Source organism: Neopelma chrysocephalum, unplaced genomic scaffold, assembly GCF_003984885.1.
Source record: "Neopelma chrysocephalum unplaced genomic scaffold, ASM398488v2 Primary Assembly neopelma1_23, whole genome shotgun sequence".
NCBI lineage: Eukaryota > Metazoa > Chordata > Aves > Passeriformes > Pipridae > Neopelma > Neopelma chrysocephalum.
The window spans coordinates 32,420,497-32,492,585 of record NW_020897691.1 but is presented as its reverse complement, the minus strand read 5'-3'; the positions used below and the strand labels follow the sequence as shown (position 1 = coordinate 32,492,585).

Sequence of the window (72,089 nt, the reverse complement as noted above, 5' to 3'; positions counted from 1 at the left end):
TCAAGCTTTACCCAGAGATAAGGAACAGTTGAAGAACTGCAATCTTTTTGCATCCTGTGGGATCCCCAACCTCACAAGTTTTTGACTATTATAGGGGTGCAATTGAAATAATTGGAATGGACATCAAAAAATTAAATTTTGCTGCATCGTGACCAAAAAAAATTAGTCTCTTAATGCAGTTTGATTGTTAATAGACCTCACTGTAATTAATTTATTGCCTTTAGTAATTGAGTGCAATTCTTCTTTTTTGCATAGAACTAAAAATATATGTTGAGAAATTAGTGAAAAAGAAAAGTCTTAGAAGTGTAACAGATGAAAACCATTTTTCCTTCTTCATGTGTCATAAGGAGAAAATCTTTTTGGGTACCAGCCTAACTTCATTAGAGTAAACAGTGAGTCTGTCACAAGTTTCTCTTTTCCACAGTTACATTTTAAAATGTACTTGAAGAGAGGCTAAATAATAGGGAGACTCATGCAAATATGTATGGTTTTATTATTATTCTTACTACTGCTGAATAGATTTTATCTGTGCTTACACTAGAAATAAAATTAGACCTCCCCTGCCAAGGGAAAAATACAGAAGAATGAAGCAGGAAAACAGCTGCATTTTACCCAGGCATGCAAACAGTAAACTGCACTGCATTTTCACAACACACTCCTCTGAGAGCCCTTCATCATGTTTGTGCTTACATATGCTTGTTTCCATTAGATGATCCTGGAGATGTGCGATGCTTAACATCCGTACATAAAAGGCCATGAAAGCATTAAGAGCAATAAGAGGCTAGTCAGGCAGTTGCAAAACACAAATAGCACAGCTTGTGTATCACAGAAAAGAAATGGTGAGCATAGTCTAAGTATATGCATTGGGACTTCAGAATTTGGTTTTTCTGCCTTTTACAGATTTCGTGACTTTTAAATGGTGAGACCACACCAAATAGTTCACTTGGTAATGAGAGCTATGCAGTGGCTATGGAACAATATTCCACATTTCTTTCACAAAAAGCAGTTCTGTGCCTCGTTGTCAAAGAGGTATTAAAAGATAATTCAGTCCCCAAAGAAGGCAGTGACATTTTTCCTACATCTTTTAAGGCAATGTGGACAGTTTTCAACATGTAGACAGTAAAAAGATTGCCACTGACTTCAGTCTGGACAGGGTCCCTTTGAAAGGGGGGAGACAAGCCTCTTTATGTCTGGCCTCTTTACCACCTTATTTGCATACCTTGTCCTTGGTAGGAAAACTTCAACTGACAAAATACGCACTCACTGTGTTTTCAGCCAGAATCTGAACTCCATGCTTGGGTCTGTTGTGACCACAGTTAGGTGTGCAGCCCAGCTGGGAAAGGGTGACTCGAGTGCCCAAATGTGATTTGGAGCTAACATCATCTCTGCGTTCATGTCTGCTCTGGGATCAACTGACCAAATAGCTGGCCAAACTTGAGCTCCTTTATACTGATCCAAAAGGGACCAAGAAATGAGAAAGCCTAGGAAAGGTTCGAAATAAGTAAGCAAGAAGTTATCTAACATTGCATACAGGGTTTAAGCCCAGATGTGCCATGTAGTGTAAATGCAGCTATAATGTTGTGTTGTTTAGGTTGTTTAGTGCTAATCCAGCTGTAGTGTATTTTGACACCAATAGTGTTTCAACATATGCAAATAAAGGTTTATTGATAGAGTAATTAGAAATACTACGACTGTAGAAACACAAGGAAAGCACAGAAGCCCTTTCTCCAGCCATTACAAGGTCACTTAGTTTGTTTATCTTTTCCTAGTATATTAGCTGGCATAATAAAAAGCATTGTCTGCATCCACAGACTTTACCTCATTTTGCACATGCACTTTAATCTACATATGATAGTAAAATCCTGAAACAAATTGTAGATGAATCTTTATATCCTTGTAAAACTACTTTAAAAGGTTCCCATGGTACTTCAAAGCCAAAAAGTTAAAGAGGTACCAAATTCACTACTTTGAGTCCATTATTGCCAAAATACTCATAGAGTTTGGACAAAATAATTCCAACATAATAAATCAAAAATATGACCACAAAAAAATCACAAACAGTGAATTCTCCTTCTAAACTAGTTGACTTATTAAAGATGTGATTAAGTACAAATGATATCTTAGTTTGTTCATAAGTATTCCTGGTTGAAAAGTAAAGAGCAAAATACAAATATACAGTCAGCAATATATTTTAAAAATGTGTGCCCGTTTCATTTATTGTTTAACTTTGTGTTGGTTTGTTCATTTGGGTTTACAATGGAAAGCAAATCATGGTAGAAAGTCAGCATGTTTCACACTTTCTGTCAGAAAAATCACATCTTTCTTTTTTTATGTTGCACAGTACTTCATTTCAACATTGATTTCAGTATTTTTCTGTTACAGCCTTTAAAAGTTGACAAATGAGACATACCTCGTTAAGAGATAAGTCAAACACTACACTCAGTTTCTTTTTTGTTTTACTGAAATGAATGTTTCAACAGGCTTTTGCTGCATTTTAATGTGGAATTTGTTGGTTATTGTTGTTGTATTTTCATGTTAAACTATCCAGTTTTGTTGGACAATTTCTAAATCTTTAGTAGTGGTTCTAAAGGCATTACTTTTTCAAACCAGAATTAATTGGAATGCCATCTTAATTTCCCAGGGTTTGTTGATGGATCTAAAGTAATACAGCATTTGGTAGTTCAGAGGTTGCATAGGTTAGAAATAATTCATTTGACCACAATATCTTTCTTGGGATCCCGATAATACAGAAATATGATTTTTAGGTGTCTAAACATTCTGTTCACTGCTCTAATTTTTTCAGGGAAGTTGAAAAATCTCTTACAGACCATGTGTGTGAATTAAGTTGTTTAAAGGAAGATGATTTTTTATTTCTATAGAGATATTAAGAGTTTCCAGTAGGCCTTTAATTAAAATGAAAAGCAGAAGTGCTCTCTTTGTTCAGAGAAAATTCCAAAACCATTAGGATAAAAAGAAGTGGAAGATGTTTCTATTTCTAGTGAAATAAAACATTTTAACATCTGAAGAGAATTTATTGTTTCACTATATTGTTAACAAATTGTATTGACACTGTAAGACAAAATATTTTTATTTGGATGCACATTTTTAAAAGTCCTCTGAACAGAAATTGGAAAAATAGCAGAACCGAAATTTTTCTAGCATCTTTTTTTTCATAGTAATATGTATTTCAGATCTGTGTGTGTGAGGAGAAATTTTGAGTAGTTCTATTACCTAACTTTCAGGAACAAACAGCAACTAACATCGTCTTTTTACAGTGGACAAGGACAAGCAGCATCAAACAGCACTTTGCATAGACAGCCTTTTCAGTGGTGATAGCTTTTCTACCTTAATCATTTGGATGTTTAGAAGGATGTTTAGAATTCCTCTTTACCCTTTTATCAGTGGATCTGATAAAAATTGCACAGTATCTTCTTCAGATTATACAAAGAATCTCTTCAAGGTTTGACTCAGAGTAATTAAAATATTTTAGAACCTATTGGTGTTACAGGTTTGCCAGATCACTAGCTACAACTGGAGGAAGGAAGAAGTTACTTGAGAGATGCTCAACTTGAGAAACCTAATAAACCCTTCAGGTTTAACTACAACCTGCTCAGCAAACCTGAGCCTACCAGCAACAAGAAAATGTCATTTTCAAGGGCACAGGGAAGGACAGCATACTGCAGGGCCGGTTGAGGAATTCCAACAACATTAAAGAGACAAGAAATGAGCAGCAATCATTCCCCTCAGCATGTTTCTTCTCTGTATGCTAGGCACTTTGCTTTGAATGCAAAGGAGCTTAGAGGTGGGACTTTTGGATAGATACCAAGGGTTATAAACTTTTCAATTTGAAGAGTTTTTAATTAAGCACTTCCTTTGCCTCCAATATGTAGCCTTTCATTTATTTTTATTTTTAAGAACCCTTCTACTCTATGAAATGAAAATTAGTTACAGCACAAGTGTTTTTTGGTTTTTTTTTAGTAGGATACCTTTTTTTTCTTTTTTTTCCTCAAAACAAATATTATGGAGAAAATTATACACGAAAGTAAACCTGCATTTATCTGTCTGGTCTGAATGGCTACATTCAATTGCATATTTAAACCATATTCTAGATTATAGATGAAAAATAAAAATATCAGGAAGTAAAATGAGAGTTTGAAATTAAATATTGAGTTAAAAAGCAGAAATAAATATTTATAGACAATTAAATAAGGGAAATTATTTTTCCACCATTATGTAGTTATCTATTGAACTCGCTGAACACTAAAAGCAATAATTACAGAAAGTGAAGCTTTTTAACACATAGAAAACATTGTGAAAATTGTTATTGTTTTAGCAATTTGCTTGTAGGTTACAAAGTTTAAAAAAACCTAACCCCCCCACCCAAAAAAAACAAACCCAAAAAACCTAAGCCACATAAAAAAAGCAAAGGAATCACACCTTTTGCTAAAATAACTTGACCCAAGCGTTAATATACTTTTTTCTTTTCATACTATATGGATGAGTAATTTGCTCAAAACTGAAGAGGATGAAAAGCTACCACAGTCTAACCTCCTCTCCCCAGTGGTCTGTATATGGGATTTGTTTCTCTGCATAGAGTTAAAAGACTCTTCTCTGCATATTTCTACCCAGAACTACAGCAGAAATTCTGTACGTAAACCAGTTTCAGAACATTTTAAGCATAAAGGTGCCAGACTCTAGGCAACTCTCCTAGGACTTTCTTCTGTATTATTATTTGGAAACACTTCTTTTCCTCAGTATAGCTAGAAAGCCATAGAAACTGAATGGTGTTTTCCACATACATTGTAACATGCATATTTGCCACAGATATCACACCTCAGTTGTGATTCTTGACGATTCTTCCCTTTCATTGTACCATACAGCACAATTTATATTTATACTTTCTGTTCTCCTGGATTCTCTTGAGAGCTTTATGTTTTTCCTGGGCTTCCGATATCAAAGACAGTTATTAATATTACACCTGCTACAAATGAAGAAATACTACGTTATACCTATTAATGAATGCTGTTTGAAGAATTCCATGTTTAGACAGCAGTACATCTCCCTTTGCCTTCCACATTGTTTTGCAATGAGCCCTTTGGTTCAGAACCTTATGGAAAGTCTCAGGCACGGAAGGACACTGGGTTCAAGGATGCACAAGTGTTTCTGTAATTTAAATTCTGGCAGCTGGCACCACCTTACATGCCAAATTAAAGCACTTTACAGTGATGCATCAGTCAGATACAAGGGTAGAATCTGGCCCTGAGGAAGGAATAGTTTTGAGAGATAGTAGATGCCATCTGCAATAGTTTCCTTGTCTTAAAGACAGAGAGACACTGCTTTCCCAGCACTTCATGTTTTTATGAAAGCCATCAGCATTAGATACGTCAAACTGCATTCACTCCAAGCACCCCTGGATAACTTGCTTATTTCCACAGCTTCCAGACTGACTTGGAGAAGGTCTGCCAGCCCAGTCTGTTCAATAGCCATCTCTGTGAGTCATAACACAGCAGCTCCAGATGGAAGACAGGGCAAACATCTCCCTCCAGAGTTATCACCAACTCAGTTCCCATCAATCAACCAGCAGCTGGGAATGAAGAATCATTTGTTGCTTTGCCTGGCTTGTTCATGCCAAAGACTCAGCACGTTAGAGGTGTGTTTTCTCTCACATCCAGTCCTTGGAGACAAAAAAGCCTGAAGACTCTCAGATTTCCCACATGGCTACTCAGCCTACCACCTCCAAGCATCACGCCAAACTTAGGAAAGTGATCTTGTCTTAGCGCTTTAACTTGGTGTTTTTAATTCAGAGAAGGAAGCTTGTCAAGTGAAGCATGTGGCTTACAGGTGAGAGCCTCTCAGTCTTGTCTTACCTCCATCCAAGAGAGAAAGGAGCGTTACCTGTATTATTCTAATGGCAAAGGAGCAAATAACTGGCAAGCCAAAGGCACGTCTGGGTTAACATGTGGGAAGCATACACACTGAGTAAATGTGACTGACTGCTCATGCCTGTTCTGCAGTTGATAGAAGTAGTAGGAGTTGGCTGGTGAACTGCAATAATAGTGGGAATCCAGTTTTTGCTCTGTAGTAGCAGACGTGGCAGGAGGTTGCTGTTTCTTAAGCCAAGACAAAAATGGAGAGTGAACAGTTGGAGCACTCTAGCAGCAGAGTTTTGGCTCAAAGCTGCACAGCAAATGCTACCTCGTGCCAGGGTGACCTGATGCACAGTGCTCTCAGCCATCACCTGCATGTGTGAACGGCTGCAGAAGCTGATACCTTGGAGGGTATGGAGGAAACAAAACTTCATGGAAAACAAATACATAGCCCAAATAGTATCTTCTAATCTGTTACAAACACAAGCAGCAAGCACCAGAGAATATTTCTCTGCTCAGAATTTCATGGAATGGCAGATGTAGCCCTTGGTTTTCTGGGAATTAATATTCCCCCCACTTCCAAACAAGGGTGTTTGCTTTTACAGGAGATCACGGGCCTGCCTAAGTGGGAACAGGGACCTGGTCTGCAGGGGAATGCCTGACTGCTGTTGTCAGGAGGGACATTGAGTGTCCCAAATTTGCCCCTCCATGCTGCAAGCAGGCCTGAAAGTCAGAAGTCTCCTTTTAGGGGATTTTTAAAAACATTCATCCAGGCATTTCTGACCATGCATTCAGCAACAAGAGAAAGCTGAAACAGATCTACGCCACACAACGTATTTCCATTTTAGGGGCCTCTGTTTGATGAAAACTTTATCAAAGACACAGTTCTGATTCTTACCTTTGGCTAACTATGCAAAGGTGTTATTTTCCTGTGCTGTTTGGGGAAAGTGGGCAGGATAACTTTGAATCATTTTAAATGTATTCATCTGTTAAAAATATGCCTCAACTATTATTGGCATTGTATGTCTGGGGAAAGCGAATGGTGAGCAGATAAAAAGAAAATCATACACTGCAGGACAGAAAGGAGAAAAAAGTCAACCGAAGCAGGACAAAAACAGTAAAGAAAGAAATTCAGCTGGGAAATGAAATCGTACTATATACAAATTATATATAGAAAGAAAGAGAGAAGGAAATCTGCTTCTGTAGGCTAGCTTTTGTGAGCATCACTTTTATGCCTAGCTTCTGTAGACGTAGCAGACCTCACTTTTGCAAAAAACTACATTAGGAACAGAAAATTTGAATCACCTATGGAGGAAAAGAGAAAGGCCATGGGGCTAAATCATAGGAGTCAAAGATTTAGAACATTGAAATATAGGTACAAAGCCAAAAAATGCAGTGATGAATTCATGAATTCTACATAGTTGCTCCATTCAACATAAGACATTGTTCACTGCCTCTAGTCCTGGGAGATATTTTATTCACCTGCAAACTCGTCTTTAGTCTGTCCAAAATAGTATTTTAGTTCTAAATACAGGGATGTCATTAAATAGAGGGCATCTGACATTGCCGTAGGGCTTCCCAATTGAAAAAATGGTCTATCAGATGAGGGAATTTGTCATCATTGTATTGCTGCTACCTATCTACTGAAGCTAAATAAAAAAATTACACTACCTTTGCACCTTTTGTTCTTTGGAGTCTCCAGGGAAATCAGGCAGATCACAACCGAGTTAAGATTCCAAACTGTCAGTCAGAAGCAAAAGGAGTTTTCAACACTTTAAGTAGGGCAAGCGGATCATTCCCCAGTCTTAGCCAAAGGAGTAGAATAGCAAAGAAACCCAGACAGACTCTGACTCCGACTCTCTTTTTGATTACCCACAGCAGCACTGAACAGATCTTTTGTAACCTATTGACAAGACTCTGCAAGATTTTAATATGCCCTCTTCCACTCCCATCTCCCTTTTTCCCAAACTCATAACCACTGGAAACTTGTGTGCAATTCAGTGATAAAGCAGACTTGTTTGTAGTTTAATAAAAAGTCTCTGTTTCCTCAGAGCAGTGTTCTACTCGTTCTTAAGCTTTCTTCTCCCAATCCACCCATCACAATGCAAAAATGTCATGTTAATATTTTATAAGCAGAGTCCTCCCGGTTTCTTCTTAGAAACAGCAGCATCCTTGAATAATTTATACCAGTCTGCGTCTGCTCTACTTTTTTTCCTGGACTTCAGTAAGCTTCCATGAAGGAAAGGGAGGAGGAATCAAATAAGCAACTGCTAGCAAGTGTCTGCCTCTGCATCCAACATTTGTCTTCCATCGTCCCCATCCCCCCACATCATCAGGAAAGACAGGAAAGGAAATTCTTCTCTCAGAAATGTTAAAGGTTGAATTCAAGTTCCAGCCTAGCAAGGCTTTCCACAGCTACAAGGATCACAGCAGGTAAAGTCTGGTTGAGTAAACACCTGCGTGTCAATATTGTCTGTAGCATCATAACTGAAAGATGTTTTAGTGAAATTTGGGGTAAAGAGGGAGTTCGACCATGCAGGGGTCTCCACACAAGGTTTTACATTGCCTCCCAAAGTGTTCTGTAATGTAAATTGTTTATGCCTTTGGTGAAACAAATTTAAAAACAAAGCAAAGCAAAATCAAGCCACATGCATACAAAACTCACAATCACATACCCACCATCTTAAAAAAAATAATAAATTATTAAATATAACCTGCAAAGACTGCAGGTTCCTGGAGTGTCCCTTCTTTAAGCTGAAACACAGAGCAACAGAAAAGAGCAGAGGAGGTATCAGGGTGAGGGTCAGGCTGGAAATCCCCTGCTCTGAAGGAATGAGCTTCTTGGTCACATTTTCCATAAGTACAAAAACTAGAACTGTATTATTATTTTGTAACTTCCTATTCATTACAGTAGAAACCAATTGGTTAATGTAAGCTGCTAGGTGCCAAAAGATGTGAGTCTGCCCCAGCTCTGCCCTGTGCCAAAGAGCCTGGAGACAGAAGTGGCTGTTCCTAATGCCACACAGCACATTCCTGCTCTTGCTACAGAGACCGGGTACCGAAGGCTTGCTGGTATCATGCACTGCGTAAACCTTGAAAAAGCCTTTTGTAAAGTTTCTATCAGTACTACTACTTCCTATGCCAACACAAGGAAAGGCAATCAAACAGCTAAAGGAACTTGTGCCTTTGGAAAAAAAAACTTGATGGGTTTCTTAGAATTTTTTTCTGGCTAAAATCAACAAAGGACATTTAAATCCTACTAAACTCACAGAGGGTCACAAGGAGAACCAGTCTCTTAGCCTCATTATCTTGGAAACATCCAATAGAGGACTCCAGGTATTTAACTGTCATACATTCTTGACTACAGTGCTGGTCTTTAGACAGGAACACTCTATCCCCATAGGCATTTTCCCTCTTTGCTTGTCTTTTAATCTCACCTTCATCCACTTCAGGCAGATAAATTATTTTCAGTGTTTTACTCTGTAAATCAAAAGCAAGTCTGTGGTTTGTACAGGCCATTCCCAATCTGCTAACTGAACCCAGTAGCAGCGCATCTGCAGTAACACAGGGTAATAAACAGCATTCAGCTGAACACCTGCAAAGTACTGAACTCTGAGTTACCTGTGATGGGTAAGCTAGCTCAAAATGCCACTCAGGAGACTATTAAACTTTCATCTTTCACCTTTGAAACCAAAACACTGAACTTGGATAGCTAGGTGATTAAGCCTTCACATTATCAATTTCTCAATACTACAGAGAATATATATCTTCATTGCAGTTGTTGAAATTTATGCTAGCATAACTGATATATCTTCACCAGGTAGTGCAGAGGTTGCTAACAGTGCCAAAACACCACAAAACTGCAGAGATTAACTTGGAAATACATCTCTCCAGCTTTCTTTGTGAGGCTGGTAGTAAATTCTAGTTTTCTACAACTATTTAGTAATAGTACCAAGTTATCTTGTGATGTAAAGTTTTCTCTGTTATATCCATGCAGAATGAAGTTACACCTTTGCCTGCAACAGGGAAATACCGTAGAGAAAGTTGTTATTTCCTAATTTCAAAAAGCCTCTTTGAAGTGTCAGAAGGTTTCTAAGCTGCTTGCTTAGCCACAGAAATGTGTTTATGTTGATATTATGCAACTGTAAATTTAATTTTAGAAGGAAGAAGTTTAATTTTGCTAATAAAATATAAAAGATAATTAAGGGTCAGATGTTAGTAGTCTTAAGAAACAGCACCATTATGATTTAGATATCAATCATAAGTTAACTCCAAATCAATATTTGACACTTGCACTATATTTAAATTATATTGCTCTAAAATACCTTAAGAATTCACTGTTGAGAATACAGCTACTCCATAGATCAGGCTAAAGAAAGACCAATATAATAAAAAAATCATAATTGTAAGTATGTTTTCCACAATGATATTCCAAAATCCATTCTAAATAAATCTTGTGTGATATCTCATTAAAATACAAAATTTAGTTATATCAAGAACTAAGGAAATAAAATATGTTTATTCTCTAATACTCTGGATGTTTTACATCTGCCCTTAAGAATAATTTCACATGGTAACTGATTGCTGTAGCCACATTTCTTATAGCAAGGGTGATTAATAAAAACTTCACAAAATTATTTTACAGTTTTGGGACCTGTAGGAAGATGGGATATGCACTTATCAGACCTCCAGAAACCACAGGTATGTGAAATCTCTTTTCACTGTATCAGGCAGGGTTTAGCAAATACACTTCCTTTATTTGCATGGCAATCATTTAGAGGAAAATAACAACTACACTGCATGCTCCTAAAATGGAGCTAATGGAGGGAAACACACAGTGATATAATCATGTACCACTGCAGTGCCAGGATGGGGAGAGCTGTTGGATCACCCTGAAGCTGTTTCATCTTACCAGTGACCCTATCCAGCAACCTGTGGCATTACTGGGCTATACAGGGCTAATGCTACAAGCAGGATGGGAAATGAGCTTTTATCTAATTTGGTCAGTTTGACACTAAAAAGTTACATTTACCAAGGTAAATTAAACTTAGCTAGAATTTCTGGGCAGTAGTAATGACTCTTTTAGGACTAGGTTTTCCTAAGGGGCAAAAAAATAACTTTATAAACTTCCAAATAGAAATAGTAAAATGAAATATTCACACAAACCTGAAGATGTAAATGGATAACTGATCCAAAACCCAATTCATTTATTGCTCTGCGTTCTCTGCTTCCTTATTCATCTCTTTTATTTACACTCCCTTGAGAAAATTTGGTAACTTACTTAGACCATTATCTACATCTGCTGATACAGAAAGTCAATGGCAGTAGGAATGGGTCTTCTGCTACTGCAACCTGAGGTCTTGTAAAAGATCATGGGAAAGCAGCTGAGCAGGATATAAACACTTTTCAAAACAAAGCCTTTCTCTGCAGAATTTCCAAGACAAGAATATTGGCTTGGTTGTGTGTGAGCTCCAACAGGCACCAGTGGCATTTCAGAAATCAGATGTCTCATCCACATCAAAAGTCAGAATGATCCAAATCAGAAACAGCTGTTTTCATATGCCACAGACAGATGACAGCAGCTACCACAGATGAACTGCTGAAGCTGGTTGGGGTATTCCTACACACATCCACAGTGTACGAACAAATACTTTAAGTCTGTCACCAGTGTTTGCTTTACAGGATTGTAAGGCATAAGTTTTCCTAAAGGTAATTGATAGTGGTGAAATTTCCTCTCAGTTTCATTCTCCAATATGTGTTTGTCTTTTGAGGCAAACTGCTCAGGAGCCAGACCCTCCTGTAGTCACAGTACAAATAGAAAAAGAGTTTAATAGCCTTCCCTCTGACTTAGCCATTTTTCAGATTTTTGCCTTACTAGCACCTTATATTAGAGTCACACCCTGTATCGCTGATTTTTCCTCCACTAAAAGTCTAGTCCATTTTCTATTTCTAGTTGCACGGGAAAATGCCAGATAATATTAAGACCTTGACATTGGAAATTTAGGGAACCATCACAGTCTCTTGTGCCCTACCATCAATGAATTACTCTTCCTATCACACCTTTCCTACAGAAAAAGGCCCGTGTTCCTATTTTAGGGAAGGCCGTTGTAAAGTTTGTGAAGTAGCAGCTCTCACACCTCATTTCTTCCAAATTTCAGTACCTTATTAATCTGACTATTGTTAGTTTATTCATCCATAGTTGAGGGTTCCCAAAGATTTGTGTTGAGTCATTTCTCATCAGCTCCAAAAGCAGTCTGTCAACTGCAATAGGAATCTGTATTATTATCATAATCCAATGTATGTTTGTGTGGCAGAAGGACAGTTAAACAAACCGGGGAAGACCTCTGGGCTTATAACTTGTTACTGCATGTCTCTTTTTCCATAAATGATCTGATATCTGGAAGAGATGATAGAGTGGATGAGAGCCATCCTGGTAAGGTGACAGCCAATGCTGATGGTGGAACAATGGGAAGAGGAGACAATTATTATCAAAGAGTTGTGATAAGAATGTGGCTTTAGATGACATTGCTGACTTTGGAGAACTGGTGCCTACATTTGGAAGAGGAGGTAAAAGGAAAAAGGAAATGCACATTTTTCAAACTTTTGATTTTGATGCAAAGGAACTCAGAGCCAAGGAGTTCTAGTAAAACATGCAAGTTCAGTTTGCATTTTTCTGGCTTCTGAGAGGAATGTGGAACTGAGATGCTGGTGATGGCATAGACCAGAGAGTTATTTCTTATAAGAAGCTGCCTCAGAAAAAAAAAAACAACCCACCAAATCCATTGTGTTCTGGTTTTTGTCCTTTTAAACATTTGGCAGAGTAATGGAGCACTTTGGAATATGAATGAGTTTTTCTGTTTGCATATGTAAATAAAAAGATCATAGCCCCAAAACATCCAAATAAATGTTTTTAAATACCAAGAACAGAAAAAATTAGTGAGAGAAAAAAATAATGTTAAAAAACATAAAAACCATCATGTCCAACAATAGAAACTTTCAACATATTTAGATAGTCTTTTAAGCAGAAAGATATAACTATCCAGCAAGAGAGAGAGATAGGAAATAAAACTGTTTTGATATTGCTACCTATATATTTGAATTCTCTAGTACATTAAAACACAGAAGTCCAGTCAGTATACTCAGATATTTATATCAAAGTAATTAAAGAAAAATAATTCAGTGCAATATGCATTTCTTTCCTTTAATACTATAAACAGAATAATCAGCTCATTCAGTGTTTTTTTACAAATTCAGCAGCAGCTTTCTGAAACAATTTCTCTGTTCTGGAATGTTTACCATTGTCTTTGCTAAATACATGAACAATTGCGAAAGTATGAAAAACTGTTCCTACCTCTCTTTTATCTTTTTTTTTGTTTGTTTAAGGTAGTTTTAGGAATAATCTTTAAGGATCAATTTTTTATTTTTTTTTTACTTTAGAAAAAGAACAGAAAAAAATCTCTCTATCTCCCAGTGTAACTAGATTCTTTTCACTCTATGAGAGGTCTAATCCCCCTGTAATAATATTGGTAAAAAAATGGGGAAGGGGGAAAGAAATGAAAAAGTTGTGTATCTGTCTTAGTTGAAAGTTTTGCTGAAAATAGTGGTGGAAACCAAAGTACAGTTTCAGACATGTTTTTCAACTCTAATGATATTTAGATCCAGAAATTTGCTAAAATTCATTTCTAAGATACTGAATGCTTCAAATGTACATTTTCATTTCCTCTACACCAAAACAAGGCCAGACTGAATTCTTCAGTACAATATAGCTGTGAAGATTAAAATGCCAAAGTACTTTTCAGTGATTTTCCCAGCTTGCTCATACATGTCATTGATTTTTTTCTTTTGCATTAGTCTTTTCTGAGAAGCCTGTGACTGAAAAAATAAATTAAATGGACCTGCTAATAATAGTAAGCATGGATAGAATAAGTCTTTTCATAGACCCCAGCTCAGTATTTTATTTAAGCATACACAGAGGTCTTCTGGGCAAACTTTTGCAGCAGGTGACTGAGACACACACTGACCCAGATGTTGTTGGAACAGAATGGAAGCCACACAGCTTTCCATAAAAATATACACATATACACATCTACATCCCTTTGAGCACAGTGACACCGCTTATACAGGCAGCATTTTTGTCTTCTCCAAGATCCATACACTAGAAATATCTGACCAGTCGCAATGACCACAGGGGCATTAAGTGGACATGTTGCTACAGCACTTTTAAAGGACTGAAACAGAAGCACACAGGAGAGAGAACATAAGGTGCAATCACTCAAATGAGTCATGTGATCCATTTCTACATGCTGATAATTCGTTGAGTGTGAACCACAATAGAATAATGCACTCAGCTGGTTCAGTTCCTTGCGTGCTCTAAGTTACAAACCTACAAAAAGAAAATTGCTGCACATAGTCAAGTAATTCAGAGAGCAAGTATGAGATACAATGGAGAAAAAAAAAGAAGCAGTACAAGAGATAGAAAGTTCCCTGTTGCCCTATCAAATTTAACATCCCTGTATACGTTCTTGAATGCAGATTAGGTGAATAAAGTTCTCTAATAGAAGTCAAAATATAAACACTAGGGACTCTCTAATACTTACTGTTCAATTACATTGCTCTATAACTTCCTGAAGAATGGAGGGTTTAAGAAAAAGAGAGATTCTTTCTTTCTGGTTGGACATTTTTAAGTTATCATTTGTAAGACCACATAAAATGATTTAGTTGTCAAAGAATAACTGAATTACATAAATAAAACATTATATAAAAGACATCTTAGTACAATTTATGTGAAGTGAATTTCACAAGGACCAGCCTATTGTAGAAAATTCAACTTATCTCTTCCTGATCCTTTTATTCTATCTAAACATAGAAATTTATGTCAGTTCAAAAAAATCTATTACTGTTTCTCATAACTGAATCCATTATTTTCCCTCCATGATCCATCACCCAAAAACAAGCGCAATAGATAGTTCTAGCAGAACTTTGAACATAAAAGGCCTCAAGAATAGAATGAGATATGTTAAACCTATCTCACTGTGCACTGTAACTGGAAATGATAACCTTGAGGTTTAATTTAAATCAAGTCATAGCAAAGAATTCTGACTGTAATTGTTATCTGCCATATAAATAAAATTATTGTGAAATGGAATTTGGCTTGGAAAGGTATAGTTTTGCTTGTTGCATTGCCTATCATCAAATTGGACTCTGGGAAGGTTTATCACTCTTTGCCACCTTCTCCTACCAGTATTTTTTAATAATGGATCCATTTGACTGCAAAAAATATGGAAAGAAAGAGCTGAAAACAAATTATTCATTTTCCACATTACTCTTTATTTCCAGAGCTTTGCTGGTTCCATTGTATTAGTGATTTTTGTCTCCTTTGTTCCCCTGCCAGCCCAAGGAAAAACAAAGACTCAAAATTAGAGCTCATATTAGAGTGGCAGCATTTCACTTGTATAACAGCAGTTTACAGACAGGAAAAATAAGGGAGCATGTTCAAGTGCATGGATTTAAGCCAGAACAAGGAACCAATGGATCTCAGGTCAACATTTGTGGTTTCCAAGTTGGCCTCAGCTGGATTGCTGACGATGTCAAAGGTGCTCTTGCAGACACCAGACTTCGTCAGTGCAACACAGAGCAAGAGAAAACGGAACAATCTACTTTCCTGCCTTTCCTTGCTTTCCACTTTTGCTAAGAAAAGAGAGTGCACTAGTCTCAGGACACACATCAGCGGGGTGGAAATGGTGCTCAGGCTTAGAAGACAAAGACTGACTACACCTCTTCACCCACAGTACATCTTGGGAAGGCCAAATATGCATAGGCTGTCTCAAAGACGAACACAAAATTAATTTATTTGATGTAGTATTTATAATGAGACACACCAAAGTGAACTTACCTGCTGCTTTCAAGCAGTGCTGCTGCTTGTCTCCCACCCTGGGCCAGCACATAGGAGAGGCAGCTGGCAGACCCAAACTCTATTAACCAGCTGTGTCTGTGCAAGTATGCAAAGGGAAAGCAGAGGGGATGAAGTGGCAGGATGCGGCAGCAGGGGAACATTCCTGCCAGCAGCAGCCCAGCATGCCAGGCTGTATCACCTGGAGGCCATCACATACAGGTGCCTGCTCCTCACACGGCTCATCAGGGTGCAGCTCACTTGCAGCTTCTGCTCCTTTTAGCCTAAGGTGGCTCATGAGGCCACACTTGGTAGACAGAGCTTGAAACAGCTACTTTCAGTTTACAACATGCGGGTTATTACACACACCCTTCAGCAAAGGGTCTCACCTCTGCCAGATACCTTTACAGCAGCAAACACAAAGACCACCAAGGGTGCTTCAGAGGAGAAATTAAGTTTTGGGACACTGATTTAACATCTCAAGGAGCTTTTCTCTCTCTCCTTTGACTATAGAGGAAATTAAGGAGACAAATAATTCAATTTACCTAGACAAGTAGACTTTCTACTTCCTATATGTTGGTTTAGGAATACATTCAAGCTTGCTTGGCCCCGGCAGATGAACCTTAGGATTAAAGGGTGGGCTCAGTTCAGCGCATGCTGTGTCTCACCTAAAAAAAATCCATTGCGCAGGCTGGAAAGGTAAAAGACCTTTCCCAAAATCTTCGTTCGCAAAGACTGGCCATTACCTTACCTTACCTATTGTACAGGTGGGATTTCTTCAGAATTACTGGTGTCACTTCAGTGGAGTCCTACAAGATGCTGCTGACTTGAGGGTAGAGGCCAGCACAGAGCAGCTTGGACCAGTTGGTGTAATATGGAATTCTGAAAACTTTGCTATTTCCCTGCTGTCAATTTATTTTTTTTCCGGCAACTTGTTTCCTGTGAACTGCATACGTCAGTGCTTTTTTAAGATTATATCTTTTATCAGCAATTTTGGGGGGGTTTTGAGTGGGGAAACTCAACTTTTAGTTGCAACATTCTTAATGTTATAAGTCTGGAAAATCATGTTAGAAATACTGCTTGAACATCAAGAGCCTAACTTTGACCTACTCTGTGGGATTTGCTAACCTAGTACTGTAACAGAATTAAACACAGCTCCCAGCTAGATGAGATACACATGGATTGATGGAGGTTTGATAATCATAAATAACATCTTGTTGAGGCCATGAGCCAGTAGCTAGCATGAGTCTCACAACAAACATGGACAGAGGACAGAAGGAGACTTTGCCTGAGAATCTCCCAGGTCCTTCCATGCCAATTCTTATCAGGATGGAGTTGGTGAAGCCAAACTTCCACTTCTTTCTGAGTGGATGATTACTTTCCAAACTCACATGGATGCTATGACAGCTAATCAATTATAGCTGTATTATGCTGTACAAATTTGATTACTATAAAGAGAGTTAGTAGGGAGAAACAATTCAAAGAAAATGAACAGGGACACAATGCTATAAAGACACTGTAGTTAGATAGAAAGAAGAGAAAAACAATAAATAAGGAAAGGGGTTTTGAATAATGAGTACATAAGAGATGTGTATAAAAGAAACAAGCAGTGTGCTGCCTTCCAAAACAGAGGAGGGGAAAAGGAAATTAAAAATTAGAAGCAAGGCAAGCCAGCAAGATGAATAGATTTGAAGTATAAAGAGAAGAAAAGAACTTGAAAAAGGTGTAATAAAAGCCACCCAGCCTTTAAAGTAATGAATATTTTAATTTTTTTATGCCCTTTCTGGATATTAGAGGGAAATGGTAGCACACGTATACTGACCTTGCACTATGCTAACACAGTCCAGTTTTTAATTCCTGAATTATGTAGTTAAATAATTAACTGATGAATCACAAGTAAATAATGAATTCTTGGTTCTGTAAGCCTCACAACTGAGAACATAAAACTGTCACAGTGATAACCAGATTTTAGCAGAACTGATATTGTTGTTAGTCAGAAAAAGGACAAAAAAAATGTAATATTTGTAGCTATAAAGACAGCTAGAAGAAGCACCTGGGCTCCATTTTCCCATGGAACAAAAAAAAAGGGATCATCTATTATTTAAATCTACTATATTAAAGTTACATCTGGAGAAGGTAGAAGAATGGATTGCTAGTTTCTCTGCAAATTACCTAGACCTGCCCTGGGCCTTGTCCTATTGGAGAGGATGCATGATTCGAGGGAACAGGATTGGAAAGGGTGTCACTCTAAAAGGCTAAGGCAGTTTTAAATTCGTGTCAAAATATCTTTTCCTCCAATACCCCTAAAATGAAGAGCTATAAAATAAATCCTTAGAGTTCAAAGAACAATAGTTTATCGGTTCCATGGCACTATTTAACAACCTTGAGAACAAATAGCTTCAGGAATCTAATGTTTATTCTTGTAATAGAGGAACAGTAGACAAACTAAAAAAGATCAACCTTTGTATCCACAAAACAAAATAATTCCTTTTCTGCAATTAACATCTGTTTATTTCCTGATACAGCAAAAGCATGTGTACCTCAAGCCTAAGAAAGGCAATTACTTTGGATTCTGCCATCATCACAGTCACAGGATTCCTTTTATTATTTTTTACAGCGAGAGGACTCTGGGAGCACAGATCCTGCTGTGCAGAGCCATCACACTCCTTCATGAGAACAACCTGGTAGGAATGAAAAATCTAAGCAAAAGCAAATAATTATTCCAATAAAGAAATGAAAAAAATTTACAATAGTTTTCAAGCTAGACCCATTTCATTTGTTAATTCTTGCAATCTGTTATTTAAAAATAAATAGAAGACACTTTATTTTAAAAAAAAATTTAAGAGTCTCTGAGGATCAGCGTGGGTGTGAAAACGTACCAGGATTCCTCAGCACCCCCAAGTAACCTTGAAGCCTGAGGTTAGGCTGACTCAACAGCCCCCTGTCATCTATGCCGGCTAGCACCTGTCCTTCAGGGCCCACTGAGGGGTTCCTTTCACCATGGCCTGTGCCTAGGCATAGGAATAGGACTCAGTGTCAAAGTAGCCCTCCAGCTGCTTGCTGAGGGCATCGAAGGTGGGCCGCCCATCCACCTCCGCGCTCCAGCACTGCAACATCATCTCATAGAGCGGTGCTGGGCAGGTCTCCGGCTGAGGAAGTCTGTACCCATCATCCAGCAGCTGGATCACCTGGTGTCCTGGCATACCTGCAAGCCAAAATAAGTTCATCAGACTATTCAGGGTCTACTTAGTGATGCCATGTATCTCTGTGTCTTCATCACAGAATCACGGTAGAATGGTTTGGGTTGGAAGGGACCTTAAAGACCATCTTGTTCCAACCACTCTGCCATGAACAGGGACACCTTCCACTAGACCAGCTTGCTCACAGTCCCTTCCAGCCTGACCATGAAGACTTCCAGGGACTTCCTCATCTCTTACTGTTTACTAGCAGTTAAAAACCAGTTCCAGTGCTTCCCAACCACCTCATCCTGACTGTGCCACCTGCGAGGCACTGCAAACGGGTTTGTCTGGGTGTGAGGCTTTTCTTGGCCAGGTTTGCCAAAATTTTTCTGACACCTATTTCACTTAAATTGTTGCTAAATCCCTATAGTCTCAATGACTCCAAAATCTCTCAAGAAAACCTGTACTGCTACTGAATTTTCCCCACATTTAGAAACCTTTTTGTAAAGTCAGCCCTAAGTTTCTTCAAGGGCAGACGTGCAGTGACATCCTGCCTGCTCTGCCACCACCAGCAATGGAGAAGAAACCATTCCCTTTCCTTTGCTATACCTTTATATACTAAAACTATTGTTCCGTTCACTTTTAATTTTTTACTCTTTAAATTAAATCTCAAATTGTGTAATCTTAACTTCTTTTCCCTAGATCTCTGAATGGTGTTTCCTCTGTACATTGTCCACTGCCACCACAAATCAACACAACCTTTTCTCCTAACTGATTACTGAGGACAAACTACTGAAAGTAATACCAAGTAAGCAAATAGCCATGGCAAAAAAACATTTTCTACTGTCAAGATACAGGTAAAATATGTCTTTGTAAAGGGATAACACTGAATGTATTTTCAGACAATACTCAGAACTATGGTGTTACATGTTTATACTAAAATCTTTTATTTGTAAGTCTGTGTGCATATGCACACATCTGTAGTTTATGTAAGACCTCAGGATTTTTTGCTTTGCTTTTTTTTTTTTATCTTTTCTTCAGAATACCTTCATAGGAGGTGAGGGTGGGAATCAAAAAGCAAAATCAATTTTGCCTTTTACAGGAAATATCAGTTTGAGACCCTGTGAAGTGTAGTTTATGGTGAACGCACCACCCCTCAGGCCTGTTCAGGTGCAACATAACTTTTTTTTGCTTTAGTTCTTCCCTTGTGCTCTCCTCACCAGCACTAAATGAGCCACAGTCAATCATCTCACTAATATTGTATGTTATTGGAGCCACAGTTCCTTGAGCATTTTTCACAGTGCTAGGAACAGTAGCTGCTCTCAGACCACTATATCTACTTTTGATGTTGGTGACATTTTTTAATTCTTTATTTAATTCTTGTGATCCTTCTCTTTATGAAGACTTTTCAATGCAATAGTAAAATATAAGGTAAGGGGAGAAGTACACCCTGATTCATTTCTCAGACACCTTCTTCCTGAAGTGCCCGTGCCACGCTCCACATATAGTTCATTCTTCCATGAGATATACTAAAAAAATTTTTAAAAGGACAGTATGTGGAATAAAAAAACCTTCCTTTTTTTCTTCCCTTTTTCCATATTCCAAGAATTGGCACCTGATGCTGGAGGAAAATAGCCAGCTGGCTTAGGTGCCTGTGCAAGAAGCAGCTTAAATGTATGCTAATCACAGCATTTGGAAAGCTTCCAGGGAGCCTGGGGAAGCCAGAAGGTCTGACCCACTAAACGGACCTCATCCGAACAGCCTTCTTTCTCTGTTTACAGTTTTAACCCTTTAACATGCCCATAGAACAGGCATTCAACCTTTTTTTTGTGTGTCATTCTAAAAGCAAGAAAAAAATTAGACATCATTCTTTAGGTTAAAAGGACTTACCAGCATAAGGCATCTTCCCATAGGTGATTATTTCAAACAGAAGTATTCCAAATGACCAGACATCTGATTTAATACTGAATCTGTTGTAGCGGATCGCCTCCGGGGCTGTCCATTTTACTGGCAGTTTTGTTTCAGTCCTAGCTTCATATACATTTTCATTTTCTACCTGTCATGGATATAACGAAGTAAGCCTGATTTCAGATCTGCTTCAGCAAAGCACTTAAGCACCTGACTAAGCTCAGCATGTGCTTAATCTTATCATCTTTTAGCCAAGAACTTGTCTTTCATGGCATTACAGTACACATTTGCTGAAGTCTATCATTGAATTTGGCTTCACATTTGAGAAATGCAGAGGCTTCATCGGAGACTTTTCTAAAGCATTTATCATTTCAAGCAAGCACACAGCATTGGAGTAGCTCCTGATTAATTATGACTTGCTACTGTGAATCCTGTTCCTGGCATGCAAGATTTCAAAAGTCTGTCAGGAATGGCAGCGTAAGCATCCTGCTGACACTAGAGACCAAATGGCTTCATGTCATGTCATCAGTAAACAGAGAAGGCAAGAGCAAGAGCTAACGAATTTCAGAACCTTTCTCTGTGATTTATTGTGGTGTTGAAGGGCCATTGAATATGATAACAATCACTTACACAGGTTTCCAGGACCAAAGAATAAACTCTGACTGATTCAAATTAATATATTAGCTTACAGAGAGTCAAATTAATTAATGTAAAGTGAAGATGAAAGACGCATAGAAAAACTGTTAACTTCCAAATTTGTAGAATCATATCCTTAAAGGTTTATTGCACAAACATCTAAATTTTGCAAACATTTATTCTCTCTTTAATTCCTACATGTAATTTAGTGTACTTAAGTCACATCCAAGTCTTGGTCAAGTTTTTCACATGCAAATCCTGGCAAACGTGTAGCAGATTTTCCTTGTTTTAATACAAAATCTATGTTTCCCAGCTTCAATGCCATATAGTTTTGAAAATACTGGTTGTAGTGATTTTTATCTATATACTGATACAGTATCTTGACCATAATACTCATCTCTAGGAGCAAGAAATTATTTCATTATACTAATTAATGCATATGGAAATACTGATTTCATTTCTCACACCTGATCCTTTGTGATCTTTGCATGTGACCATGTTATTGTTTTGCCTTAGGAGACAAACTATTCCTAGAAAAATATGCCAAAATGACTCTACAACTGAATATCTTAGTAAAGTTCAGCTTCAACAAGAAATGTCAACAGCTGTAAATTATTACCCTTTCTAGCGGGGACAAAGGAGAAATATCCACTGTGAGCATTGTTTATTTAAAAATATGTATTTTTTCATGTTAAAGAATTTACAATCTGAACTTATGCATATCTAGAAGGATCAAAATTAAGCAAAAAGCACTTTCAAAGTCCCTTGATGCCATTGTCAAGCCATTATTCTATACTTCAGTGTATAATAAATCCAACTCTGTTACAAACTTCAATTTCGGCTGCTTGAATGTAAAAAAACAAATGAGAAGCAGAGGACTTTTTTCTCTGTTTTTCCTTCTCAGGGCAAGAACATAAATCAATTAGAAAAAAAAAACACAACCAAAGACCTCAGAAATTATGGATTACATACTGAAATCCATAAAATATGGCAAATCAAATCTTTCCAACTCTGATCAAATCATTTTCAGAGGTAGAAAATCTCATTTCTAAACCACAGCTCTTTCCTAGGGAGATATTGGTCAGTGATACTTGTCATTCCCTGCCCTCGAGGGCTAGAGGAAAAAAAACGTTGCAGTGGCAAAGAACTTGAAACTGGATAAGATTTAAAGCTCTGAGAGCTCACTTTATGAACTTTGCTGTTAGCTGTGGAAAGGAATAAGGTACTTTTATGATTACTACCTGCATTTGCAAGCATCATGGAGGCAGTGGAGCAGTGAACAAGGAGAGAATAGCTGCCAATACATTTTTATATGACTTCCCTTTCAGGCTCAAGAATATAATTTTTTTGTCATTCCCATGATCTCTCTCCATGTGGCAGACACTAGCATTGTGGATAAAGGTTGTCAAGCAAAGGCTGTTGCTTGCTAGGCTCCTTTCTTGGTGACTAAGTGGGAAGCAGACACCAGAATGCTTTCTGTAGACTGACAAAAAGGCACAGACCACCTTCTAACTTTGCATAGGATAATCCAGGTAGACGATACAAGTGAACACATTACGGATCCTTTTCTCCCTGGGCTTGCCTTTTGCCTGAACACAGCAATTCAGAGACTGCAGTCAATCCTTGAGTTGGCCTCTTCTACCTTGTTCTCCAGAGTTAAAAGCAGAGACAATTCACTCTCCCACAACCTACCTTAAAAACTCTTGCAAGTCCAAAGTCGGCCACTTTGTAAACATTGTGTTCACCAACAAGAACATTCCTGGCTGCCAGATCCCGATGGATATAGTTCTGAGATTCAAGGTATGCCATCCCAGAAGCCACTTGAGTAGCCATGTCTACTTGATGTGTCAGGAAGATTTGAGAGCCTCCGTCTTCTGTTTAAAAAGAAGATGACAAGAACAGCATAATGTTTACAGATTTCAGATACAAATAACTGAAAAAACGACTGGGTCAAATAGCCAACACAAATGAACAAAACCATGCAATACAATAAAGTAATAGCCCAACCAAATGACAGAGGTTAGCAAATGACACTATTTATTCCACAATAATTGGGTAACAGTGCCTGCCCCATCTTCTCTAAAGAGTAGATACTAAATGCAGGAGTTGATCTAGGCCTGGAAAGAGCTTTTGACACAGTTCAAAGAGAAAGGTGTTTATCTGCTGATAGTAACATCGTATGCACCTTTCTGACAGGTGCATAAAACTGTTCCAAACTGTGAGTAAGAGTTAATGTCAGTACCCACTGGCTGTAGCCAAAGCTGACTAAGGATGGAAAAGCACAAAATTACCATTGTTCCCTGTTCTCCAATGATTCTTACTAGGAAATATACCACCTGCTGTCAAGTCTAACTCTCGTTTTCACTTTCCAGTTCACTTGATGTTTCACACTGTTATCTCTGTCATTGCTATTCAACAGTAGGACTCCTTGAGCTGTTTTCAAGCTGCCTGTTTCTCTAGTAGGCCTTTCAGAAAAAATGTGTAATTCCCACCACTTTAAAATCAGCAAATCCCAGAAATTGAGATTTGCCAATCAAAGATAAGCTGTTCAAACAAAGTAGTAGCAGAACTTTGAGCAGAGCAACTTGCCTCCACAAATGAAGGAAAGAGTCTCGGGCCATGAAAAACTGCAGCCAAAAATTGTAAGATAGATAACCAAAAAAGTCATTGGGGTATAACACATGAGAATACAAATTCAGGGCCTTTGTGGATTTTTAGGGACAGCTGACTTCCTCATAGGAAAGAATTTATACCCCAAAGTAATCCAGGTAAGACATAACAGTGTTACATTCAAGCACCACTGTCACCCAAACCCAAATGCTGCAGCACTGAAGCATGAGTGCCTACCTCTGTAGCTTCTAACACTCAAAACAGTTTCAACTTTCTGTTTCAGAATCTTAACAATATCAAAAAGCTGAATGTTTGCTGCTAGGCTTATTGGCAGTTCTCCTTTCTCATCAGGTTGGTGACTTTTACTTGCTGCCTGTGTGTTAGAGAAATAAAACATTTGTAGCTGGCAGTTTTCTGTTGTTTATTTTTAATTAATTTGTAGTGATAGTGTGTCTTAGCATTGTTTTGCATAGCCTCCTCCAGTTCTGGCATTTTATCTGACATAACCTTGCAATCCCACTTTATGAAGAATGAAATAAAGTGTGAAATTCCATTGTTTACTAATCTATTCTGCAATCTCCAGGCCTTGAATTTCCTGCTCATCTGGATGTTCTGAGATGAATAGGTAGGAAAAAAAATAATTAAATTATGAAATTTGTCCTGTATGTGTATTACCCTACGTCCTTTTTGAGGCTAAACTCATTGTCATGATAATCCAGCACCAAGATTATTTACTTCCATTGTAGACTCAGAACATTTACTTCTATTGTTGATTCAGAACATCTTTTCCTCTCCTACACATATGTTTCATAGTTGTATTGACCTTTAAAAGAAAGAGGGAGAAAAATCAGCCTATGTGAAAATCCATTCAGGCCACAGACTAATATAATGTTCTGAAGTTTTGCAATTCTGATAACTGGCAGGCATCAACATTTACTATTCGTCTTGCTAGACAAAGATATAAATCCACAAATGATGCTCAAGTTGCATTTAATCAGAAAATACCTAAATATGTATAGGTAGCTTGCATGAGTACCTGGGTTTTGGAAGCTATCTTACGTGTGTCAGCTTTAAGTGTTCCCTTTCACATGGCTTCTTCATCTGCACGGGTTGTGAACTACCTCCTGGTGAAAGCAGACAAGAATTCAGACAAACTTGAGCACATTGGTCTGCCAATGCTCAGGGATAGCCTCACAAAAGCTTGCTCCAAAAGGCAGAGCACAGACGTACTGAAAAACAGATGACTCATAAGCCTTGTGTTTAATGAGCTGCCTCAGTGCAGAACAAGAGTTAGAGCTGCTAAACCCTTCCTGTCTTATTCCCTGCAGGACACTCAGGTGCACCGTGCTAAAGGACAAAGACAAGGTCCACCTCTAACAGTGGAGTTGCAGTTGAAAGATTTTTCTTCTATTGAGGCCTGTTTGGGGTAGCAGACCAAACTGGGCTGACGTGATGCCTTTAGCCTGTGGGCTGAGGGAGAGGAAGAGACCACTGTTACCCTGGCTGCTGCAGTATTTCTTGGATGATTTATCTCTGTGAGCTGGTTCTGCACTGCAGCTGTCCTGGAGGGAAAGCTTTAAGGAGGAGCCTCAGCTGATCAGGAGCTGCAAACTGTGCACAAAGATGGAGGATGAAAGCACATGTCTCTTTGGGATCTGAAGTGTAAATCATGTATAGCAGTCTCATAAAGATTTCTGGCTATACCTCCAAAACGCCAGGCTGGACCAGCCAAAGCACACAAGTTCAAGCACAGCACTATGTTAGTACAACTGTGGAAGATTCCAAACCACAGCCGGCTCCCATTTCATTCAGAGCACTTCCGAAGAGATTACAGCTGTATTCATATGGGTATACATGTGCTGCAGTTTGTTTTAAAGTGTTCCGAGGGAGGAACAACTATAAAAACAACAAAACCAGAGTTTAATATAGACTCATAGAGTGGTTTGAGTTGGAAGGGACCTTAAAGATCCTCTGTTTCCAATCTTTCTGCCATGGGAAGGGATGCCATTCACTAGCTCAGGTTGCTCAGGGCACCGCTCAACCTGGCCTTGAACACTTCCAGGGATGGGGCACCCACAACTCTGGGTAACCTGTCCCAGCACCTCACCACCCTCATAGTGAAGAATTTCGAAGAATTACCTAAACTAAATAAAGCCTTTTTCAGTGTGAAGCCATTCCCCCTTGTCCTATCACTACATGCCCTTGTAAAAAGTCCCTCTCTTCATCTGTTTTGTAGACCCCCTTTAGTACTGGAAGGCTGCTAAGTTTTACATATATGTATATGTTTATATAACTTCCACACTCAAAATCAGGCACTACTGGTGAATTTATAAAATCTTCCCATGGACCAATAAAGAAAATGTAGCACCTCCATGTCCTTTTTTACTAATATTTTTTTACAAAACTATCACACTTTTATGAAAAATTTATTAGACAAAATAATAAAGAAGTCTTGGGGTCTGCACCCTGTTCTAAGCAATCAATCAGAACACCTCATATAGAAAGGACAGGAAAATATTCTCACTGACCTATATCTGACAATAAAAAGAAAAAAAAAAAGAAAAATAAATAAAGCAGCACTTTCTCCAGTGAAGGCATTGCCTCCATAATATTTCACAGAACTTCAAGACTGTGTCCCTGACAGAACAAGCTCCAGGTCTATCAGATTTGATAAAAGCACTCATACATTTATGACAATTTCATTCACATCCAATTACAAAGAAAAGTTTTCAGTTGCATTTTTCTCATATTGGTGGCAGCTCAATAACTCTGCATAGCAGTGTTCATCAAGAACTATTCCAAAGTACATTTGCAGGATACACAGGGAATTCAAATGCCTATCATTATTAAGCAGCTGTCATCATGGTGGAGTGTGATAGTAACTGTGAATAAAATGTTAGGGATTTTTAAAGTTGGAAAAGCATACCATGCATTTCTAGGAGGGAAAACTTAACCAGAGAATATCTTCGGACTTTCCTCAGCTCTAGTTTGCCGTATTTACCCATAGTGCTCACAGAGACAGAAGCCTTCTGGAAATATTTTCCTGTTCCCTGAAGTGGTTGAGTCTCAAGAGCTGTCCACTCATCAGGAGCTGTCCACTCCATGTCAGCTGATACATATCACTTCCAGTCATGGAGCTCTATGCAAGATTCAAATCTCTTTCCTTAAAACTCTCATTGACAGCAGACTTTTCTCTGACCAATACCTATCAAAGTACCTGGATCTCTGCCTCCGCCTCTTAGTTCTATGTACCTCCCTGTGCATAGGCCATCAGAGAAGGAGAGATACCACTAGGCTGGGTTTCAACCGGACATTTTTACTGTTATCCTGACGGCTGCCTGAAAACCAATTGCCTTTTTACAGTCTCTGATGCAGGGCTACAGAAGTGAACACTTAGGCAAGGAGCAGGCTGCGTACATGTGTTGCACACACAAGGGCAGCTGCTGTGCATGTGCTGGCAACTGATACACACACAGGCTGCAGTGTTGATGTGCCCTGGACATATTGTAGTCTGCGCACAAACAGGCCAGTTTTCACCTCTGCAATAGCTGTGGCTCATCCTGGCTTTCTCAGAGCTATTTCTCCAGTGCAATAAGTGTTTTCATGCACAGCAATCATTTCCTGATGTGCCAGGCTCTTTCAATCAGGTAAGAGGCACTCTGCACACAAAGGCATGAAAGATGAGAATTGAAAGGAAATTTGTGCCTTGCTACCTCTGGAGAGCAAATGCCTACAAAACTGTAGACAATCTGCCCCAAGCTCATGGTAGACCCTCTCTGCGCAGTTCCTGGTGCGGCTGTCCCTCTAGCAGAGATTTCTTTAGCTTTAGTTGTCTGTGGACTGAACCTCATTTAAAAAAAATGGATCTGATGAGAAGGAGGGGGAAGGTATGTGTTGTGTTAATACTTTCTGTGGTATTTCACAGGGCTTTGCTTTATGGGCTGGAAACAGAGAAGAAATTAAGCATGACAATCGCAGCAAACATTTTGTCTTCAAGAGATCATTACATTTAGCATCTCATGGACATCTGCTAAACTGAAAATGGGTAACACTAGAATCAAGCATTTCTCAATAACAGGAGTGAACTTAAAGCGCAATCATTATGCCAGTCTGTTCCAGGCTGTACATTTTTATTTTTAGTTATTATTTGCCTTCAAAAGAGCACTTTGAAGTACTGCTGAGATAAAAACCTTAATGCGATAGGCAAGGGACAAATTCATAGTGAAAAGCTATCCCTGACTAGTACTAGTTTTCAAAGCTGTTAAGCACATTTTGTGGAAGTGCTCCTATTTCACGTCAGATATGATGACCTATCCTTCTGGATGCTTGTATTTTTATTCCATTAGTGTATGTTCCCACCTACTCATAGAACTGGGTGAAAAAATATGGGTCATTACAAGGCAAGATTCAAACTATGAATGTGATTCTTTCTTACTACTCAAATATTTTGGTCCACCAAAAATTCATAAATATCTCTTTCCATTTTTCTCACACCCACATGTGATAAATAACGCAGTTTTTATATTATTTATATAGGGTGTTGTACTTCTATTTTTTATTTTAGTGTATTTACTAAACTGATAGCTGTGGCACCCCTAAAATGAATTTATAGTCATTTGCTTACTTTGAAGGTATTCTAGAAGACTTCCAAATCTCATCAGCTCAGTAATAATATAAATTGGGTCCTCCAAGGTACAGACAGCATAAAGCTGTATAAGCTTTGGATGTCTCAAGTTCTTCATTATTTGTGCTTCCCTCAGAAAGTCTTTTGGATCCATTGAACCTGAAACAACAGCATATAATAAAACATAAGCTGAGGTTATCAAAGGCCTTCCTACCAGCCTGGCAGTCTTAAGGGAATAAATGAGATTGTTTTCTGTCTTTGAAAGTAATTAGCATCTCAAATCTTCACAGTTCCCACGGAAAACAGACAGTGCAGCTCAAACAAACAGTTAATGAGTGAAACATGCCAGTTGTGTAGGGACAGAGAACATATGTGTTCCAGACACCAGAAACATAAAGGCTAAAATCAACTGCCCCCGGGCTTCCCCCAAACAGGAAACAAAAGTAAGGCTAGAATGTTAGCGGATACAATTTAAGGAAACAACCAGTTAATAAAAGGATCAGAAACTGAGGTGAGAGTGTCTAGGTAATGAACATAAAATTTCTGAGAGACAACTAGTGCTACAACAAGAATTTGTTGCACTATATTTTCAGCTTCACCAATCAAAGCCTGAAATTACTTTAGCCTATACAGAGTAGATGTGTGCATTTATATCTATAAAAATAAATAACTATTTTTAATGTTCATGTAATAACAACCTTATTAGATATACCAACGTATGCACAGATGTAACATTAATTTTACAATCCCTTAAATGTTAAAGTGTCTTAACAGCAAATTATGCCAACCTTTTAAGCATTACATAAGGTCATAACATCTCTAGTTCTATTCACATACACAGTGAGCCAATGTATAAACTATGTAAAAGAAACAATCAGAAATGGCACAGGGAGTCATGGTAAATTTAGGATTAAAGCTCATATGTCCTGAATAGGGGATTGATTAGAAAAACATGCATAAATAAAGAAGTAAAGCTTTTTCTATGAATGATTCAGTAGTGATCAGATGTTTGAGAAAGTTGGTAAATAGCATCCACTTCAAAATGTTTGTACAAACAAATATGAAATTATTCAACTAATCAAATGTCTCTTTCCTCCTAAATCAAAATACTTTAATTAAGAAGATATTACAGTGAAGATTGGGGAGGAAAAAAAATCTATCCAAGTTATTCTGCTCTATGCTATGTTTGAAAACAAACTCTTCTTCTGGTGTAAGCAGACTGAGTTATTTCAGAAGCCAAGGCTGCAAGAATAAGTTTTTATGTGTTTTTTTAACATTAGGTAACCAACAAGGTTCATTTGAGAGTTTGTCTCTGTTCCAAACACGGATGTTTAAGTTAAGTGAAATTCTGAGAGTATGTTAAATGGCTCAGCAATAAAATTTCAACAGAAAATCTCTTCTACAAAAAGAACTAGCAAATCAGCCTGGGCCACTTTTATCCAACACCTACCTTGAGTGCCACCTCCTGCAAAATGCTCCAACCTATTTCCCAAAACATACTAATGATGCGTGATTTCATATCCTTGCATCAATGCAAGAGAAATGACTCAGAAATGCTTCTGATATAGACTCTACAAAAAAAGAGCCACTTGACATTGCAAGTTGGGAGAGCAAAGATTACTTCAAGGGACAAGTGCTCCTCTCCTCCATGTCCTCATACTTCCCTTGGCAATCCCATAGGGTCCAATTTGGCAATACTCAATAGGATGCCATTAGGAGGGATGGTGAAACTTAATGGATTTCATTGCCATCAATAAATGGAGAGCAGCCAATAATATATCTCCTCAACAGGTACAGGCTATACTAATTTCCTTTAGACACTGTCAGAGGAAAGTCGAGGCCTGCATGAAAAGATCATTCTCTATGTTTTTTTCCTGTATAGAGTAGCACAATCTTTACAGATTTATTTGAACTTTCCACCAACTCTAAATTTTTTTAAAAAATATCTAGGGTTGCCTTTATATCACTTTGATACTGATTTAAAACTGTGCCCCACTAGCTTACCCTTTTCAAGATATATGCATTGTCATAGAAATCAACCTAAAATCTACAGAGAAGCTGCATGGTGTGAAGCATTCTGCCTCCAAAAGCGAATGCATAAGCATGACTAATGATTTAGCGTCAGTGCCAAAATTTGACAAGTTGATCTTAAAAAGGATAAAGTATTTGCTCACTTAGGGTCTCCCAAATCATGGAGTCTCTATGGATCATCATACAGGATTTCTTCACACCATAGAATATGGCAACCTGATTTGTTCCCATCATCAAAGTTTGACTACAAGGAATTTGTCAGTTTAATCATGCTATAAACTTCTTCTAACAAGCTGAAACCAAGCAACATGTTTTTCACATATGACAACTTTCAATAAGTTGATCAGGAGAGAAGTACTCTATTAGTTGAAGAGCTGCAAATCTTCCTTTACATTGTAAAAGAAAATAATAATAGATAACAAACTAGTGACAAAGATCAATAAGTATTTCACACATATTTTAAAGAGCATATGTAACTTTCTGTTTTAGTTAGTTTACATCATTAAATAGTACAAGTAGCAGACAGTCCCCTAAATCCCCCAGAGCCCTGTAGATCTTATATTGTAGTTAATAAAAGGATTGGATGTCAACTGAAAAAAATTTAGAAGTGTCTTTATGAGTGTTTTGCCTAAGATTAGGTTTTAGCAGCTGGATAAGCAAAGTGAAAACTGCCTCTAAAAGAAAGCGAAAATGTGTGTTTCAAATGATTTGGATAAAGCCTGTCACAATAGTGGTAAAGAAGTTACAGTACATCCCTTTGAGGAAGGAAATACATGCCACACAGAGTTTCAAAAAACTGAGTTTTTTTTTTAGTTTGTAGTTAAATATGTGTGTTTTTAATGAAGCATACATTTTCAGCTGTAAGTAGTTAACACAGTATGAACAGCAGGTTACTGTAAGTAAAAACCACTTGATCATAAAATAATTAGTTAACAGAAGCCTTTACTGAAACAACTGCAGGCTTCTTTTGTGCAAGACACCAGTTTGGGAGTAGGTTTATAAGTACCTGGAGAAAATACAGCTTTGATAATTTGTTTTTTGGATGAAACATGTTATTTTAAATGTCAAAGTCATTCTTAAGACCAAAATGTTGGAATCTATTTCTTTGATATGTCCTATGATGACGTGCTATTTTGACAGGAGTCACCTCTAATTTAAGCCTACTTAAAAAAGGTATATCAGTTCTGATTATCTTCTTCTTGAAAATATTTTGTTCTAGATTTGAAGAAGCTTCACATTATAAGATAAACACTGATAATTTGGAAAGGAGATAGAGAGGAAGTCAGTTATTTTCCAGATTCCACTGGCCTAAACATAAGTGGCCCTTACATATTCGATAAGCCCCTCACAAGACATTTTGTTTGCAACCTTCAATAAACCTTCCCAAATTACTTCAAAGTAACCTTGTACTTCAGGGGAGCCTAGTCTTCTGAATTAGTTTGTACAAAATGAACTTATGTGGAGACTACATTAAGCATATAACTGTGATCTTCTGAAGAAATTTATGAGTAATAAAGAAATAACATTAAAAAGAACAAAAATTTGGCAACACAAGAGACTAAAAAATCCTATTCACAGGTGAGTGATATAGGTATCTCTCAGTTCTCAAGCAGCTTTGTCACTATACAGAAGTAAACTTACAGGTTAAAGTAAGGTCATATAGTGAATTAAATGGAATAAAAGAATCTCTTTTCGTCCTGGGAACTTGAGGGACTTTCCTAAGTGCAAAGATTTTTAGATTGCATATGCACTAAAGAGATGACATAGTTAAGAACTGAAAATATTATTAAAAACTCTGCTGATGGTACTAACCCAGGCCCTATTTGGGAAAAGCCTCCCGAAAAATAAAAATCACACTTGGTCAGCTTTCATGTAGAGAGAAGCTTGGGAGAAGCTTTACAAGATGATAATGACGAATGTATCTGTCAACTTGAACAGGCATAAGGAACTTTATCAGATACAATTAATTGGTGATGATAGATGTCTGCTTCACATGCTGATAGTTGGAGAAGCAAGCTAGCCCAGACAAAGGGTTCTAGGATATCCATCACACTCAGCATAGGATGTAGTGCAAATCCCTGCTGCAATGACTTCCACTTAAATAGAAAAAACAATGTCTCAGCAAGGAAATAAAAACAGAAATGTGATATGACATGTTCAGGGATCTGCATCAGGACAGTGTTATGCAGAGCCAAGAACAGAAATAGCAACTGCTGGCTTCTAGACTATTTTCCTATCTATTGATCCCTACACCTCTTTGATAACTTTGATAACTCAAAAAGTCAGAGATGTTTCTTAAGGCAAAGATGTTCTTGTGTTTTGTTTTTCATTCACATATCCATCACTATGGTTTTGGCTGGTAAAATGTCACAGATATTTCCAAAGCAGTCAAACGCCAGTGAACAAATAGGAGAATTATCTGAATGAAGGCATTATATTACTCCTGCTTTTTGTTTATAGTCACAGTGACCAACAGATTGTAATACAGATAAGGAGAGGTAATAGGAAAGATATGGACTGAACAATATTTGACAGCAAAGGGTGCAATGATTATGGCGAATTTCAGTCGTTGTAATTGTGCTGAAGGGACAAAGGGTGGATTGTGTGTAAACTGTTCACTTTTCTTTGGCGTTATGATTATGGTATTTTGATGTGGAGAACTCTTTTTCCTGATGTGAGTGAAGCTTGTGAAGTGTGTGTGATGAATGTGGACTTGAATGATAATTCTTAAATATTACATCCTTAAGCATTAATTCTTAAATACACAGAGCTGAGGTGTAGAATATATTGGGTTTATGTGGCAAGGTTTGGTAGTGGGGGGCTACAGTGGTGGCTTCTGTGAGAAACTGCCAGAAACTTCCCCCATGTTGATAGATCCAATTCCAATTGGCTTCTAGATAGACTCGCTGCTAGTCAAGGCCGAACTCATCAGCTATGGTGGTAGTGTCTCTGAGATAACAGATTTAAGAAGGGGGAAAAGAAAACTTGTGCAACACTAGCAACAGCCAGAGAAGAGAGGAGTGGGAATATGTGACCCTCACTGGAGCAATCTGTTCCTGAAGGACTGCACCCTGTGGAAGGAATTCATGCTGGAGCAGTTTGTGAAGAACTGTGGCCCATGGGTAGGACTCAAGCTGGAGAAGGTTGTGGAGAACTCTCTGCTGTGGGAGGGCCCCCATGTTGGAGCAGGGGAAAAGTGTGAGGAGCCTTTCCTCTGAGGAGGAAGGAGCAGCAGAGACAGTGTGTGATGTACTGACCAATACCTCCATTCCCCATCTCCCTGCACCACTGCAAGGGAAGAGGTAGAGAATTTGGAAGTGAAGTTAAGCCTGGGAAGAAGAGACGGGTGGGGGGAAGGTGTTTTGAGATTTTTGGCTTCCTGGCATCCAGATTTTGCAATCAATGGAAATAAATGTGCTTTTATTTTATGTTATTTATTTCTCATTGTAATGTGCATTTTTAATCTATAATATGATTTATCTGATATGTGTTTATTTCTTCCCACTAATTATTAAAAAAGCTGATATATCTAAGATGTTAGATGCCTAAAAATAGGAAAAATGTAGCTAGTATGCTGCACGTCAATATTTCTGAAAGAAGCAGTTGTGAAATTTCTGGTTTGTGTGCAACATTTGAAAAATTGGATCTTGCTCCAAATTGGAGAAGAAACAGATTTCTGAATACCCTAATTACTCTCAAGTCAGGAATCACACATTTGCACCACAAGAGAGCTGGCTCTGGGAAAAACCCATCACTGCCATCTCACCAGAATTCTGGGAGATTAGTTTTTCCTACAGGTTGGAAGGTCATAGAGTCACAGAATCATAGAATCATTAAGGTTGGAAAAGATCTCTAAGATCATCAAGTCCAACCATTAATGCAGCACTGTGATGTTCATAACTAAACCTTGACCTCAAGCGCCACATCCACACGTCTTTTGAACACTTTCAGGTGTGGTGAGTCCATCAGTTCCCCAGACAGCTTGTTCCAATGCTTGACAACCCTTTCCATGAAAAAATTTTTCCCAATATCCAATCTAAACCTCCCCTGGCACAGTTATCCTGTCACTTGTTACCTGGGAGAAAAGACTCCCACCTCACTACAACCTCCTTTCAGGTAGCTGTAGAGAGCAATAAGGTCTCCCCTGAGCCTCTTTTCTCCAGGCTAAACAACCCCAGGTCCCTCAGCAGCTCCTCATATGACTTGCTCTCTAGACCCTTCACCAGCTTTATTGACCTTCTCTGGACATGCTCCAGTACCTCAATGTCTCTCTTGTAGTGAGGGACCCAGAACTGAACACAAGATTCAAGGTGCAGCCCCACCAGTGCTGAGTACAGGGGTACAATCACTTTCCTACTCCTGCTGGCCACACCATTTCTTATACACGCCAGGATGCCATTGGCCTTCTTAGTTTTAAGCCTTTTAGCAGCAAGAGCTAGAAATTAGTTAAAGTGCAGAAAAAAATGTTTGAGAAATGAGGAGAATACTATATAACAAGAAATTATCTTTAGCCTTTCTAAAGACAATTGAAAATTGGTTTAACTCACTCTGTATGTACCTGCAAAACGGAAAGAAAAATTAATGCCTACAAAGAGGCTTTTATTTTATTACACGAAGACATAACAAGGGTTAGAGAGAGACATCAGGTAAATTCAGATGCGAAATTAGGCTCACATTCTCACAGTGCCTTCATCTTGGGACAAGAACATTTCTAATTATTATTTTGTCAAGAACTAGCTATGTTTTGATTAAATATAAATACTAATCTCAGCAGAGGAATGATGTGCAATGGCTTTAACAGCAAAGTATTCAGACTATATATAATCTAAAACAGATGTACACTGCAAAACAATGCTCAACAGAAAAACTCGAAGTAACAGAAATCCTTTCTGCCCTTCAGGCCTATAAATCTATGACATACTAATTGCATTATGCTCTTCTATACTGTTCACTATGTGATTATCCTACTTGATCAACCTGTTCCTGCTTAGTAATGAGAGCATTGTTCCATGTTACAATTTCTCTGGTGCTAAAGCCTTTTTAACAAAACCCACTCCATCTCAGACCCCTATCACTTTGAATTTAACACACTCCTCTGTTGTTCTGATGAATTCCTTTTCCAGAGGATCTACACCGCAAAACAGCTTAGTGAAAAGCCTTTAGTTTAAAATATGCCCCCTCCTGCCCCAGCATAAAGACAACTGATTTAGATCTTTGAACCGAGCAACAACAGAGGATCATTTTACAGTGTGTAAAACACTTGAAGCCTGAAATATTGCCTATGTGAATATTAGAAGCTTCAAACATCAACATATAACACAATGTATTTCTTGATTACTCATGAACTAATATGTTTTCCATTAATTTATCTTCTTTACATTGTGGTGAATGAAATTACCAGACCTACCCTTTGCTGAAATTTTATTAGTACCAAGGTAAGCATTTATTACTCAGATTAAGGTGAGGGTATTGGGATTTTTCTTTAATTAGTGAAGTGTTATTTCTCATGAGTAACAATGAGAACAAGCTGTGGAAAACCAGTGTGCTAACTGATTACAGTAAGGCACTCCAAATGGTGAAAAACACTGTATTAGAAGAGAATAATTCCCTAGAGAAGTACACTACAAGGTTAAATGCTTACATTTCACACTGTTTGAATTGTCTTGGTAGAACAAGATAGTTCACAAAGTACAGCGATAAGAAATTCAATATTAACTATATAATTTATCAAGATGGCTTTGAGAATCAAAGTCTTCATTCTGAGCAACACTCTGTGCAATGTACAACTTCCTTATCACATTATTAGATCACAAACTCTCTGCTATCCAAGCACGACATCCAGGTGGGGCTTGTGTCTGCCCTAACTTAATATAACCCACCATGAAATCAATGAGACTACTACTGTTGACCTGAACGGGAGTCAGACTAGAGTGAAAAAAACAGAGATAGAAAAAGTATTGATTAATTGAGCCCTTTTTCCCAGATGAACTATGATACTATAAAAAGAATCACAGTTGCAGGAGTTTCTTCCACTATACTGTGCTTGTCTGCATGTAATAACGAGTTTGCAGTGAGTCTTACATTTATTCCAGTGAGAAAGAGATTTCAAGATAGTTTCTGTGTTTACTGGGTCACTAGGAAGATGCACCTGTTCACTGAAAAAAGTACTGACTTTCATATAAATTATAGAAGGTCTTTAGTCTGAGCAGTTTTTATATTTCCAGTTAAGCGGAGAAAAAAAATGCTTATTTTCTTTCAATTTGCAAGTCTCAAAACACAAACAATATCCTGATACAAGAGAGCATTAAAACACATGCTTAAATTCCTCTCTGTTCAGGAGATCATTCAAGCAGGGTTCAAGTATATTGCTATTATTCTGAATCAAAGATCTGAATCTGTTCTGCTTCCTGAACCATGTTCATTAGTGCCCAACACAAGCTTTTTCAATTAACCACAACTCGTGTTATCTCTTTTTAAAAAACACGTATATCATCCAGGCTACTTTCTTATCTATGTGGTTCTTGCCATCTGCTGGCAGATATTTTATGTTGTCAATTTAAAATGCACAAATTACTTGAAGTTAATGAAACATAATTAAGAAAAATGCTAAAAGCTGTATTAGTCACAATCTTATACTACATGCAGATATTGGGTATTAATGTTTTGTATCAAAAACTTTGAAAAATTTTATTCAATCAATACTAAGATTAAAGCACTTCTTAAGTACAAACTTACCATAGTGCATATTCTGTATTACCAAAGAAATAATTATAATATAGCATCTAATCACTAGAAAAATTCTCTAGGTTACAAACCTGTAGTCAATCAATTACTTCACCTCTAGATAAAATGTAGTTATTCAACTCCATACAAGCAACATTGTACAAGAAGATGTACAACCCTTGTCTTTTTATGCAATCATCTAGAAACCGAAAACTGGATAAAATTGTAATTCAAAATACCAAAGAATACCTGGACCTTGAGTATTACTAATCTTCATGTTTAAGTGTGTGGATTTTAAGAATGATTGCATATATGATTAGGCTCTCTTTTCAGTAGCATTTAAAAAGTAAAGGAGCACCCTTGCTAACATTTCACATCATTAGCATTTAAGAGTAATTCACATACCTGGTTTTAATGTTTTGATTGCCACAGGGGTGGTATTATTCCACCGTCCTTCCCATACCTCACCAAACTGACCAGATCCTAATTTTTTCACCAACTTCAGAGATTGTCGGTCTATCTCCCACTGATCAACAGTTTTATATGACAAATCAAAAGTAGCAGGAATTTGAACCTAGTAAAAGAAAATAAATAATACAATAATGAGGCTTTTAATATTTTTTCAACAGCTTATACAAATAATTTTTAACTATATCATGTAAAGTTGGAACAGAATATAAATAATGCTTCCTTAGAGTACACACGCATAATAAAATGAGCTGAGAACATAAAATACAACCCATATACTGGGTACTTTTTTTAGAAATAAGAAATACGATAAAGAAAATATACTTTCATTAAAAGTAAAAATTAGAACTCATTCCTCTAGCAAGCTTTTTGAACAGTGACATATTGCTTGCCTGAATCTTGTGGTTTTGTCTCAGTAATTACTTATGGACAGCTAGAGTTATGAAGTTGGAGATTTCATCTCCATATATATATATAAAGGCATTCATAAATCCTGATTTGGCATGTTTTCTCCCCCAGCCACTTGATGATTTGTTAAAAATGGCGGGGTATTCTATTATTAACTTGTCAGCCTCAAGAATGAAACTGTTACAGTACTCAGAACTTACTGAAAACAAGCAGATCATCAACATTTTGAAATGGTAGAAGCAGGTATGGAATCAACATTTTCTGACAGATACTTGATGAGTGAGCTTACAATAAATATTTTGCACAGCATAGCATCCACTCTTACCTTTAGGCATGGCTTTCTGAGCAACACGCAGAGGCCATCACTGTTCTTGCTATAATAGTCAACCAAGTCATTCAGAGTTTTGAAAGTTTTCCTTCTGCTTAGAAAAAAGCCTCCTTCATCCAGCTTTCTGATCCTGTAGTGCTTCACAGATGCACCATCAAAAACTAAAAAGATTTAAATATATAAAATTTCTAGGAATTATTGCAGTGGTACAACATCATTTATGACCAAACCATCATAAGGTTCCTAAATATATTTATGAGGACTTCAAAATAAATTATTTTAGTTTTGAATAGGACAACTATAAAAAGCCTCTTTCAAGCCAAAGCCCACTGTTTAGATATCTTAATACTAAGTCTATCAGTCTTCAGCCATTCAGGTTTGGAGATTCTTGCTTGCACCATAAGAACTGAAGTAGAAGTACATAAATACATCTTATGTGAGGCTCACGTTTTCCATCTCTGAAGACACCGAAACTAGAAGCATCTTATTCACAGTAATCATTTAATCAGTTTTTAATATTTCCCTTTTCAGTGTCAACATTTCAAATAGCAGCTGCTGGGCTGGTAGGCATTTTAAAGGAAACAGATATACTCTTCACATGGCCATAATTCCCTGAAAAGCACTCACATCTTCCAAGGGGTTTTTTGAGTTTTGTGTATGTTTGGAATATGTAAAAATCAGGTGAATAATGCTCTGTTTTTTGTACCATTTGTACAATTAATAAATAAAATAAAATAAAAATTTTTAAGTAGTTTATTTAATCTTTGTCTCATCCTTTTTAAATTTTTTGTGTATGTTCTATAACAAACACAATCTATCAGTACAGTAGTACATGTATAAAATTTACCAAAGAAAATAAATAAAGATATATGTAGAGTGAATGCTCAAAAATCTTTTTGGGCTCAGAATCATCACAAAGGGCAGTTCAGAAGAGCTGAAAAGGTATTTACTTACTTACTTGGGTGTCTTTTAGCAAGACACACCATTAGTTAGATATCACTGTTCATTTTCAATGGGCAATTGAGAGTTTACATTGTATACAAAAGGGTAACAGATTTAGCTCCTAACAATGCCACTGTTGTTAGCTCTAACATTAACAGCGCTCTGGTAATGAGGAATCCTAACCATATAAAGTATAACTTAAGAAGGAAGATGTTTAAGTAGTAGGACAAATTCGCTGTGTCTTAAACAGAAGATACATGCATCACTGCACAGAGATTCACTGATCCTAGGAATTTCAGAGCTCATGGAATGCTACCAAGCTGTAAGATTAAGTGATAGACCAGGGTTTGAAAGTGTGGACAGATTTTTTTTTTTGCTGTCTCTTAGAGCTGTGGGTGTGGGTTCAAGGTGAAGGGACACAGCCCGCCCAGTTAGGCTTGAGGCCAGTGAGGTCACGAATCAAGCCAAATAGGAGAATGGGATCATTTAATGAGTCTGAGGATCAGCCAGAAGGAGAAACACTGAAGCAGAACTAAATATGAAGCACCACATTTTGGAAAAAACCAAGAAGCAATAGCTAAATGAAAAAATTGCTATTGCTCTCCTCTGCATTTACTATAGTTGATATATCCCTTATACTGTAACACTGCGTGGATTTTAGCAAACACTGGTTATAATAGAAGAATGTTAAGTTGCAAATTGTATGTAGAAAATTATTGGTTGCATGCAATTAACAAAGCTGATATAAAGAATAATTCCTCTCACCATTTAAGTGATTAAGTTAAAAAGGAAAATCTCTTCTTCCTTAAGAGCTACCCTGGATAATCAAATATGTTTTGCATTGTTCTGTGCGATTGTCATCCCAGACCACCAGAGGGCAGAGAGGAGCTGTTCAAAATACTCCACCCCAGGCAGTATTTTTAGGGACCTGAGATTTTGCAATCATGAGGAACGGGAATAAGAATATTTGTAAATAAAATCCAGATGATAAAGATAAATACATCACACTTTTCAAATGCCACTTCCTTTTAAATTAACACCCATAAGTAGTATTTATAATTATAAAATACATGCATATTTTTGTGATGTATCATTTGGAAATTGGGCAGAAGCAAAACGAAGTAAAGAGTAATTAGGTACCAAAAGATTGAAAATTTGCTGACTTTTCCCAAGTTCACAGGAAAATTGATCTGGACAAATTAATAAGTCTTTATGATGCATTGAGTAAAGGACAACAGGATGACTCTGCTAATTCAGTCTCAGTTGTACATCACAAGTAATAGTAGTTTGACTACCTGCTTTGTTTATTAGAAGTATTATAACTATTACTTGTGAAGCACCTCACAATAATGATGCAAGAGCTGTTTTGAAGGATTTGCTCTAATTTCTTAGATGAGACTTCTATGAAGCCTTATGATTGACAGCATCTAGGTCAGGCAGTGATGTGTGTGGAGAAGCTGGAGAAAATTTCTGCACTGATACCATCTCTTCTTGTGATAAGTAGCTGAGATTAGTGCAGTATTTGACAGGGGGTTGTTTACTTGTATCCCAGGGCTGAGTCTGGCTGTACAGCTCCTGCACCACACACTTGCAGCTCTGTGATATGGTGTGGCTCCTCTGCCGAGATGATACAGAGCACATGTCACCCAGAGAAGAGCTAGCCATAACCCCTTCCAGTCATCCCTACATCCATACCAGACTGCTTATCAGGACAGGATTATGACTTCAGCTTCACACAGCTTGACAGTAGCTGGGTTTGAAGACTGTTTTTTAACTGAACTTGCCCTTTCCAGAAGAATCACAGTGCCCTGTTAGGTTTCTGCATGGTTTCAGTTTAACAGAAGGATTCTCCTCTCCCTGCAATCCATCTGCATATGATTGGACTAAGCAGAAGGAGATTTTGCCTCCTGAAGAAAGAGAATAAAATAACCTACTACTCTTTTCCCAGGGCAGAAAAATGTATGGTGGCATCTGCTGAGTCAACATCTTCACCAAATGAATCATGGAGACACTAAGGCACCACTACCGCCAGCAATGCTGTGTCCCCACATCACTCCTGTCAGCAGTGCTCCCCCAGCACTGGCCATGCAGCACTGCCAGCACAAGCTTTGCTCAGTTTCCATGCCCAGGGTGGATGTGGGAGGAGACTGATCCCTGAGATCACCCTCATCAGCACAGACCAAGTGCAGAGGCAGATCCAATATCATTCTCTTACTGTGGCCATGATTTTGCCAGTCCTATGAGTCTGCTTCTTTAAACAATTCCCTATTTTTTCTTGTGCTGAAACCCAGTCTGGCTTAGAGGAAACCACACAATATTTTTTAGGAGCATGGAAAAAAAATTTGAAGAAAACACAAACCATTTACATTGTTATTTAATGCAATAAGTCTTTTAGATACCATTATTCAGTGATGGGCTAAGTAAAGAGCTTCCTGCTATCACTGGCAATGACACTCAATTAAGCTGAGCACATCTAAATTATGGCTTTTAATTAAAAAGAGGCAATGTCTAAGATGCCACCAACGTGTTTAAAATTTAATACATTTCACACCAGATGCTGGAGTCATCAACATAAAAATCTGTTGACAACATGTGCATTTTTGAAATGGGAAAACCTATTTTTAAAATGTCAAACACTTTAATTTATAGCAACACATCTCAGTGGCCTATCTGGTTTGATGAGCTTTCTATTTAACAATTCACAGATGAGAAAAGCCTTTCTGAATGTGACTTTTTATTTTTAATTTAAATAGTTACTTATTATCTAAATCTTACAAGTTCAGAGTTTTCCCAAGTTAGAGGTGAAAAGTACCATTTTCACGAAAAGTAGGGTTTGTTTGTTTTTTTCCTAAGAAGATCATTTGTTTCCCTAATTAACATCAAGTCTTTTAAACATTGCCCATATGAGTATGAAATCAAGCATGAAAGTCATAAAGTCAGTTTATGGGTTCTTGGGTGAAACTCTCTCTTCCCTTTCAAATTCTCTTATTTTTTTACCTTTATTGCACCTAAATATTAGGCTGGATAGAGAATTAAAACATTTTCTTAAAGACCTTAATTCTGAAATCCAGGTTATCACTCTTCTAGCCAATATAATCTACTCTGAAATGAAACCAAAACAGCAAACCAACCAGACCTACAGAGGATGGGACTTTGGGAGTCTATTCTTTCTGCACTGAAAAAAATGGAAACAGAAATTAGGGCATATTCCAAAACACCAGGTTTTGAGTTCTCCCCTGTCAGTGTATCAGCTACCATGGAGATAGAAGCTATCCTTCTGCTTCAACTTCAGTCTCATAATTCCTTCTGATGGCACAAAGAGGAGAGATGCAGGAAAACTGCCTTCTCCATAGCATCTGGTGAACTAAAAAACCTTCTTTCCAATTAATACTTTCCACAACACAAACCTCTTCATCATTTGCTTTAGAATGTAAGAAAGAAATCCACACTGATGGTTTCATATCTTGCTGCTATCAGTCATCATCAAATCTCCTGTTCCTGAATAAGCTTATACAGAAACCTGAAAAATGACTACCACAGGCTTTTATAATTTAATCAAATATACTAAATCAGATAGAATAAACTTTCTATCCAAAATCTGTATGGAAAAAATTAAACAACAGCATCAAAATATAATCTCATCCTACCACAAATGCTGGCCTAATATTTATCTTCATTGTCTTGGATTTTTCTCTGGAGTATCTCATAGTTTAACTAAAGTACTGCTGCCTTCCTGTTAGAGAAGTGATTAGGATGCAGGATAAATAATTAAGATTTTGAACCTTTCCTAGACATCTGTAGGTGGAGAATAATAAAAAGAAATTGCATTTCCACTCCTAGATGCAAAAACTGAAGATTTTTCATTGATTTTTAGTAAAGTGTCATATATTCAAGTGCCAGCATTAAAAAGATACAGGTCTATTTGTCCTTCCCTGCATAACACCACACTGTTACTGGTCTAGCCCAGCCCTTGGATGAAATCAGTTCACTGATGAAGAAAACTTGAAGGAAACTGGAACCACATCAATAAGTTGGCACACGAAGAGAAAGCATTTTGCAAGGTCTTTGGCTATAATACAGTCCTTGGATGAAAGTGTGCATGCACAGGGGTCAATTCTGTCACAGCTGAGGAGCGGTCTGATTCCTCACTGATGGTAGTTTTCCTTTCAGCACTTTATGCCAAGAACCAACTTCCTTGAGGGTAAACTGAAAACTATGGAGTCAACTCTCCCAGAACTGTAAATATCACATTTATTTCATAAAATTCCCTGTCTTTCACTCCACATTTCTTTGTCTTGGCAATGAAAAGCAATCCTTCCATTACCACAAGATGTTGCAGGTATATCCCCTTTCCTTATAAGTGGGAAAGAGAAAGCAAGAATGTGTCAAAAGTTCATTAAGCTGTGTTTCTGTGTAATGTTCAGAACACTTGAATGACACAAGTATCCAGGCAAAAGAGGAGTCATTATGAAATAATCTGGTTATGCATAGGGTGCCTCTCATTTTACTGACATAATTCTACATTTATGGTTTATTCACAAACATCAAGAGTCTTTGCGGGTGTTTGAAATTAATATAGGTAGAGCACATTAGGTAGCTTGGATGTAGATCTTCATTGCCTCAGGGACAACTCTATGCTCTTGGACTCATAGTTGTATGACAAGTTTGATGGAAAACGTTCACAGAAAACAACTAATGAACAATCACATTTACTATTTAAAATGGCAAAAATCTACAGCATGAAAAAAGATGATGTACTTATATGTGAGTGAGTAAAATTATTAACAAGTAAGTATCCTTATTAGACAATCTCTCAGATTCAAATAAAGGACTTAAATAAATTTCAAAATGCATCATCATCGTAAATCTAATTTTTTACTGATATTTACAACACACTTGTCAATGAAACATGACTGATTCTAAAGTACAGCTTTGAAGATCTATGATTTTATCCCTGAAAACAAATAAATATGAACCTAAGTGTGAGCTCTAGGAGAAATCTCTTTTTCTTAAACAGCAGATGTCTGCCAACATGCTTTTATTTTTATTTTTTGTGCTAATCAGAACAGTAGGGTACAACTGCAATGTATATTTTTGTGCTTTGATTGTGAAAATACTATCTATTTTAAGGCAGCTGGAACACTGGAAGTACTAAAAATAAAAAAGTTAATTTCTGTTCTGAGCATATTGATAAACAAAGTCTATAAAATATAAACTCAAACTACTCTTGCCAAGTTTTCTTTAGATATCTCCCAGGAAATAAATATTGTTACAAACTTAATTTCATTTTCATGACCACAGTTTATGGTTCTCAAAAATGAAAAAGCCCAGATCACCCAAGAAATTTTTAAAACATTGCTTCAGATGAAAAACTAGGATATACCTGAGAGTGAGTATTCCCCTTTTAGACTTTCACTTTCTCGGATTAGGAAGGCTCCTGCCTGGTTTCCAGGGTATGACAGTTGTCTCTCGGCATCTGCTCGTTTGGTTGGGCCAAAGAACCATCTGAACAAATAAAAACCATTAATTTTACCATTCAGGGAAACATACCAGGAAGACAGCTTAGCTTTTATAAACATGCTACACATTTACTATGAGATAATCTGTGCTATGCTAATTAAATATCAATAGTAGGGGGGGAAAAAAACAGTCAGAACTACACCACAAATTATTGCTAGAAAATATTGCTTACACATTTGAGTGAAATCTGGATTTTACTGCTAATGGAAGGTCTTACTGATTTCGAGCGAAAAAGCATTCAGAAGTAACAGACTGGTTTTGTCCCAGAAAAAAATCACCAAGAAATTTTGCCAAGGCTACAGTAGCAGAAATTGATACCAAGTCCATTGATGCCACTTGAACTATGTAGAGGTGCAGGTATGTGCTAACATCCCGACATCTTAAAAGCCAAAAGATCTCTGAAACTGCAAAAGGGCTCTCAGGTTCCAAGGCGTAAATCACCCTGCAGCCTTTTCTATTCCACTGCCACAAATAAGTTACTGGTAATTTTTCAGCTCTACTGCTGTTTGACAAACAAAACCAATATGTCCCTCACGTCACTGCAAACATCTCAACATCCATGTTTTGTGAAAATCTCCTCCTATCTATGCCTTTTAAAACATATTTTTCCTCTCTCACTAAAACCTGTAGTTCACAAAGGCTTGTTCAAGTAATGGTTTTAGTTTCCTTCTCTGAAGGTAGCTCTTTTGCTGTTTTGCACTGAGTTTAAATTAAATGTAAATAAGACAGAGATGAGTCAGCATTTTCTACTGAGACAGCATTCAGCTTCCTTCCAACAAACATGCAAAGCTTTTTCCAAGATTAGCTCCACCCCTTATTTGAAGTAAATGGTGATAAATAAGTATCATAGCTAAACCTATTATGCAAACTTTAAGTATAAATCAGTGTATCGCACCACAAGTAAGTTGCCTATTCAGTTAACTACTTGCTTTGTCAATTACTGTGAAAAGTACTGAAGGAGTCATCAACAGACTACTTTAGTACCTGCAAGGCTTGTAATCATCAAGAGGAATGGTGGAAATAAATGAGAATGTTGGGTGACATCTTGGCTGAGCAAGCATGAGAACTGATAAATGGTTTTGTATTAATAAAGAGGAAATAAGAAGAGGGAAATACAGACGGCACTAACCCACACTGAATATGCTTTGCTAATAAAAGAAAACGAAAGACAGATATTCCCGACCTTATTCCTGTCCTCTGACTTTAAGATGATTTGGACATATTTGGCAGGAAAGTAATCTCATTAGAAAGCTGGAATGTGTTAGTGGTAATTTTAATTAGTCAAATGTGTTCATTAATTTAACCAATTAATTTAATTAATTCATTATTTAGACTGTAGAAAACTAAGTAATCAATAAGTATTCAAATCCTTGACTGAGGTTCTTGTCAAAGGAATAAGAGGACAGAGTACAAGTTCAACTCTATTCCAGTCCCAAGGAAAACCTGTCTACCCTAAAAGCTGAATTAGAATGTCTCTGAAATTTCTAAATATACCTGCTCTGGGAGTAACGTCTGAAAACTAACAAACTATATGATCTGAAAAAAAAAACAAACCACAAATATTTTTCTCCTTGAACTATAAGATATCACTTAGTAGTATTCATTCACTCATAAGAATGTATAAAAAGAAGTGTTTAATTTTGGGGGTTTCATGGGTTAAGAAGAGAACATCTTTTCAAAAGAATTTAATTTTGTACTCAAAAGACCTTCCTATCCATTATTAGCAAAGTTGAATTTTAGGGACATTCAAAATATAGTCTTTACATAACTCAACATTTGAACATACGCTGTTAGTAACTCAAATTACTAGTGCTGAAAACATGAGCAAAAATACAGTGTATGCAATTGTTGCAGGATTCAAATTGTGAACAATTTCCATTGCATTTCTGTAGGCCTTGCTTGACATGACTAGAAGCTGTAAGCTGTAATGTTTGTGCTTATAGACTGTGTGAAAATATGCAATGTTTATACTTGTTAACTGTGTGTCTAATTATAAGGTTTGAGAACATAGTATGTTTAGAGCAAGAAAGCCTTGAGAAAGTGTAGATAGGAGTGCACCTGCAGATTTCAGGAAGTCCCTAATTATGAAAGCCTCTACATTCCAAGTATGACTTCAGATCACGTGGACAGAACATCAGGTCCAATGAACTGGAGACATGAGACGCGTGTACAGACTGAGCTATCCAATCACCTTGTTGTAAGCATGTGCCCCAAACAAACTAAACTATATAAAAGCTGACTTAATAAAATAATAAATTGAACATATGGCTGACCACATTGGCCTGTATACCTTATGTTTATGCCCCTCCATCAACATGCAATAAGGGGAATTTGTTGGTTTATTTGGGAAATACAAATTAAAATAGTATTATGCTGTGTATGTAAAGTCATGTCTATGATATAGGTCATGATTTTGGAAAATAACACATAAGTATATCATATTTAGGCACAAGTATCTGTTTCTTTGACTTCAAAACATTTCAAATTATATGCTTATTTTTATTTGGTTGGAAAAACTTCATTGAATCAATATGAAATTAAAGTTTATATGGAGGATATATAATATGTAGGTTCTGACTCCAGATAAATTAGCAGTTTAAAAAGATCCTTACTTGCAAAATGAGATAATTAGAGCAACAGTACTTGAGATGGTAAGTGTAACTGAAGCAGTTATTATGGAGAGTGAAAAGTGGACACATATTGTATATTACCTCATTTGCCTGACTTTATATGATCTGATTAAAATGTTTCAGAAAAATATAGGGAAAATTACTTTTAATAGCACTCAAATATCTGATTCTTAGTTCAAAGCCATTGAAATAAGTTAACAATAATAATGATAGAGTACCAAAAGCAATACTATTGTGAAAAAACAATCCCTTAACTTCAAAGCAAATAATTTAATTTGTTACTTACTTTCTTTTTTAACAAAAGCACATCTGAATTTAAAGTACTATGGAAGTTTAAATTCCTTTCTTAAAGTGTGAAGAGCTTATTTCAATTTCTAGCAACTGAATTTATGCTTCAAAAGGCTTTACTTCATCCAAAAGTGTGTATCTTAGAGGGAAAAATGCTTTAAAAAACAATAATGAATCAAGGTAATTGCTCATCATGAATTGTCTCTCTGCGGGATAGGAAGGTCAGACCAAAATAACACCCAATCCTTAGTAAATCTATTTGTGTTTTATAGCTCAAAGACAGATGATGGTTTTGAAACAGAGCATTTGGAAAAATAGAACTAAAAATGAAGCACTATCCACTGCAGAAGTTAAGTAGCCAGCACTTTTTCTGACTTCAATGCGCTCTGTTGGCACCAGACAGTCCCAGAGCAGTTTGAATTAGCAATTCATACACTGTATCACTCTGAACTTCAGCCTGCAGCCAGATCACTCAGTGCAGGATCAGTAGATTACCAGGCATGGCACAAATAAGTGCACTCAGAATTAGGCATAATTTTCTATTTTTAGCAGGAACTGTCTGCCTAGCACAGCTTCTATCAGTGAGATCCAGGAACATGTTTTCTTGGTCAACACTGCATTCAACACCCTAACTCCCTTTTCAATATACCATGCCAGATCTGCTTTTTGGGAATTGTTTCTAGCAGCTTCCTCAAAATCCCTTGTTTCCACCATCATTCATAGCTATCAGGAATCCCTTCATTAAAAACTTCAGGGTACTTCCAGGTCACATCTCTGTCACCATGTATAGGAGGATTTTGGGTCCATAACAAACACACTCCTTGTTGCAGGTGATGCTCAGTATTGGAATACCAGTGAGGTTGGTTGTGTTATTGAGAGCATAGGAATCATATCTCTATTGGCCATCAATTCCACTAGCAGTTTTTGATCACAGGATTATCATCATGGATCACAGCAGGTTTTCTCATGGCATGTTCCCAGACTGTGACAGTATCACTGCTAAGACCTTCTTCCAGCAAAGGAAGCTGGAATGCTGGTGGTCATATTAGAAGGGCAATTTTTTTAAGTAACTGAGGTCATAGAATCACAGCATCACAGAATATGCTGAGTTAGAAGTGACCCACAGGGATCATTGAGTCCAGTCCTTAGCCCCACACAGGACAGTTCGCAAGAGTAACAACCATGTTACCTTACACTCACTCCTGCCTATGCATTCAGTCCATTTTGAATTAAAATAGAGTCGTGAGTTCAACAGAAGTTGATAGTGTTACCTGGCTCCATCACCACCTTTGCTCAGAAGCCTTCTGTCCGCCAGGGTGCAATGCACTGCTGATCTCCATCTACATGTCAAAGCCACATTTAGCTGCCTCTGCTTTTTGTCTCTCTGAGCCTTGCTACATAAAAATCCACTAAAATAAAAATAGTCACTTCTACTTTTGCACTTTTCTTCTTATAGCAGGAAGATATGGCAGAAATTTTTACATTGGAAAGTAGAAGAGTGGGTCAAGGGCTATCACATGCCACAAAGCCACTAACTTACTAAAGCCAATTACTAAAGCAAAGAAAGAGGTGGAGGTAAAGTTCTCCAATGCTATACCAGTGGTAGTCTTTCCAGTGCATGGCAACACACCTATAAGAGGACAAATGTCCAGTGGAAAAACCAAAACCCACAAATATCCTCATCCAAAAATAAGATTATGCAAAATGAGTTTTCTTCCCTCTGTTCCCTCTCATTAATTCAACATCCCCTTCGGATCAAACCAGTGCAATACACTCATTTGAGGCAGAGACTGAAGATTTAACAGAAGATCTCAACTAATTTGGGAACTATAGGCTCTTTTTCGATCCTGAAATTAACTCTATTCAACACTCAAAGTTAAACCCAAAAAAAGTATTCCCCACCATGCTCCAGATGAAAAAGCTCTCTGGGGAAATATCTTTTGGCAGCTTGCCATTCCTTGGACAGTCATTTTGCAGACCCCTCACCTCCCTACACTCGAGCTGTCTGCTTGGTATCTCCTAAATCCCTAAAATGCTAAATCCCGACTCTAAGACAAGGTGTTTGCTAAACCTTAGACAAAGCAGGCCCCAGTCACGGGCCTGACAAAACACTTCTTGGGACACAAGTCTTTCCTAGAGCAGCTTCTTTGCCATTGTACTTCAACAGACACTCTAAATTCATGATTAAGGACTCTGCGTGCATCCCCTTTTGGGGTGTGGGTAAGATCCTCACGACCAAGCTAAACACCAGCTCTGAAGTAACAGCTACAATCTTCGACTTTCTTGGAAATTTCAGCAGATCTCTCACTGCTTTTTTGTTGTCTACACTGAAGACCAACAGAGAAAATGATGTAGAAGTTCTGACTGTTTCATCCATTTCCATTAGGGCTCACCAGAGCACAGCTTCCCATTTTATCCTCTACCATTACTTAGATTTAATATGTACAGGAGTAAAATCAGAATCAACTCCACAATGTCATATCTGAAGTCACTGAATTTGCTTTAATAACTAGCTGTAAATGGGATAAGGGGGGATTATTTCAGTTTCTCATGCAAGCTGCAGGACACCAGAGGTAAGATGAGGCTAGAAGCAGAGGTCTCTGACATACTCTTAATTTTGTGAATGTTCAATTAAAAGGGAAAATCCTGAGGGCTGAGTCAGCAGTAAGGTACAGCCACATATAGAAGTCATGATCATTACTATAGGAATGAAGAGGGAGGAAAGAGGAGAAAAAATGCTGAGAAACAGCTTGGAGGCACAACAGAATAAATAGCAGAAAATCAGTCACATGAAATTTATTTTCAAAAATGACTGAAGATGTTAAATTAGACAGCATGATCCTATCCCTGGATCAGCACTTTGTGGCATTACAGGCATCTTGCGTCTCATTTTTCGTAAGTGCTTTCAACTGGGATTTACATTCTCATGTTAGGGTACATCTCATGAGACTGCTAAATGTCAGCAGCTGAGAGGGTTTGTTGAGTTTCCTGTGGTTCTCAACAAGAAGTCCCAATTATAGAACAAATGTCAATGACAAACAGGTTAGCTGGCCCTCCAGAAGATTAACTGGAGCGCGTTAACTGCGTCTGTAGTACTAGGCTGAGAAGAAGGGGTTTCTTGGACTGAGAAGAGCAAAAAATGACTGCAATTAGAGTAAAAGAGTTGGGTGAGGACAAAAAAAAATACTATATATACTGAAACAACCTATATCCCACTTTCTTCTGGAATGCAAAAAGCTTGTGCAATAGCTAAAACAAATAAAGAAAAGCTACAGCAGTACATGAAGTTTACATTTTAAATGCCTCAAAATCTACTGTCATAGAAAGCTGTAACTGCAAACTCAAGAACTCCAAAGTTAGGAGATGACAATATTAATATTGTTTTCAAGGCATCCACTCAGCCTTTTTCAGGAAAATCCAGGATGATACCATCTTTAATTACATGGTCATATCCAGTGCTTCCTACAGTGTTAATACAAATGCTGTTCAATTAATAGTTACCCTCTATTTCATTTTGTCATTGTGTAGATAGAGTTTATTTGCTGTACATTGTTTAGCCTCTGGTCTCAATGCCAGTTACAAAATTACATAAATGGTTTATTTCCTAACATCCTCTATTATAGTGTTCATGACTGTAATATCCCAATGCTTTACAAACATTCGTTAAATTCTTTTTGTGGCACTTCTGATTATAAAATTTTTCTGCAGTGGAGAAACAGCCCAGGCAATAAGAAACTATTACAAACATTTTCCACTAATTTTGGATGTCCAGCTTGAAAAGTTCAGGGCCTATCTTTCAGGGAATTTAATGATGTACAGTATGTAGTAATTTATTCGGACAGCAATAGGCGCTAACTTCTGTGCCAGAGGAGACAAGGGGAGATGCATGGAAAGCTGAAGAGATAGGGAGATCCTCCAGGGTCTTATTCAATTTTCATCATATGACCATACTGTGCCCTTACTCAGCACATGGAAACTTGAACAGGCTTGTGTGCACTGCTCTTCACTACTGTCATCCATGTAGGACAAAGGGCTGCTGAACCAGCTTTTAATCCATAACAGGTTTGCAGTCTGCTGTGAGTAGAAGAGTGCAGAAGCAGGGGCAGAAGTTACCAAGGGAACCACCAGCAAGTCCTCCCTATGCTGAGAGGAAGGCTCCAAGCACTTGCTGGGTTTTTCCAAAATATCAAAAATATAGAATGCAGCTGTCAAATTCTAATGAATATGTTTGGTTATCACATATAAAGTGTAGTTGTACTTCCAAAGCCTTGGTTTGTTTAAAACAAAGTTTTCTTAGATAGCAGAAAAGCACACGTTTTTAGTACAGCAATCTCCCTTCCTAAATATCAATCTCTCCTACTTCTCCAAATTACACGCACAAAGGATTTCTTGTATAGTTCCGAGCCATGTTTTTTGCTTTCAGGGAGAGAAAGAGGCAGCCTGTGCCTGGTATGTCCCTGGAAAATTCATACCCAATCAGGTAAAGCCTGGAAAAAGCAACTAAACAAGCTCTTCTGGTAGAAAATATTAGGCTGTCTTAATTATAAGACTAATGAAGTAATAGCATTTCTTCAAGAGCTGATATTTCAAGAAATTAGGAAATATTACTGCAAAGATGAAAGCCTTCCAGATACAACATAGTTAAGAAACAGATGTGCTTTACAAATGATGAGCTGCATGCATGAAGGAGAGCGTGGGAGATGAGTGCTGGCTGCTTCAATTTTCCCTTTATAGTCTACAGTGAACCTGATGACAGCTTTTGAAAGAAAAAAAAAAAGAAGAAACAAAATCTGTAGTCACACTAAACCATGAAGATGAACACTTGCAAGCAAGATTCCTTTCATGAGCATTTTCAAAAACACAAGCCTTCTCAGATATGGCACAAGAATCTACATAGTGAAAAGTTAGGGATTACTCTAGGGCTTGTAGATTTTCATTGTGCAGAGGCTAGAAAACCTAAGATTGCGTTTCAGGTCCTTTGGAAACAGAGCCCTTCCTCCTTACCTCCTTCTACAGGCAAGCCTGGGATCATTTTGAATGCTCACTGTCTCTCATCGTCATTTTTTATCAGATACTGAACAAGCACAAAATTTAGGAGGAAGGAATTTAAAACTAATGATAAAGGAATGGATAGGAAACACAAGGAGGAAGGGAGAAACCAGGACAGTAAAAATTCAAAGCTGAGAGGACCATAGGATATGTATGTGGATGGATGGAGTGAAGAGAGAAAACCAGAGTTAATAGGCAACAATGAGAAAATAAAGACAAGACCAAGCTGAGGACTGCATTGAGTGCCTGAGGGCTATAACCTGCTGCTGCCTGAGCTGCTGCACTGCTCAGAAAATGCTGAGTTTTTCTTACCCTGCTCCCACAGGGCATGTGCTTTTGGTAGCTATTTCAGCCCTACTTGGGGAAAAATTTCACAGAATCTCTCTTAAACCAGTTTCACAGACTAACTCTCACTGTGAGGATTGTGCTATACAGTTCTTTTCGCTTTCCCTTTCTTAGTTCATTACACCACTTATTTTTTGTACTTGTCAAGACAATACTTTAATATTAACTTTCATCACATATTTATTGTCCAGATATCACTGCTTTAAACCTCATTCACCAAAGTACCATCAGCAAAAAGTGAGTCAGGGGAAGTTGTTAAATGTTTAGGTAACAACAGCCTTCTCTATCTGCATAAGTAAACTATCTGAAATCCTAACACACTGCCGAAAGTAACTGACTTGGACTTAAAATAAAGAATAGTTTTAATTGTATATGTATAGTGACACAGCTCACTCCTGATTACTTATTTACCATAATCACAATCTAGTTTCCTCCAAGTGAAACTAGAAATTCAGGTTTTCAGGAATGGTTAAGTCAGGCAGCACACTTAACCTTTGGCAACTACAATAAATTTGCTTTGTAAAGATCTGAGTCATGTATATTACTCAGCTCCTTGTTGTTGAATAACTTATCACAAACTAAAATGAAGACTATCTTGTGTGCATCATATGCAGGACTTTGAGCTTCTCAGTCTTTTCACAATGACAGTGGGTGAAATAAGTTTGTTTTTCTTTCCACTGAGAAAAACATAGAACATGTGAATAATTGTGAAAAATTAGAAGGCTCATTTCTATCTATGTTAGCAGCAGAAATCTCTCAAAGCAACAGAGCAGCACTGGTTTATGTTATGTATGTTTTTAAAAATCTGTCTGTATGTTTGAAAGTGGATGTCTATAGTTTCACTGTATTTTCCATACTTTGAGACCAACAGTGTGATTTTTCTTTGAATAACCATTACAGTGTGAAATATACAGTTTTGGAAAATAACAGATCCCATTTCGATCTTGGTTTTTCGATAATATTTTGCTAGTGTTCTTGTCAGCAGATTATAGCTGACTGGTTGGTGTTTTTCCATAAACGCTAAATTTATGTTAGACTTGAGAGAAGTTTTATTGGTGAGATGACAGAATTTAAGAGGAGATAAGAGACATAGAAGCAAAAAAAGGGAATGAAAATTGTTACACTTCTCCATATATTTTCTAAAAAAAAATTATAGCTTAATTTGTGAAAGTACTCAATTTGAATAATTTTGAAATTTAAAGGTTATTTTGTTTCTATTTTCAAATGGAGGTTCCAAGAAAACGTAAGTTTTGGGTTTTTTTTAATTTTGTTCAGAAATTATTAAGTTATCTGACAGCAAGATACACCAAGTAGTAAGCTTCACCTTATTTCATGGAACATTTTGATTTCATACGGAGCTAAAATGAAGGGCTCTTGAGAAAACTCACTGTTTCTTTCTTCCAGGAGAAGGGAGACGTTTTTCCTTTCTCTCTTTCCAATTTAATTTGATAATGAATGTGAGCACTAGAATACAAGTGATACATTCATCCATGTAGAAGGGGATCTTTAGTTAAAATGAGGCAATTTAAACCTATGTCTCTAATATATTACAGTCACTATCTTGCTGGAATGTACAGCGTGCATAGATGCTTAAATATGGAGAACATACCACTGTCAAAACAGGTAATATTTTGGGAACTGAATGTCTATGAGCTACCACCAAAATTAGGCAGAATCTTTGCTACCATTTCTTTTCATCAAGATGGGAAATTGCAGGTTACTGCCAGAAAAAAATCTTTATAGTTCTAGACTGAGGGACCAGATTCACCACACTTACATTGCATAGTGACTTCAAAAAAAGATGGTTTCAACTTTACTACTCACTGACAACTTAACTATAACAGTAGCTTACTCCACACAATCCCAATGACCGCAAAGTAGCCGTAGCAAATGTGAAACACCCACCCACCCTGGAAGACTGACCTGGTGTGTATCTGAGACCCAAAAGGAGACCCAAGTTGCATTTACAAATCACTGGGAGAACCCAGCTGAAGAAACTGAAGGAGATTACTATCTCATGAGAAGAGGGCAACAGGTGTCAAAAAGGACTCCGAGCCTACAAAGTCTGTTTTGGTCTAAAAAATATCTTTGTTTCGTGTTACCCATTGTTTTTGTTCAAAATACTAAGCACTGCCAAAAAGAAAGGGCTGCCAGGGCTTCACAGCCTTTTACAGTAACTCCTTGAGATTGTTTAGATAAGGGAAAATTGTTCTGGACTGTAAGAGGAAATTCCTACCCTTGTGGTGGGTTTAAACCAATTTACTCACTGTTCAAATTTACTGTCTTGTAAACGCAAACACAAATATTACTTGTCCATTAGTCTAAAAATCTGTGACACATTGTGTATAAACCTTTACAATAATGACTTCAGTAGGTCATAATCGTACCGTCATCTGTTTCTGTTGTAAGGGATTATGCATACTACTCCATTAATTTTCCAACAGTTGATAATAGCAGCTGACTGTGCTGCAAACACGGACATGGATTTGCTCTGAGTCTGCTGCAGGATGACAAACCATTGTTCCTTTGGCTACTCTTGCACTTTGCGGTGCCTGGAAGTGACTATTTCTCTATGGTATTACAAAGCCAAGTGCATGAGCTCTGTTAATTAACATAGCCCACCCAATACTAGGTTCACTGCACAATAGGAACAAAAGATAATAAAGCAGCAATGAAATCACAGTCTGATAGAGTTAATTAGCGGAAATATCCATAAATTGATCTCATCTTGTGAGTCCCTGCTTCGCTGTTGTGTAACTGATTTTAATATTTATATTCATTATCCACAATATTGGTCATCTGCATGCTGTATTATTTAATATGTTCTGAAGTATTTCTATATGAGAAAATAAACAGCAGATTAAAGTGATAACATAATACTTTTTTTATGGTGTTTTATTTGCACAAGTCCCTGGTATTTCTCCAATTTAAAAGCCTAAAGTCAATTATCAAAGTTTGTTTCCTCTAGTGGTTTTGGTACCTGGATAAGGGTCCCATTGCATTTAAAGCTTGTTCTTAAACAACAGCTTGTATTTGAAGTCAATGAAAGGCTACCGTTGTCTTTGGGACTTTAGGTGTGAAATATAGCCACATAATCACCTCTTTAAAAAATCCAAACTTAAAATGTGTTCTGGAGAGCCTATTTCTGGTGTGTAGTCTTCCAAATAGCACTGTAAAATCTTGCATCAATGCTAGTAGTACCTGTATGCATTTGTTAACACAAACATGAACAAAAATACTGAAATACTGACATAATATACTATAAAAGAGGCAATAACTCTGCTATTCATAACAATTGAGGAACAAAGTGGAAACCTTGAGGTAGCCTTATTGTTAATAGGGTACAGAGAACACAAATAACAAGAATTGATTTAACATTAAGGGAAACTCAAATAGACAAGAAAATTTTCAATCATACATTCACTTAAACCATTACAGCTTCCAAAAGCACTCAATTGATTTTCTTGAGAAAATCATTCCAGAGAAATTATTTTCTATTCTCACAGGGAAACTCACCTCAGTATAGAAATAATACAGAAACACTCAAGAGCAAAAAAACCCCTTTGCCTGCCCAGGACACTGGTGGCAGAGCAGATCTCTTCATAAGCCAGACTCCTCCTCTTCACTGGCACAGGCAGAAGATCACTGGTGATAATGCGCACACATGCACACATACACACACTCACTCTCTAGATTCACAAGAACATGAACACTTGCAGATCTCCCCTCGAACAACCAGTGCAGCCCATCTCTTTATCCAAAACCCCTCCCCCAATCCCAGCCCCTCATAGCCACACTCGCCTCACACACACCAGTCTCCCCAGCACCTCTTTTCAAGACGCAACCCAGTGGCTGGTAGTCAAAACCCCCACTCACCCTCAGCATCTGGCACCAAGACCCCACCTGCTCCAGCAGCTGACACCACAGACCAGAGACACCTACACCCCAGCTCTGACTCCAGTTGCTGGTCTAGTAGTCTCACCAGTCCCCCCAGTAGCTTGCACTCAGTCCTTGCAGCACTCAACATGGGGCAGAGAGTCTACCCCTCACTTTTTTCCTTCCTGATCCCTTTTCCCTAAACCTTGTTTCATCACTTGACAGAGCCACGCAGACTCCTCTGCAACATCCTGGACCCCCAGGTTTACATCCTTATTTGTTGCATAGTCTGATTTGCCTGTTTTTTCTTGATAGGTCATCAACTAGTGTGACTGAGTTTATTTTTGATTATTGTCTTTGTCAACATAAACTGGTCAGGTTTGGTGTCTGCGTGTTTGTCTCCCTCCCTTTCCTTATTGGCAAGGTGCTCAAATAATCCTGAAAAAGAAACATTCCCACACTGCATACCCTTCTCTGTGAGAGCAACTGAACAGGCTTGTTCTCATCACCACCTCCCTCCTCATGTGCCCCACAGGTTTTCTCTCTGCATGTTCTTGTGTATGATTCCTTTCACTACATACCCTTAGAGGAGCAAAAACTCTGTCCATATTTCTTTACAGAGACTTCCACTAAATGAAAAGATCAGTAATTTCAAAAGGAAAATTGAGGTTGGTGATTTCTCATAATTTCTGAAATTCATGTTACATATTCATTCCCACATGTGAGTTTTAGATTTTTTTTTATCTTCTTTTGCAGTGAGGTTTGAAAAAGTGCGCTGCAAAATTGTTTGTGCTATAAATACAGAAGAATATTATTAAGTAAACTAGAAATATATCTGCATTAGTGAGAGAGAGCTAGGAAAAAATCCTTACCAATATTACTGCAGATAAATTTATAAGGTAAAATATAATAAAATATTCTGCATAGAAGTATTGAAAATGTCAATTAGTGCAATCCTTTATGGAGCCATTGATTATTATTTAATTCACTGCTTTGTTCTTCCAGTTTTCATTTGCTAAGATTAGTGTACTAGCACGGAAAAAAAGTATGTATTTCTATGTGGTTTAAGTGACAAAGAAAAGGAATACCTTCATGATCAATATTTTGTTTGATCTCCTGAATAGCTATTTCCAGAGGAATTCTAGGCATGTTTGGAGAACTGAAAACTGCAAAGATGTAGATTTCCATTCTAATTTCTTACAACACTTATGGTTTTCTTTACAAAGTTATAAGGTGAAAACCTGAATGTCAACATTTAAGAAAATTCTGATGAAGGATAAACTTATTAACTAGAGAAGTTTAATCTCTTAAAGTTCTAACACAAGAAGGGCCTTCAAATATATCCCATATAGTACTATTTAAAAATAACTGAAAATTGTATTTTCCTCTTACATAGAGTAATAAATAAATAACATTTTGTCTTCCTTTAAATATCACCTAATAAATTATATTCTTTCTCTACTATGCATACTTTGCTTACATAACTTGAGAAAACTCAAAACATTATACTACAGAAAAACATACAAATCTGATTAATCATATTTTCTCTACTAAACTGTTTTCTCTACTAAACTGCAGGCAAATTTTGTGTTGTCTAAACTACGCTACTGGAAGGCTGCTCAATATCATAATGTTTGCAAGATCTGCTATAGCCTCATGTTAGAACATAATAGGATGTATTATAACATCCTGCAGGATAGTAACAGTTCACATCCTAAGTTTAGTACTGCATCTTTGGTAGGAAGCAAAATTAAGTAATGGGTAAACCTGTGAGGGTAAAGTCATGGATGCCTGCAGCCCAGCTGACTCTGGTGCATTAGTGCAGATGGGGCAGATAGGTGTGGTCTGTAAAGGACCAGTCCCTGAATGTCATGGGGACCTACGCAGTGCTACCATTTCTTGTTGTGACTATTTAAGTGTGTCCTTTTTTGCATCACTTATGACTAAACAATCAACAATCTAGAAAAAAAAAACCCGAACACTTGTTTAGGAATATAAAACTTTCAGCAGAGAGGAGAGGGTATTTTGTGGGATTTGGTTTTTGTTTTTTGTCCTAATAGTTTGGTCTTTGCCCACCAACAGAAATAAAGAATTGTGCAGTGTCAGCACCTATGGTTTTGCTAAACAGACTTGAGAATAGGTCTGTAATTAGACATGACAGTGATGTACTCTGTGACATTGCTTATACAACAGTTTCAGCCTTTGGTGAAGTACAAACGTAAGAGACCAAAGAAAGTAGATGAGCTTGTGCACTTTTCACAAAATCCTTTCTGAAACAGAGAAATGGGGCTAGAGTGGGCTATTGGATTGACCTTGTAGGGTACCTCTTATGTTTTTATGACTTAATCTCTTCAGTACAGATAGGACCCTACACAAAGAAAGTCTTCTATAACCAACAGTGCTTTTCACATGTTACAAAATAATTCTTCACACAGATACCTGACTTGGTTTAAAATCAGCCCGTCTTTAGGACTTCTTAGCCCGGGTGAACTGTTGGTTACTATTTCTCAGTTCTAAACCTGCTCAGAGATCACTCAGCTCTGCACAGCTCTGTATTGTCCTGCACAGAGAGCTATCAAAGACAACTATTGAGGAAACTTTATACAATACCTGGTGAATGTTTTTGCCAACAACATTACTCAAAATCAACTAATCTATGCTAGCATGCATTATACTTATTCCTACTGGCTCTGAAAAAAAAAACAAATCACTAAACAGGACTACTGAGTTATATACTACCAGTACATGTCTTTCTCTATTTTTTCCCTAAAAAGCATTGTAAAAACCACTGGGGTTTCACCAAGCTGTAGGAAATGCTAAATGGCTATGTTTGCAGCATAGGTTTTAAGGATATTGTTTCTGGTCTTCATATGATTCATTGCTAAATCTTTCAAAACAGGGTAATGGAAACTAGTATTTAATGATTATAATATATAATGCTAACACTAATTTCAAACAAAGACAAGGTAGGAGGGAATTTCTTAATTTCTCAGATAAAGTTGTATACTTTAGAAAACCACATTGCCAGATAACAGGTGACCCAAATTAGACAACTTTGCATGAACTGCTCATCTACAATGTCATAATTCCTTCCACCTTTCTGAACACAGGTATACAAATGGATGTTTAAATAGTGTTGGTACTTGACAAAAACTGACATTTCACAGTTCTGTAAACCATTTCCTTTTGCTTTCACTGTACTCTTTGAATATTTAAGAAATGAGCAGAAATTAAGTCAAAGTTTGAGATGTGCTTGAAGAGAGCACTGGAGTGCTGAACCACAGTTGAAGAAGTGATTAAATTCATGGTCTTCTTGCAGTATTCAATCATTTAAATTCAAGAGAGACACTCTGCAACACACATGGTAGTTTTAAATGTTGAGTACTTTAGATACTGTTAACATAAGGTCAAAAAGCATCAAAAGTATGACCTAGGTTTCCAATACATAACTCGTCGCACAGGGCTGTGCTGCATGATCTTAAAAATATTAGTCTTATAAACTTTATGTTGTGTGTGTGTACACAAGTATGCACACATAAAAACCACACAAAAAGTATATCAATTGAAATAAAGGATGCAATTTCACATACAGCCTTTCCAGTGTTTTATAATAAATATGTATGTTGGCAATAAAGAGACCATTTCTACCAAAAAAATATATAAGAATAACTTTTGTACTTAACAGGTTCCAAGAATATGTGAACAACCTGCTAGTACTTTTTGTAGTCTGTTAGCAATGAACAGTTTTTACAAGTTTATTTCAGTACAAAGGTTAATGCTAATTCTGTTGGTGTCCTCAGGAGTTTGTACTGTAACAGAGAGGGGAACTAGGAGAGCAAGAGAGAAGGAGTACACAGAAACCACAGTAGATCACCTCCAGTTTTCTGAGATATTCAATAGAATCTAAAACTTCACTTTTTAGAAAGCCTCTAAACATTTTGACTGTAAATATCACTTTGAAAAATGACCCACATGAACCAATGAAACCCCATAAGACTTTGCAAAAAGTCTGAAACAAGTCAGTCCAGGGAACACTTTACTGTTCATATACAGTAACTCAGGAGACCCCTGGTGGCCTAGTGGTTAGCATGCAGGACTTTCACTGCTGCGACCACGGGTTCGATTCCCCGGTCTCCTGGCCTGATGGAGGTCGTTAGCCCTGTGTGGCCATCCATCTATGAGAAGGACACTCTAAACAAACCTACGTCCTGAGGACCTCACTGCCATTGTCCAAGCTTGCTTGGCCCCGGCAGATGAACCTTAGGATTAAAGGGTGGGCTCAGTTCAGCGCAGGCTGTGTCTCACCTAAAAAATCCATTGCGCAGGCTGGAAAGGTAAAAAGACCTTTCCCCAAATCTTCGTTCGCGAAGATGGGCCATTATTATTACAGTAACTCGGATTCAGTTAATGTATGAAATAGTTAAAGATGAGTCAGTTCACAGAAGGTGAAGAAATTATGGAAATTGACAAAAATAACCTACAAGTCACTTGTGCTTTCAAAGAGTTGTTTAAAAAGCTCATTGTGGAATTGACTGGTGAGGTTTCATTGATTAGGTCTGGGGCTCGGTTTCCACCAGGTAGGAAATACCTACATACGAAATCTTACAAGATTTCTTATAAGACATAAGAAATGTTTCTAAAACTAACAAAAGTTAAAAGTAATTGCTATGATCTTATTTGACCTAATCTACTAGGAATTTGTATGAATTTACTTCCCTCAGCACAGCAATCTTGTGTCAATAGTGTTGCATGAACATATGGAATGAGTGATGGTCAATGGCATCCTGGCTTGCATCAGAAATAGTGCAGCCAGAAGGACTAGGACAGTGACTGTTCCCCTGTACTCAGCACTAGTGAGGCCACACCTCTATTCCTGTGTTCAGTTCTGGGCCCCTCACTACAAGAAAGACATCGAGGTGGTGGAGCATGTCCAGAGAAGAGCAATGTAGCTGGGGAAGGGTCTGGAGCACAAGGAGAAGAAGCAGGTGAGGAAGCTGGGGTTGTTTAGTCTGGAGAAAAGGAGGCTCGGGGGGAAATTATTTCTCTCTACTGATGCCTGCTCAGCTGGTGCTACGAAAAAAATTCAGGAGCCGTAAGCTGGGGTGAGATAAGAAAGGGTTTAATTATGCCAAGGCAATAGATGTTACACAGCGCGCACCGGGCTGTGCCCGAGATGTTACATTTATAGCAATATTTGGCCAATCTCAAGTGTGTCCATCCTCTAACTTTTGGCCTGGTCCACCCCCTGGCCCGCCTCTCGGAATTGGGTCTGGGGTGCTTTTTGGGACCCCCTGTTCATCATCTTCATCATCTTCAGCGTACAGAGAGCAGGGTGACCCAGTTCTTTGACTCTGTCCTGCGGTTTAGGCCAAGATACAAGCGTTCTCCAAACAAGACAGGCCTGCCTTGACTAAAAGACTAAACATTTTCTACTAGATATGGGGATAGGGTGAGAGGATTAGGGAATGTATAAACTGAGGGGTGCTACAGGGAGGAGGGAGAAAGGGTTTCTAAAGTCTATTTCTATTACCTATAAAACTTATAAGGTAGAAAAATAGAAAAATAAAAAAGCATTAGGGGCTTAAGGCATCACTACAACTACCTGAAAGGAGGTTGTAGTGAGGTGGGGGTTGGTCTCTTCCAGATAACAAGTGACAGGACAAGAGGAGAAGTTGTGCAATGGAAGGCTTAGATTGGATGTTAGAAAAAATTTCTTCAGGGAAAGGGTTGTCAAACATTGGAACAAGCTGTCTGAGAAACTGGTGGACTCACCATGCCTGGAAGGGTTCAAAAGGCATGCGGATGTGGCACTTGGTGTTTATCGGTGAACACAGCAGTGCTGGATTAACAATTGCCCTCAATGATTTTAGAGGTCTCCTTCAACCTCAATGATTCTGTGATTTTATGGTTGTAAGCTGACTTTCAATAAATAGCCAACAGGTCCATCAGGATGGCAGGCAAGAGCCCTCTCTAAGTACACTCTACCCCTCCTCTAGAAAAAAAAGAATTTGTGTCACTGCAACAGTGAGGTGTTTTCTTTTATTTTTGCTTCATTAAAATACAGCTGGGCTGTATTTTTTGTTCACAACAATTTGCCCTCTGTCATTTTCTTGTTTAGTTTAAACAATTGGCAGTAATAAAACAAGGGCAGGTGAATGTGTTACTATGGTTCCTGTTTGTAGTGCAGAACAACAGGCACAGAAAGAGCACAGAGACAGGAAGGTCATATTCTTTGCCAAGGAAATTTATCTTTTAATTCTGATTTTGGTGTTAGTCAAATTGTTCTTTCTGATCATCCTTTGCTGGATGTGCAAGTTAAATTATGTGATTGTATCTCCAATTGCCTTTTTTGTTTTCCTTTTTCTAAATCTTATGTGTCTAGAAACAGAAAGAAGAGTATTCCAAATTCATGGGATGCAGCAGATACAACCTCCCTTGAACTACCTTAGAAATGAAAAATCTGTCTGGCTCGTGGTTTTGACTGCTGCCTGTGATGCAGAGAGAAGAAAACACCAAGTGCTCTTACAGTTGCTAATTTATCATTAGCATTGTGTCTGGTTTTGGTCAGATAGTATTTAAAATAAAGTTTTTGTTATTTGCTTATGAAGAGAAAGTTCAGTATGTGACTACGGTTGAATGCTTCCACTCCCTGACTGCCTTGTCCCACCTACTGCAAGTGGGGCCAGGAGAACACATCTGTCTCAAGAAGCACTAGGCACAGCTCCTTCACAATCCCCCCACCTGACAGGTTGTTGCTGGTATAAGGAGTACTGCAGGTGCTAGAAGAGATCAGCAATAAAAAAATGCTTTACTGGTAAAGGTAAAAATGAAGGGCCTTGTTTCCCCAGTCTGTCCAAAACAGACTTCATGGTAGCAGGTGTGCACTTCTTGGATGTAATTACTCTTATGCAGCACATTTGGACTGCAATGCTGCAGCAGGCAGGACCCAAGCCATGGATTTTACCTTATCTATTCACACAGATTGTTACTGATTTCATCCAAGTCATTCAACCAGGAAGGGATAGCTCAAGCCACAGGAAGGAAGCAAAATAAACTTTTTTTAACAAGATATCATGCACAAATAAGAAGTGTTTGACTTTTGCCATAAGTTAGTCCTATTATATAAATATATCAGCAAAATTTAATATAAAAAAGTGACCCAGCAATTTTAGCATACAATTTCTACCAATAACTGTTGGTCTGAGGAGAGCAACACAGTAAAGAAATCTCATTCTTTTTCAGTTCTGCTTGAGCATTCTGATAGCCATGGATACTTGAAAATTCCCTTTGATATGAATAGTGTTTATGTTTTGTTTTCCCCAGACTGGAGATATTGCACATCATTTTTGCCCTTTCATCCAGTTATTGATCCACCTTATCAGCACTACTTCAGTCACATTGGGCAGAGTCAGAGACTTCCAGGAAGAAAATCTGTTATCTAAGGAAGTTTCTCACATTCTTTCTTACTTTACTTCATTCTCTTTCTTACCAAGGAAAAGTTAAGAAAAAGCTTTTCTCCCTGATAAAAACTCACACATACTTCAGCAAGGAGACAAACTGGTCTGCTGCAGCACTTGCTAAGAACAAGCAATGACAGCATTATTCTTTGCCAGAATGGACAACACAGACCAGATGGACTATCTGATCTCTAATTTCTCTATAATAAAGACCATGTCAAAATGTTGATAAGAGAGGACCAGATAATATTTTGTTGTTAAAAATCTTGAATATCACAGGCAAAACTGAAATGATTAGTAAAAGAAATGTTGCTGCTCTGCATGAAGCTTTCAAGCATATATTGGCTAAACTTACAGAGTGGTCCTATCATCTCTCAGTCACTATACAACATTTCCTTCCTTCATCCCTTTGTTCAAGTGAATTTATGGAGTAGCCATGCATACATTGGAATGTAATTTTGTTAATAGTTTCTACACAAACATGCTGAAATTAGCTGCTAAAAAATATGGTCAGTTTGGTTTTCTTCACAAGCTTCCTAAGAGTTACACCATGAATCAAGTCTGTTTCTCAGAACAGTATAGCCAGTTTGTCTTGGTCTATTAAGTTGAAGATGCAGTCTAGAAAAAAGCTAAAATTCATGTTGTCTCTGCAGACATACAGTAGCTGTCTGGTGCTACAAAATGTGCATTTGATGAGGTCAAGATGGTTGATTTGCCAGCTGTGCCTGGCAAATATTGCAAAGCATAAACAATACACTGCAAGTATATGGTACATATGCATTTTGGCAGGTGAGCATGAGATTGTAAGTCTTCCATTCTTTGTCAGTTCTGTGCTGGAACCATAAAGGACTGCTGTACAGGATGCAAGGATGCATTAGAAACTTTGCCTGTTTCCACAAATGTCTATATCATGTCCATGAACAACTGGCAAACACCAATGGGAATTAAAATCAAAATGGAAATACGAGACAAGACAAACTTAAGTTTGGGCAGAGAGTATGATTAAAACACTGAATTTTAATTAAAGGGGCACTAGAACAACTTCTTTTGCTACTTGCAATCTTTACTTTAGGGAAAACAAAGGTTAGTTCTTTAAACCAACATTACTCTTGCTCTTACTCTTTCGTTAGGATAACAGAGGTGTGAAATACAGGGGGTGGGTGAAAGGGAATTCTTGGAGGAAATTGTAGCAAGGGATAGTACATTTTGATATAAGGTAAAAAAATCCTCACCGTGAGAATGAAAACCTCAACTGGAAATGCTCAACAAAGCAAACAGTCTATATTTATTTTGGTCAGGTATGAGTTGGGATGACTGGTTCGAATGTCCTTCGGAGGCCCCTCCTAACCTGAGTAAGTCTATGGCTGTATGTGTGTGGGCTGACAGCAAACAGTCTTGTATATATATGAAGATTGTTAAAGCCAACTAACTTATTAAGAAATCTGAGAAAAGACAATATGTTTAGCCAGATTAGTCTTGCTGTGAAATTAAAAACTGATCTTTGAGAAATTACTCCGAGAGCTGTAAAAGCTCTCCATTTTTTCCTCTCCAGTATTCTACCAATCGATAAAGAAGAATGTTTTGCTGTAATTTAGTCTTTATTACTAAAGAGAGAAAAGTATATAAGAAGAGTAAAAAAAAAAAATTTTCAGTAACAAGTAAAAAAACGGAGGTTACACAACAACACACTTTGGCAAACTTAACTTTGTATTTGAAGCTATAGGTATAGAAATATAAGAAGGACCTTAAGAGCTGAGACATTGTTTTATAACTGAGCAAAATTACTTTCTAAGTATTAACAGCATGAAGAAATCCTAGATGACTTCTAATAAAGCTAGCTCTAGAAAGGGAGCAAAGGCCAAACTGAGCTGAATTAGAGCCTACCACCATTTCTCTAGTGATTCAGAAAATGCCTTCCCTCCAGATTAATTTCTGTGATTGGAAGAATTTTTTTGAGCATAACCATTGAAAGTGTTGTCTGGCTGAATACAGAAATATAGAAACAGCTGGTCAGACTCTGGAAATTAAAGTCTTCATGTTAGAGAAGAATCCTATAGCTGCCCTAAAATGCCTCTAGCACAAATTCTACAGATGATAAAAGACTAGCATAATCATCTCTGAGCCAAATTTTCTAGCCCTTGGCAATACAGTGGGCTGATCAGGTCAGAGATGATGTTTCAGGTCCAGATGAGATTTAACTGAAAAGCTGCAACATCACCCCTCTAAAGACAACATTAATTCTGAGACTAATAATGAATGCCTTTTCTGCTGTTTCTTTACCCACTGATAATTTTTGCCAAAACATACCTCTGGAACTGAAGTCAGATAAATTTCAGCAAATGCTGCCTCTGACTGCAACATGCAGAAGTAACTGTGAAGCCCAGGCTGACTCAGACCTTACTCATCCTCACTAGGGAGCCGAGTGACTGATCCCTTGTGATTTCTGCTCTATATCAGAATATTAAATAAGATTGAGCATGTTTTGAAAGGGCAGAAAAACATGGGATGTGTAATTAAATTCAGTGAAAGTTTAACAACTTCCATTTGTACTCCATTGCTAAATCTACTCTTTTGCCCCCTGCAGTACTTCCTCCAGTTAAGTTTGTCCAGAGAGTAGACATTTACAACCAAAGAAGAAGCAAATAATGTAGAAGAAACCATAAGAAACTTATCTGTTAGAGACTCACCCATCATTTGTAAGATGATTGAAAAGTGTAAAGGTAGCTTCCTGTAACTCTGATTAATTGGTAACTTTGCAGCTTGTTAGGCTGAACGCTGTTCAGGGCAGGAGTCATACATTTTCACCCTCTGTGTAGCATCCAACACACACTTACTGTTACACGAATAAAAATAATGAACTACCACAGTAGCAAAGCGCACTGATCTTCCCAGATGGTTCTTAAGCAAGTGATTAGGGTATATCAGAAAGGGAAATTATTTTAACCAAAATAAAAACCCTCCATATTCTGCCTTTTGTAATTTATTTTCTTGTGACCACGGTGTCTTTTCCTTCCACATGCCAACTACCACCACTGGAATCACCGGAGGTTGAGTGTGGCAGGGCACTACTCAGCAAGGGAAAAGGCTGTAACTTCCTGTCCCAAACCCATTTAACATAACGGAAAACAGTCTGCAGTGCACATTACGTGGGTTACTCACGGCTCAGCTTCAATGCTCTGGTCAGCAGCTATGTAGTTAGCAGGGATGTAGCCCTCGAGCTTGCGTCCAGGACAGACTGACCCCGTTGGCAGGAGGAGCCTAGCATACCACCAGCCCTCGTGGGATGCATTCAGCACTTCCAGCTTATCCCCAGCTCGAAAGCTCAAGTCCTCCTCAGTGCGAGCGTCGTAGTCAAACAGTGCCACAAAGGTGCAAATGTTCGCTAGATGCTGGCCAGGCAGTGGAGGTAAAGGTTTCTCTTTTATCTTATGCTCTAGGTCTTTCTGTGCTGCTTGGAAGTCAGGCCTTACCACAGCAAGGTTGGCGAAGACTTGGCCCACTTTGTCATCCTGCTCATCGTTTGTCCTCAAGAATAAGCAGGGGATGTAAGGTTCCAAACAGGGGCAGTGCTTCTGGCAAAAGTTTCCCATCCTGGTTTCTTGTTCCTTCCTCTGCTTCTGCTTTTCTTTTGCTTTTCCCAGCTGTAAGACCCTTAGACCAGTTTTTGCACCATCAACATTTCACCTTTTTGCAGATTTCTTCTCCCCCTCCTCCTTTGGCACAAAATGAAACAACTCTTGGCACAGCTGGAAGCTCCTCTCCAAACCCCACTGAGAGCTCATTACAGGCAACTCCCGGTTAGGGAGTGAAACCTGAGCGTTCAAGTGCCAGCACAAACGTGGAGGAAATTTCTCACTTCCTTTTTGGAACAGGAAAGCAACACAACAGCTGTGCTGGGCTGAGCTCTGGGAACAATGGGAAAGTGTGGAGCCTCTTCTGCTACAGCAAAACACTAATGTCAGAACACCTAAGCAAGAGAGGCTTCTCAACTCCTACTGCTTGGGATGGGTGTTTTCTTAGCTCAGGTGGGGTCTGGTCATATGATCAGCAGTTAATGTAGGCAAAGTCTGTCTTGGTAATCATTAGCCAAGCTGAACTGCCAGTTTCCTCAGTAGTCTCTGACGTGGACAGCTTGACTGAATATTTCTTTTTGTTTCCTGGTTTCTGCTGGTTTCAGTTTGCAGTAGGAAGCCTTTGCTCACCTGAGACTGGCAGACGCCCTCACCTGGAGTGCACTTGTGGCTCCTGCCTTCACTCACACCTGGGTGCATTCTCTACCAAGTGCCTGCCCTTTACAACAACCCTCTGTTTTGTTTTTTTTACTCATCTGGGTTTGGCACTTCTTACAAGGAAAAACAAATATATACAGCTTACAGTAATAAAGCAGTACATTTTAATGCATTCCTTATTCTGCATTTTAAGAAAACAAAGGCACCAGCCAAAAAAAATAGCTCTAGATGGTTGTCTAATTATATCAACCCCATATATAAATAATGGCTGTCTTCCAGTCACCATGTAAACCAATGAAACTGCATTGACCAGTATATTCCCATTTCTAAAGCACTTATAACCTGGCATACAGACCAAGCATGGGTGTCTAGATACTGCTGCGGCAAAGCAGGCTAAGGAGCTGGCTGCCATATCACAGCAGTGCAACTCAAGCTTTACAACTGCTGGAAATCACCACAGCCTGCAGGACATGCAATGCTTGGAGCAGGAGCAAGAAGTGCAGGAAATAAGCAAATAGCCTGTCTGCATTTTGTGGTGGCATTTCAGTAAGAGGTAAACTCTTACAGATGAGAGTCTATTTACTGAGATCAATCAACACTCACACATGGACCTATGGCTTCCTGGTGATTAAGAAAACCTGACTTCCATGATTTGCTTTTCTTTTTTTTTTTTTGGTGTTGTTTTCCTAAACCATTTGCACATATCTCAGTTTCATTTAGAGTTGCTGACTTCTGTTGCTTTACTTTACTAGAAAGAAAAAAAACAAATAACAGAAACAAGTTGCTTTCATCAAGTCTCTCATTCCTTTGAATAAGGAGACCAGTTGCAGAGGCAGAAGCCTACTGATGAACTAGGGACTGTGGGATGACTGAAAAAAATCTCCACTGCAAGTGTATTACTATCAGGTGCATCTCCACTGGAGAAGGATGGGGAACTGCTTACACACTCCTCTTCTGCAATGCTGCAAAAGAAGTTAAATAAAGGAGGAAGTACCATACACATTAAGTGATCACTAAACCTCATGATCTGTAGTGAACTTTTTGGGTCTGATAAAAAAATGGCATGCTGATTTTGCAGATTATGAAAATCATATTTAGTTTCTGAAGCACCACTGGAGAAGATTTTTCACCAGAGCAATTATTAGTTACATCATAACAAGAACACAGATATCCAAGAGATATTTACTTTTCTTACGTTTGATAGACAATATCCAAAGGCAGGAAAGGCATGTGTTGATAAAAAAGCTATCTTCATTAGTCTTGTTTAAAGAATTATCTACATTTACTGAAAGTAGAGAATATTAGAAACTACTATTAAATAATCTGGGGATTTTTCAGTTTGCATATTTGATTGATTTTCCCTGTAATGTTTTGTGGTTCTGGCAACTTGGGCATTAATCTGGCAAAGATTTGCATACACATTTCCTGAACAGAATAGATTCATCATGACAATGGAGTCATTTGCATCATACAGAATCAATTTCCTGCACAGTTCTTTAAGGATCAAGGCCCATATTTACACTGAGTTATTAAAATACAAACTCATTAGAAATCACACTATATTCACTGAGACCATTCAGCTAAGTATTTATAACTATAGAACTGGGCTTAAGCCTTGTGTATATGACTACCTTATTTCAAAGAGCTCCAGGAATTAAATTCATCTTCTCTCTAAATTTATGCCCCTGCTTAGCTTAACAAGAGCAGAAAGAATTTTGCTGGAAGTGATAAATAACTATAAACCAGATTGCTTTCATACAGATCTTCAGGACCAGTTCTGTGCATTAAAGAAGTAGACTTTAACAAACAGCCATTAAATTCTTTAGTCAGATTTAAAACTCTCCTCAAAAAGAGAGAGAAGTGGGGTTACTGAGATCTGATGAGCAGATTCCCTAGCCCATGTGGGATGGGTCAGTAGGTGAGCTGTGGTGGCCACACTGCAGCAGTGCCTCTGCAAGGGTCTTTGTTCCCATCCTGGTGACTTTATTGAAGATTTGCTGTATATCTGAAAATAAAGCAGTACTCTTTATGGTTTAGAGACTATATAATTTTATCACAGGCAAGAAAAATAATGGCATGTAATAAAAATGTTCTCACTGGTTTTACTGAAAAAAATAAAGTCTGATAAATCCCATAATCCTAATTTTCATATTCACTTTTTGGAACAAATTAAGATAATCATGTATATTCAGGGGCTTTTCAATATAAACTATTGTCTGAGTCCTCTGCATTGGTATTACATGTAATTTAACAAGATAATCTTTGCAGCACCTATTTCTCGGCTTAATTTAGTTCTTTTGCCTTGCATCCCACTATATTTTCTTTGTTTGCAAGGGGAGGCCAAACAGTTCTGCATTGCTTATTGGCCTTTTGCATCTTTATTTAATTTGTTTGGGGGGCTGAATACCAAAGTAGAAATTGTTCAAATAAATAAGCTACTGTGGGTAAAGTGACTGTAAAGACTTAATCAGATATATTGATGAATTTTATTAGCAAAAATGCTTTGAGAAGGACACGAGAGTGTCACCTCATTCTTACAGCACTAGCTAGATTAATTTATTATAACCAGAATGGCACATTTACAGTATGGATACCGAAATTTAGTATTCTGGTTTCTAAGTTATAAAAAAACACCCATTAATATTGCAAGTAGTTTCTTGAAATACGCAACACCTTAAAACAAAGATGGATCATTTAAAAGCTGTGTCTGGCAGAACCATATAAACTTAGATTTCAGAAAAGGGAACAAATCTATTCAGTCAAGCAGTACTTTCCCCCTTCAAACTAGGTAATTCCCCATTGCTTTTAATGTATACTTCCTGGTTCCATAATGAAAAAAATGCACACTGATGCTATAGTTTTGAGGATGACAGATATCTGAAGTTCCTTTTTATATTCTACATGTTGCTTACAAAGTCCAGTAAGCAAGACTCTTGCAAGGAGCCTTATGCCTGCTTAAAGGATTAATTTGTACTCCTCTAAATCCATTAAATCAAATTCTAATTAACTTAGAGTCAATATTCTTTAGGCCTTGTTTATTCTACAAAATAATCATGTTTAAACATGGTAGTGAAACATATTT

At 37.7% G+C, this 72,089-nt stretch overlaps 1 protein-coding gene across 1 annotated transcript; it reads right to left on the bottom strand.

The window, feature by feature from the left end:
• Positions 1 to 18,154: 18,154 nt before the first annotated feature.
• FRK (fyn related Src family tyrosine kinase) lies at positions 18,155 to 68,792 on the bottom strand. Its single transcript, XM_027692819.1, has 8 exons — positions 67,938 to 68,792; positions 44,997 to 45,118; positions 38,669 to 38,832; positions 37,873 to 38,041; positions 28,714 to 28,872; positions 23,172 to 23,353; positions 20,826 to 20,991; positions 18,155 to 18,961 (listed from the first exon to the last, which is right to left on the bottom strand). The coding sequence occupies exons 1-8, from the start codon at positions 68,366 to 68,368 to the stop codon at positions 18,768 to 18,770; spliced, it is 1,587 nt and encodes a 528-aa protein (XP_027548620.1). The 5' UTR covers positions 68,369 to 68,792; the 3' UTR covers positions 18,155 to 18,767.
• Positions 68,793 to 72,089: the final 3,297 nt, after the last annotated feature.

What these genes read in the sequence shown, in the direction of transcription:
- FRK (XM_027692819.1), bottom strand. Translation starts at nt 68,368, where the DNA reads ATGGGAAACTTTTGCCAGAAGCACTGCCCCTGTTTGGAACCTTACATC. An exon ending in TCTTCTAGAATACCTTCAAA is followed by an intron (nt 23,354 to 28,713) that starts GTAAGCAAATGA and finishes CTTTTTAAACAG; the next exon opens with AAGACGGAGGCTCTCAAATC. An exon ending in GACTTGCAAGAGTTTTTAAG is followed by an intron (nt 20,992 to 23,171) that starts GTAGGTTGTGGG and finishes TATCCATGACAG; the next exon opens with GTAGAAAATGAAAATGTATA.